Source organism: Cimex lectularius, unplaced genomic scaffold (genome assembly GCF_000648675.2).
Source record: "Cimex lectularius strain Harlan isolate CLEC.00 unplaced genomic scaffold, Clec_2.1 scaffold23, whole genome shotgun sequence".
In the NCBI taxonomy this organism is placed as follows: domain Eukaryota; kingdom Metazoa; phylum Arthropoda; class Insecta; order Hemiptera; family Cimicidae; genus Cimex; species Cimex lectularius.
Window position 1 is genome coordinate 235,480 of NW_019392690.1, and position 60,948 is coordinate 296,427.

General features: G+C 36.1%; 3 protein-coding genes across 3 annotated transcripts in view; 2 read left to right on the forward strand and 1 right to left on the reverse strand.

The window, feature by feature from the left end:
• The window catches only part of LOC106664913 (acyl-CoA synthetase family member 3, mitochondrial), a 4,705-nt gene extending 4,550 nt beyond the window's left edge, over positions 1–155 (reverse strand). The window contains exon 1 of the mRNA XM_014390999.2: positions 1–155. This exon is cut by the window's left edge and continues 345 nt beyond it. The gene's annotated coding sequence lies outside the window, so the exon portion shown is untranslated.
• A 4,456-nt stretch (positions 156–4,611) lies between these two features.
• LOC106664256 (armadillo repeat-containing protein 1-like) lies at positions 4,612–13,279 on the forward strand. Its single transcript, XM_014389820.2, has 5 exons — positions 4,612–5,013; positions 9,535–9,701; positions 12,310–12,484; positions 12,551–12,742; positions 12,805–13,279. The coding sequence occupies exons 1-5, from the start codon at positions 4,894–4,896 to the stop codon at positions 13,060–13,062; spliced, it is 912 nt and encodes a 303-aa protein (XP_014245306.1). The 5' UTR covers positions 4,612–4,893; the 3' UTR covers positions 13,063–13,279.
• Positions 13,280–25,194: 11,915 nt separating this feature from the next.
• Positions 25,195–60,534, forward strand: LOC106664796 (forkhead box protein C1-B-like). The gene is made up of 2 exons (XM_014390793.2): positions 25,195–26,046; positions 58,311–60,534. Exons 1-2 carry the CDS (start codon positions 25,314–25,316, stop codon positions 58,433–58,435), a joined length of 858 nt encoding a protein of 285 aa, XP_014246279.1. The 5' UTR covers positions 25,195–25,313; the 3' UTR covers positions 58,436–60,534.
• The last annotated feature ends 414 nt before the right edge of the window (positions 60,535–60,948 follow it).

The window sequence follows — 60,948 nt, forward strand, 5'->3', positions numbered from 1 at the left end:
AAAATGCTCTGCCACCTTGTTATTTTCAATAATATATCATTATAAATTTCTGTTTTCACAGAGATAAGAAGGTTAATTTTAACCTAGGTTTTTTAACAAATCTTATATTTTCTTTCACGATTACATCAAAATAAACCTTTCATTTTGATTTTATACTGTAGCATTATTCTCACATGCTAAATATATTTGTCAAACAGCTGAATAAACTGACAAATTAGGTGTAAAGAAGCTTAATTATTTTATAACTGTTTGGTGAAGAGTATAAGAAGTTAATAGAATACAGTGGCATAAATTACTAGAACATAATACTTGTTGCAATGTGCAAAAAACTAATGTTTATAACAATCACGAGCACTCTAGCTTAATTGAGCAATTTGCTGTTTGCATCCAGCTTGTCTGTGTGTATGTGTTCTGGGCCAACCGATCCACAACAAATCAGCGGATCAGATTTTCATAATATGACAATTGGTGGAAAAGTGCTATGAAAATATCATACGCTTACATCAACTCTTTGTGGACTTCTGGTAGATGTATGATTCTATTAAGACAGCTTTATGTATCAATGGACAAACTGGGCATCTTAAAAAAAGTGTGAATCATTTTCAAAAGATGAGGAGGTTGAGTAAAAGTGTAAAATAGACTCTTTAGAGACTTAGAAGTACGTCAGCGACTCAGACAAGGGATGCACTGGCCGCCTCACACTTCAATTTGGCTTTCGAGACAGTGATAAAAAAGGTTGATCAGAAGAACCCCAGGAGGGGATTTTGTAGAAACCGAACCACTCAAAATCTAGCATATGCAGATAACATTGATGGTTACCAGGAGTTGAGAGAGCTTGAGGATGGTTTGTCAAGGTTGAAACAGGAAAGGAGGAAATTAGGTTTGATCATTAACCGCAACAAGATGATGTTCATGCATTCCACGTGAGGTAAATGGCAAGTCAATTCCATTAAATCATGATGGACTTAGTCCACTAAGTGAATGGAAAGTCTTTCATTGCACTGAATGGTAAGGCTTATGAATGCTGTAAGACCTTCAAATATGGCCGAGGTGTCACCACCTCTTTTATCCATATCCATAGATTTTCTATATGCATCTTTGTCGGAGGGATAGGCAATCTGTAATAATGGATTTATTGGAAATTAAAAGCCTGGGATTTGTTAGGGTTTAAAAGAATACCGTTATTATTTGAACATTGGTTGAGAGAATGAAGATCACAGTTGAGATAGCTTCAGAGATGTTGCTTGAATGACATTGAATGAATCTTCAGGGAAAATAAAAGAAACTGGGAGAAATTAAGATCATTTAGAAACATGGAAAAGAGTAAAAGTCCAAGAATAGAGCCTTGGGGTACACCAACGGAAATTGAGACAGAAGAGGATATAGTTTAAAGCTTTAACGCTCTGAGTTCAGCCAGACAGATGAAATGAGATTAGTAGCAAAAGAAGAAAAAACAAAATGATGCGTCAGTTTACAAATAAGCAAATTATGATTTACAGAGCCAAATGCATTGGAAAAATCAAGTAGAACAATAATAGTACACTTATCATCATCAATTTCAAGGCGAATATCATCTGAGACTTTTGAGAAGGGCTGTCTCACAAGTATGAAATTATTGGAAGCCAGATTGAAAAGCGAATAATAAATATAAGGGAATAGGAGTCGATTAATTAATTTTAATAAGTCAATTTATAAGGATTTTATTGTATTTTTCATTAATGTATAGGATAGTGTTTTATTCTTTATTAATGTTGAATTAATTATAAGCATTGTACTGTATGTACTTTTTCTCCTTACTTCTGTAAACACTGGGTAAAAAAGTCTGGAAACACCTAAGTTTTACAATTATGCCCCTCTTAAAATAGGTTATTTTCAATAATGAAACTACTTTTATTTTATACAACAAACATTAAACTTTTATTTTAACAAAATATAACATTAATGCATGGGTCCTCGGTGGCCACAACAGTTTAGGCGTTGGCAAGGCGCTCATCACTGTAAGGTAAAGGTCCCGGGTTCGAACCCAGCGGCCCTGCATTCAAACCTGACATACTTACAAATGGGCTTTTTTTCAAAAACACCGGCACCCTGAGGGTTGATATAACCTCTGCTGTTGCGAACCCTCGTTTAAAAAAATAAAAATAAAATAAATAAATAAATAACATTAATGCATGACAATATCTAACAGAAAATGTAGGTAAGAAAAAGACATATAAAAAAGTCTGGAAACGGTGGTAACATTATAAACATTAAGTAATATAGCGTAGATGTTCTATTAGAAGCTTGTTGGACCTCCTTTATTTCTTATTACTTCTAATAATCGTTTTTTCATTGATCCGACCAGGTTGTATGTTACTTCTTTTGGAATCCTCTCCCATTCATCCAGTAAAGCTGTTTGCAGCCCTTCTTTTTTGTAACTTCTCTTGTCCATACTCATCGATTAATTTCATCCCATAAATGTTTGATGGGATTAAGGTCTGGGGATTGATGAGGTGTCTTTAGTTGCCGTTGTATAACAGCTATTCCTTCATTCTCAGATATAAATGAACAACCCAGACTCAATTTATTGGTACTATGTTGCAAATTATTTCTAAGAATATGTAGACATGTCTATAATACCGTTTATAATGTGTAAGGCATCAACAACCTTTGCTCTTCATCCCCAGAGTATAATACCACCAACTCCATGTTTAAACGAGGGTCTCATATTTTTTGTTTCTTATGCTTTATTTGCTTTGATACTTTTTGTTGTCCATCTGACCCAAAGATGTTAAATCGACATTCATCCGAGAAAATAAAGGATTCCCAAAACGATGTACATAGTCTTTAGCAAAATCCAAACGGCAATTACGATTTAATAAGCTAATGTACGGTTTTTTCGGAACTGGGCTGAAAAAAATCACTCTCGTAACTTATTCCTCACTGTTTGAGGAGTAACCGTTACACAATTGACCATAGCCACGTGACAAGTTCTCAGCAATGATTGGAGTGCTAGTCCACGGTTTGTCAAGGACAGTTTTTAAAATTTGACGTTTATGCAGTTGATTCATTTTTGGTGGCCGCATGATACGTGGAATGCTGGATGGACCACCTAATACATTATATATTTTTATAATTTTTGAACCTGATTTTTATTAACAGTACTTCTAATTTCCCTCAAGGTGTTACTTTGATTTCTTAAAGAAACAATTATTCGCGAATGGGCCTTGGTACTTCCAACATAAAAACTAATTACAGTCTGAATAGATTTCTATTCTTATGACTTGGTTTCTGACGTTTGGCAGTTTGTCCTCTGTGCCCATTGCGAGTATAATCATTTGTTATTGTTGAAATGCATTGTAGGCTTTGTTTTACACAAGTATTTCCAGACTTTTTTTGCATTAAGGAGATGTCTTTTTGTTTCCTGTTTTTTTTATTAACTATTGGTGATATGCATAACTGTAAAATTTTGTTAAAATGAAAGTTTAATGTTTGTTGTGTAAAATAAGAGTACTTTCATTATGGGGAAATAACTTATTTTTGACAGGGGGAGCATAAGTGTAAAACTTAGTTAAGTGTTTCAAACTTTTTTTGCCCTGTGACCTTTTTTTAAGAAATGGGTTTTTGACCCATATGGTATGGTAATAAGGATACTAGGAAGCGAGGTTTGTGCTTCCCACGGACTGCAGCCTTCTGGCTTATTGTAGCCTCCTAGTTCCTTAGTTCAGTGCAATAGACTCAATCCTTCTCCTTGGAAGTATCAGGTCATTGACTGTCGCTGCTACAATTTGATTCCATAAGTTTTTTTCCATAAGTTAGGTTAAATCTCCATTGAACTGTTGCTTCGCATCAAAGATGATATGGGTAGCTGTTTCCTCCTACTCATTACATCATCTGCAGATGGGATCATCGTTGTATATGCCCATGTTGTATAGATGTTTTCTAAAATGCCAGTGACCGGTTAGTAGACCTACCACTCCTCTGAGTTTAGCCCTCTCCAATTGCAGCAGTGAGTTTGCCAGTCATGATGAGGATTGTTTTAGCATAAATTTACTATGTCTAGTGTCGCTAGAGTTCTTCTCCATTTGTTTTATTTGGATCCATTCTGCGATGGAGGTTTCTATATTTGTTTTTGTTCAGATCCTCCTATGGCCAGTCTGTTTGCTTTCTCATTACCCAAAATTACTCTGTGCTCTGGCATCTAAGATATCAAAAGTTGTTGTGTTCCTCAGGTTTTGGAGATTTTGGATGCATTCACTGGCCAATTTTGATGTGGTTTCTTTTACATGCTAATGCTTTAATGGCTACTTGGCTATCAGATCTTTCATCTTATAAGGACTTTTTGCCAGTTTAACCTTTTTAAGATTTTCCAGGATACAAGCATTGATGGCATGTATTTTTTTTAACAAAAAAAAAAAAAAGAAAGAACAGAGTAACAGAACGCCATATAGAACAGTGTCAAATCTGACTAAAAACGGCTGTACGAGCACGATATTCTCCAGTGAATTAAAAAAAAAGGAATTGTACAATTTCTAAAGGAAATAATAATTCAAATGTCTTTATTTTAGTTGGGGCGACGTTGGCGTGAAAGCCCGTGGGAACGGTTCGGGGAAAGTGCTTCCAATTGGCAAGCTTGACGATCCGGGTCAACGTTGATCACCGTCCACGTCCAATCACCAGTGTAATACTGTGATCCGAGGTTTGCGAACGTCTTCCGAGGAATTCGACTGGGCGCCGAGTGGCGAGTAGCGAGCCGTTGCGGACCCTCAGCCCATTTCTAACATGTGATTTCCGACCAATACGTTAATTGCGCAGTGACGAGGAAATTCTCGTTTTAAACGATTCGCCCCGAGGACCGGGCTAGTTTAGACTAGGCGTTTTTCTTTTGTTCTGGAGTTTCGAGCCGATCTGGAAATGACGGAGGAAAGCGAAAAGACGAGCGAGAGCGAAAGCGAGTCGGACACCATCGCCCAGACACTCGCTTCCTACAATAAACTCGCTTTGGACGAGACGAAACACACGACTTTAGTCAAGGTATAAACGAAAAGTTTTCCTTTTTCCACACACCAGAAACGATTTTAACTCCCTTTTCTTTCTAATACGGCATCAAACACCATATTTTCGTTTAACGGGGAGAAATTTGCATCATGCGGCCCAACAAATGGAAATAATAAAGAAAAGGTACCCCTACACCCCCTTAGGTAAAACAATGCTACAAGACTAAAAACTACATCAAAACAAATTTAATCTCTGGAAAAATTTTTGGTTATCCATAAAATAATAAATTATCGGTGATCTAAAAAGATGTCAAATGTCCATACGAGCATGCCGAAAGGAAGAATCAACCTTCACCAGACTGCATTGACCACACAAGACTGACCCATGGACAATAAAAATGATAAATGGCGGAATGAGTTTGTTATTAAATCTTTTTAAAAAGATAGTTCCTACTCACAGTAAGTTGTTTTTAATGATTCGGATTTCGAGGTTATAGCTCATCATCGAAGGAGTTCTACAACTCCTTCAAGACGGTAGATCTTCAACCTGATGATGAGCTTTACTGTGAGTAGGAACTATCTTTTTAAAAAGACCCATGGCCAATGTGTAGTAGGCCTCCTCCAATTGCCAACGATGCGAAGTAAAACTAGATATCAAACACTTATCTGTGAATGTAGCGCCTTTTTCGCACAAAGACTTGAACTAGACATACCCACAGACTTTAAAAGTCACACAATTTATTTAAAAAAATGTATCTTACAGTCCTTTTTACTTTAATACATTAACCTCATTCCTAAAATCACCAATTAACTTCATGAACTGGGGGAATGAGGATGTGCTGATGGGGAGCAGTTGTTACAGGCGATCCCGAGGCAGAATGCCCTGGACTCCCAAGGATGTGGACTTCTGTAGGTAATATTGTAAATGGTTTTTATCCACATCCCTGACAAGGGGCTTTGAAATGCCTTAAAATGTATTTAATGCAATAGAAAAGGCTTGGGGAGCCCTAGTTTTCCCTTGTCCGCTGGTGGCGATCGGTCTGCCGGCCTCATGCTTGTGTCTGGTGTTCTTCTCTTGCAGTTCACACAACTATATTTAAGTTAGGCTTAAATAACCACCAAGGTTGATAGCTGACAAATTAAAAAAAAAAAATCTAAGTAGTTTGTCTGGATTTATTTTTTTTAAAAAATTGCTACCGAAGTTGCATGAGTTTAAAAGGTCATACCCGCTTTCTGACAATCAACATGACTAAGCTTTGGTCATCTTTGATCATCCTGTCTATACAGTTTGGCCTGGTGTACGACTCACAATTCTAGATTGGGAAAGGGGTCTGACAGACAAAACCGTCGATGACCAGAACCAAGGTAGAAATGTAAACAAATCTCAAGAAACTAAATCAACTAAATTTAATTTTTACTTTCTGACCTATTTAAGAGATTGAGATGGTTATTTTCTAATCAGCTAATGACCTGGACGTTACACAGCTAAAAACATGAATTGACGGCTTGTGCTTAACTTCCTTAGTTCAGTGCAATTGACTAGATCCTTCTCATTTAGAAATACTAGGTCATTGACTGTCATTGCTGAAATTCCATTCCCTGGGTTTTCTTTGTATCCTGGGTTGTCTGTATTGAATGGTTGCTTTGCATTCTAAAATGGATGGTTGTTTCTTTCTCTTTATTGCATAACCTAAAAATTGAATATACCCAGATTTTGGCTGTCTCTCTCTGTGGAATAGAGGTCAAGATAAAAAAAATAAATCCTCATCAACACTGACAAATTCACTGCTGCAGTTAGAAAGGACTAAACATACAAGTAAGGAAGTGGACTGCAGTAGACTCATTACTCATCCGCATTTGCCCCACTAGTTAAGTTCTAGAAGAAAATGGGAAAGTAGTCACAGAAAAAATACTGAGTGTAATTGAAGTTTTATGGGAAAAAAAACTTGAGATATTCATACATAACATAGACGGCAGGCATGCGATGCATAAAGTGTGATAGGTATGCAGAGTGCATTTCGAGGTTTTTCCTATTATCCGGAGTGATGCTATGTATCCCATGTGGATAATGAGTCTCTACTGTTTACACCAATCACTGATATCTGAGAAAACATCACCATAATGAGGGTATATTCATAAAAACTATCTTATCTTAATTTTTTTGGTTGTCTTCGTCTGTGGAATAGAGTGGGCGTAAAGACAAAAAATAAATTTTAATAACAACCTATAGAATGGAATAAGAATAACATATCAAGATAAGTTAATACGGTTTTGATGAGAGTAGTTTCAACGTTATTAGCACCTGTGGAGTTTATCCACTTCTCTTGTCTTTTTTGTAGTCCAATCTGTGAGGGAGGATTTTGTGTATGTTTTTGTAATCTGAAATAGGTTCGGGCCTTTGGAATTGCAAATCCTCTGGCCAGTGTGTCTTCTTTCTCGTTAAATAAAATTCCCTTGTGTACTGGTATCAAAGATATTTTTTCCCAGGTTTTGGATGCATTTATTGACTAATTTTGATGTGATTTTTTTAAACGCTAATGCTTTAATAGCCTGGATTTTTTTTGCCAGTGTAACCACTTTTACAATTTTCTAAGTTACAAATATTCGGTGTTTAGTGACTGTTAGTTAATGATTATTTAGAGGACATGAGATGCAGTCTGGTGTGATGTGAGTTTAGAAAAATATTTTTATTATCGTGCCAACATTCCAGTCTTTATTGAGATCATCTTCAGGGCCTGGGATTTATAAACATTGTTTGAATTTTTCAATTAATTAAGGTTTTTAGTTGAGATAAAAAAAGTCAATGTTACGAGCGGGATTCGAACCCACAACCTTCAGCTAGATTCGCCGCTGCTCTACCACTTGAGCTATCGTGACGTCAATCCACTCGGACACCAACTTCCTTCGTGTAATCTGTTTGATTCTCGGCGACAAATAAAATGGCCACGGAGAGCTTTAGTGAAGATATACTTCATTTAACTCATTAAATTCACTAGTTTTCGTGGTCTGCTTGACCAATTAATATTTTTCAATTAATGAAAAATGGCAAAATGGAGGGCAAATTCAAAAGGTGAGGTTGAGATGGGAAGTTAGTGTCCGAGTGGATCAAAGTCACGATAGCTCAAGTGGTAGAGTAGCAGCATATCTAGCTGACGGTTGTGGGTTCAAATCCCGCTTGTGACACTGACTTTTTATCTCAACTAAAAACCTTAATTAATTGAAAAATATTAATTGGTCAAGCAGACCACAAAAACTAGTGAATTGTTTAAATTATACAAATATGTATCAGATATTGATATGAATTTATACAATGAAGTGTACAATGTACAAATAGAATGTTTAGGTTTAATCATAGTTTGAGTGCAAATTATTAAACCTAAAATTATGTTATCATTATGTTTTAGCAGTCTAATTGACCAAATTACTTCTTTCAATTAATTATTCTTTTTATGTAAGGTCTTGGTTGAGATAAAAAAGTTAGTGCCACGAGCGAGATTCAAACCACCAGACGAAAGTCGTGGGTTCGAATCACGCTCGTGACACTTTTTCATCTCAACCAAGACCTTACATGAAAAGAATAATTTAACAATGTTTATAAATTTCAGGTTCTAAAGATGATCTCAATAAAGATTGACAACTATTCATTAGGTGCAGATAAAATTTTCTCTATTTCAGTACACCAGATATTTTTCACTATGTATAAAAACACATGGCATTTAAAAGGAAACAGTTTCTTTCTCAACTAATTTAATTATACACAGTTTGTCAAACTGGAATATATACTTGTCTCATTTTGCTAAAATTAAACATCCATTTTCTTGAAGGATTTTATTCTTGAAGAAATTGTTTAATTCATAAAATTCTAGTTAGCTGTTCAGTTTGTTTTTCTTAAGGTTTGATCACTTAGAACCAGCTGTGATGTCTGTTGACATAGTAGATGAGATACCTGGATTGTCTGATGGATGAGAAGTAGCCTTTTGCTTTCCAATTAGAAACTTAAATTTGTTGTAGACCTGACATTTTACTGAGTGAGTCACTCTTTACCCAATCAACTCCCTGGTGTGTCTATTGTGGTTCTGGTTTGATGTGAATGCTGCACGTTCTTTTGCAAGTTTGTCGACCATATTTCCTTAGATACTTTTATATCCTGGGGCTTGCATTAATTTGTGTACTTTCCCTGGTATTGGAGATGGTTAGTCAATCCAAAACCGACTTGGGCCAACAGTAAACGTATGTAATACCTCTTAATATTTCCTACGCATGAAATTGAAAAATTATGGGTGTTGTCAAATTTTGTAGTGTGCTTTTTAAAGATATCTTGTCAAAATGGGCGATTTCTTAAAAAGGGAAAACATGATTTATTTGACATTCGCTTTCATTTTACATTTCATCCATTCATTATTGCAGTTGTATCCATTAGATATTCACTAGTAACAATTTGGAATTGTATCTGCTATTATAAATGAGCAGATTTCCAGATCAAAATATGATCTAATCAAGGGTAGAATTACATTTCAATTAGCTTAATAAATATCACATTTCTTCATATTCATTTTAGGATAAAACAATGGTACAGTTCCTAGCTTACTGTTTGGATTCTAACGATAACAATGCTCTAGAGTTATCTCTTCGAACCCTAGATCTCCTTGCCCAGAATCCAAAAAACAGGCAAGAAATGAGTTCTACATTTGGAGTTCTTGAAGCTCTTAAAGCCACCTACGAAAGGTAAAAAAAGGCATTTTGTAACGAATGTTTAGTTTTAGAATGTGTTAATTTTGTTTTTAAAAAAATGTTTGAAAATAATAAAAAAAAAGTATCTTTTGTCTTGCTGCACAATTTTGTTCAGAGTATTAAGGAATTTGTGCAATATGACACTTCATTATTTATAAAATGGCACCCTACAACACAGCAAAAGCACATTGATCACTCATAGCATTATCAGTTATAATAAAAAAAAAAACTAAACTGTACAAAAAATTGAATAATTAACATAATAGGTCAACACAGGTGAATGAAATCTTGAAATATGGGTGTTTTGAAATTAGTGAAGTTTTTATATTTAGTGCAGCAGGGTTTTTGAAAGGTTGTACCGACATATCAAGACATATCGAATAGCCAACAATAATTTTATGATTAATCTAATAACTTTAGAAGTAATACAACATAAATTTGTGATTTTTGAAATAATACAAGAAGAATTGCAGTTTTCTTGCTAGTTAAACCTCCGGAAGACAATGGTTTTATCTTTAGATTAGACTTTTTTCCCCTTACTTCACTTCAATAATCTCATATTTGTGTTAAATGATAAGTTTAACATTTAATTGTAAATTATTTACAATAATTTTACAGTCTATTTTATTTTCATAACAAAATAGTATATCTTTTCAATAAGCTTATTGTGGTTCTTCTATAAAGAAGCTAATTTATTACTAATCAGCAGACAAATATAAGAATATTGTCGAGTATAAAATTATCTATAGAATAATATGTTGTGTGTAACCATACTTTTAAATATTCTCATTTAAAAGTAAACAATTAATTAATATCGATACGGTTTATGTACACTCAAAGGCAAAAACTGGCCACTTATATTTGTTTATTAATGTAAACAGCATTAATAACTTATTTTTAGCCTTTAGTGTTATTATTTTGTACACTCTTTAAATTAAAAATTAAAAATAATGTCAATTTCATCCTTTCCAGAGCCAACGAGTGAGTTATTTACTTTGTTAAATTGTTTCCTTTGATGCAACAGTAAATATGAGTAAAACATTAATTATTCCTTTTTTTTCTTAAAACTATGGTTATTTTGCCGGGACAAATGCTTTGACCAACAATGACATAGTGTCCGTTATATAGCCAAGTCCTGGGTGTGCTATGCTCTACCAAGATGGCCTACAGCAGTTTAGGGCTACCAGAAGTCTTGATGGGAGAGAAGGTAGTGGTCATCCATGATGTATAATGGCTAGAGACGATCATTCTATTGCTCTTATCGCACTATGGCACTATCATTTAACGCCTACCTTGATAGGTAGTCAATTAAATGTTCATAATGAAAGGATGAGCTATAAAGCAGTCATGAGCAGGATTCGTGAGAATAGCCTAGTCTTTAATCTGACTCAGGTTTTCCACTACTGGAGGGTCATTGAGCAGAAAGGTGACTATTCGCAAAACACCATCTCGCTTTTACACTTGAACAATGCGGGTTCTCATCATTTTTTACAAACTTTAAACAAGTTTGTACAAAGTTCTCCCTGAGTCCTGCAGCTAGCTTATTGTACTTTCTTTTTGGGGGCTCGCAACACGCATGTGAATTTGAGCCCCCGGCATGCTGGTGTTCTTCCATCGAAGAAACCCATTTTTGAAAGGGGTTGGGACCAAATTCAGGGACGCTGAGGTCCGATGCCGCCCAAGACCTTCCATTGATGAGTGCCGTGCCAATTTCTTTCAATTGTGGCCACTGGTCTCCTTAGGTGTAAGAAAAAATGTCCAGAGGCGACGGTGGGCATTAATCCCACAACCACAGGATCTACTAGCCGAGAGTCTGATGCCTTAACCACTCAGCTACCGCTGCCTCCGGCATTCATCTATGAGGTTGGGTTTGTGGCAATGAAATTACCTGGACCATGCAGGCACTAAACTGATTATCATACAGATCTTTGACTGCACCGAGATAAATTGAGGATCTTTTGCTCCAGTTATTGGAGACAACTTCGTGATGCGTGATAATGCTCAAGCACATATAGCTCGAGTTGCCACCCATTACTTAGAGGATACTTGGCCAACATATTCTTCTTGTATAAATCCTATAGAATACTTGTTAAAGAGATGGATTAGACATCATTTCCTACCTTACACAAGCGTTGAACATCTTCAAACTGTTTTTTGAAGAATGAGAGTTTCACAAGACAAAATCTGATAGTTTACTTATTTGATGTCTAGGAGAATTAAATCCCTCCAAGAGGCCAGAGGATGGAAACGATTATGATTACAAGCAAAGCCAAGTAGTAAATTGTTCGTTACATTTTAATCTATAAATTCACTAATTTCGTGGTCCGCTTGACCAATTAATATATTATAATTAATTAAGGTTTTTAGTTGAGATAAAAAAGTCAATGGCACGAGCGGGATTCGANTTTGGTTTACATTAAAATAAGAATTTAATTAATATAAAGATAAAAATACAAATAGTTTGAAATAAATAACAAAATACAAGTGACTTTTTTTTTGTCTTTGAGTGTATGTGCATGCCATTGCATGTTTATTATTTTTATTTTTTTTTTAAACAAAATATTAAATTTGATATTGGTTGCAAATTGTGCAATTGTTTTAGGGACATACCAGAGGATCTAAGAAAACTTGCAAAGAATGTGAAAACGATTTTGGAAACACCAGTGACCCAAGATTCATTTAACCAGCCTGCTAGGCCTTCGCTGTTGGGAGACCATAATTATAGTAAAAAGTTTTCATCCATTGTCTTCTCATTCCATGTCTTCGGTCTTAATAATGTTATTATTTTATTTTTATTTTAATTATAATTAATTTTGTCATTTTATACATAAGTTCTTCCGTAGGACTCTAGGGATAACCTTGAAAGCGCATTAGTGAGAGTCAGAGGTGTGATCTCGGTTGTTGTGTATCCGGATCATCAGCGTTGTATAGTCAGAGTTATTGAAAGAATAACTGCTGAAATGTTAGCAGAAGCTATTTTGGACAAAGCAGGATTGATAGCTCACCTCGTCGTGAAAAATAAAAATAATCAAGAGGTAATTTCATATAATTATAATTAATTCTATTGACATTATAAATGCTTTGACTTTTCCTTCAGGTCTTAAAAGATATTCTTGGCAAGAAAAAGATTCAAACGTTAAATTTGGGCGGAAGGGGTGATTTGAGCCCGATAGCCGAATATATCGAAGATGCCGAAGAAAAAAACCTATCGGACGATGAGTTACCTCCTTACCTGCCTGAGGAAGAATCTCCGGTCAAAGAGAAGGCGCTGCACCCGTTCGACCGGTTTAGAACAAGCGCTGCCAGTTGGGTCAAAACGGCCACATCGTTATTCCAGAATTCGTTTTACTGGTGAATTTACAAAATAAAGAAAAACCAATTTGTATAAATTCAACTGGCTGTGATCTTTGCTAGTGAACATCATTAGTGAATAACATCTGACTGCGCATTGTCATAGAATCGTCCAAATTTCTCGTCGATTTTTTAAGTAAAGTAAAGAAATTTTTTTTCACAAATTTGCGCCATGTAGAATAAAGCTTTACATGTTTTGAATTCAGCTTATAGAAAATAATTTTTCTATTTTTCCTTAATTTCCTTTTAAAAAAGAAAAAACTGCATTTTTTTTTTTTGTAGCAATACAATTCTTGTTTTGTATCATCGTTATTTTGTACACATATATTTTTTTATAGTGCATCAACCAAATTGATAAATTTAGTACATTTACATGGATTTCTTTTATTTTTGTCTTGAAAATATTAAATATTGGCCATTTGTAATGATTTATAAATAAAAAAGTCTAAAACACTACACACTTACAATTAATTAATTTAAGTTTTACACTATTAAAAGCAACAATTAGTTAAGTAAATATTTGATTTCTTTTATATTATATAATAGTTTGAAAAGAAAGAAAACAAATTCTCTGTTATAAATCAAGAAAGCAGGTCTTCCATGCATTCTGCAACTGATGAACTGGATCATCTTGGTGAAATATAGGTCCGGAAGGTAAAAGGCGAATGGGGTGGCTAAAGTTGGGACCTCGCAACCTCCAGAACAAAACACCACGATCTTTGATGAGAAGCTCTTGTGTATCAAGAGCGATAAATGGCCCTGGGTACTTGAGTTGAGGGATCATACCCAATAGTATGCCACAGTCAAAGATTATGTGATCCCGGGTTTCTTTCGATCCTGCTTGGCATTCGCAAGTTGGGTCGTCGATCACGTGTATTGGAAGAGATATGAAACTCTGCCATGCCCACTCAAAAATGGAGTTGTTTTGAGTGGGGAAAGTTAGCCTTTATTCTTCCCGACACTGTTGGAAAGAACTTGGTATGCGACGCTTGCTCTGTTGTGATCCATGCAGTATTTGCATTCGAGTTTGGTATTTCACATAATTTGGAGATGCACAACAGAATTTCACGTCCATCTCTGTGTCCATTGCAGCATCTTTTGTCTCTCAATCTCCAGCCTCATTTCCTCTGTTTTGACCCATGTAAATATTATTGTCAAGTATTTCAGATTTCTTTTGCTCAGATGAGATTGACGATTCTTGTTTTGCACGTTTTGCAGGATGTCTAGGGCTACCAGACGGTCTGTTTTAATGATCGCTGTTTTTGCAGCTTTCCATTTTTCATCCTGAGCTGCAATCCTTTATCCAATTTTCTTCCAAAGTACACTGACAGGCAAAACATTCCGCTCACTTGTAATGTAAATTGATTTGCATATATTTTTATATATAAATCAAAGTTTCAGGTTTTTTAATGTTTAATAATGTCTAAAAAAACGTTTTAAAAAAAAATGTAAATTGCTAAGGAAAATAAAAAAAAGCTGGACAGATAAAATTGTTTTAATTGGGTTTAGATTTTTAATTAACATTTCAATATCGCGTATTTTCTCCTCTTCTCTTAATTACAAATCGTAATTACAATTCTGCCAGTCTGGAAATGTCTCTTTGCTGGAGGTTAGCCCATTCTTCACAAAGAGTCCTTTCAAGATCATAGAGTGTATCAGGAAGTGATGGACGTTATTCCTCTTTTGAGGTTATCCCATAGACTTGTTTAAATCTGGAAAACGGGCTGGCCAGGCTAAGGCCATGATTTTATGCTGTTGAAGATACGTTTGTACTAACTAGCGACATATAGACGGGCATTATCGTGCATTAGAATAGGATTGTCGCTGATTTCATTGAAGATAGACAACGCTGATGTTCCAAAATTTCATCCACTAGCGACAATCAAAGACCCTCCACGAACAACAACCAACTCTATACGACTTTCCATTAAAATTCCCGCCCACACCATCATTGAGCTACATTGAAAAGGTTGGCTCTGGGAAAAATGGCCTTTCTTTCGCCATCTCCACACTCTTTCATGCCCAATTGGAGATCGTAGAGCAACTCCACACTCATCTGTAAATCTGTAAAAAGTACAGCAGACCAATAGTCCAAAATCCAATGGCTGTGTTCTCGAGCAAATGCGAGCTGTGCAACTCCGTGTGTTCTGGTCAATTCTGATCCTCTTACAGGGCGAAAAGCCATCAATCCATACTGATTTAATCTTCTTCGAGCAGTGCGTTCAGAAATTTGGACACCTCCAACTTCCTGGAGCTGATGAATCGTCTGTACAACAGTAAAGTGCTGGTTTTGCAAAATGCTCAAAGTCAACAAACCGTCATCTTGTGGTTCTGTTACCCTAGGGTGTCCAGAACCGGGCCTCCTGTGAAAGGACTCAGTTTCTTGAAAATGTCTAACTGCGTGTCGCAGTGTTTTGAAAGTATCTGGCAATAGCTGCATATCTGATGGAACGTCATCAATATATACCACACTACACACATCCTCAGCACTAAGTGGTATTTTTAAATTTAAAAATTGAAATTAAGAAAACAATGATGAAAACTAAACAGTTTATTGCTCCAGAATTCAAATGGGACTGAATAAACATTTAAAAATCCTTTATTCTTGTTTTCTTCTAGGGATTAAGTGTGTTTACCTCTAATTGATATTCCTCATTTAAAACAAATCATAAACAAATATTTACTGATAAAAACAAAGAGACAAATTAAGGGCAGAATTTTCTTTTGTCGAGAAAATAAAATAAAAATGAGTTGGATGGAATTTTTTGCCTGTCAGTGTATATTGCCATTGATCAACCAATTGTAAGCTAATGAAACAGTAATAGTGGCCCAAGTGGTTAGGGCATCTGAATCTTTTTTGCCACACTAGAGGTGCGGGGTTAGAAGCATAAAACATGGCTTTTTAATTGACTATAATATGAAGACTAGGGAAAAAATGAAGGCGCATTGTTCTTCAAGGCTTAAATGTGTTGCGGGGTTTGCCTACCTTCGTGTTCTCAACTTCGCCACGAAAGATAGATAGGCTATCATTAAAACTGGATTTGTATGGCCTTATAAAACTTATAGTCGATTTTATTATTTTTATTTTTTACTTCTAAACTATACTTAATTTTAATTTCAATTAATTAAGGTTTTTAGTTGAGATAAAAAAGTCAGTGCCACGAGCGGGATTCGAACCCACGATCTTCGGCTAGATACACCGCTGCTCTACCACTTGAGCTATCGTGACTTCAATCCTCTCGGACACTGACTTCCAATCTCAACCCCACCTTTTGAATTTTCCCTCCTTTTTGACAATTTTCAAACGAGGTGTAATCTATTTGATTCTCGGCAAAAAATGAAATGGCCAGTCGCCGAGAATCAAATAGATTACACGCCGAAGATCGAGGTTTCGAATCCCGCTCGTGGCACTGACTTTTTTATCTCAACTAAAAACCTTAATTAATTGAAATATATTTATTGGTCAAGCGTACCACTAAAACTAGTGAACTTAATCTTAATATGTAACAACGCAGGCGATTCGTACTAAACATCAAAACTACAAAAGTCATAGATGGCTAAGTACAATATTAGCTGGAAACAAATGTGGAAGTCGATTTCATTAATATGTTACCTGGAGAAAAAGCTACTTACAAATAAATAAATACTGCTATAGAAATGTGTGGTGATTAGTGACCGTTAATCGATATTTATTTGGAAATCATGAGATGCGGTCTGTGTGATGTGGGTTTCAGAAAAACATTTTCTTTATCGTGCCAACGTTTCGATCTTTATTGAGATCATCTTCAGAGCTCAAAGTGTTTGTTTTCTGCGTAATTGTGCCATTCTTGCGTGTAGTGTTGAGAGTGGCACACTTTGAGCCCTGAAGATGATCTCAATAAAGATCGAAACGTTGGCACGATAAAGAAAATGTTTTTCTGAAACCTACATCATACCAGACCGCATCTCACGATTTCTAAATAAATACTGTTATAGAAATGAAGTTTTTAGGCAATATGTTTTGATACATCGTCCGTAGTCTTGGGGTACTTCCTGGCGTAGGAATTTTAAATGTATACAGTGTCTTTTTTTTCCATTTTAACCCATCTACCACCCCGACGTACCTTAGGGAGACCTTATACAGGCGGACTACGCCAAACTAAAAACTAGGAATATGAAACAGAGAAGGGGGAAATGTTTGAGCTTATCGTCTTCCTCGGGAAGAAGTTTAGGCTCGAGGAGGGGGATTTATTTTCTTTGAGTTTAGATTATTTATTTATTTATTATAACTCCATCAGAAAGAATCTACAAGAGGAGTAGTCAAAAAAAGGCACATAATAACAAAAAGAACAAATGAACAATTAAGCAATAAAAATAGAAACACAAGGCTTAATGATTCAAGGCAAGTAAACATTTTAATTTAACTTTAACTGTATTAAAGGAATCGCGAAATACATCTATTTCATTAGAATAATAATTCAGCAATCTCATTATCCTCGGTAGGGGTGAATTTATCCATATTCTGTTTTTTAATTTGGAACAAAGAACAAATTATGGTTCCTAAGTGGTCGCTGAGGCACACATAGCGATAAATGTAAGTTCAGGATATCAATGGCCCCATTCCACAATTTCCAACCCCAAATGAGATCGGCAAAAATACGGCGGGAGCTAAGCGACTCAAGACCAAGCAAGTTAAGTCTTTCCAAGTAATTCAGGTGTGCAAGACCAAATCTGAAGGCCATTATCCTGGTTGCTTTCTTTTGTACTTTTTCCAAGTCGCTAATCTCACCAACGTAGTAAGGGGACCACACGACACTTGCATATTCCAGATGGCTACGAACGAAGGATTGATATAATATTTTAACTGCCAAGATGTTTTTCAAATCTCTAGAAAACCTAGTAGTAAAGCCTTACTTCGAATCTGTTTGATATGGTCACTGAAATCACCCTTTCTGCTGAAAACGACACCTGTCAACCTCTTCCAATCTTTGCCCATCAACGAAATAGTCAAAACAATCAAAGTCACGAGGTCGGATATTTTTAGAAAATTTAATTACCTTGCATTTGTTAATATTCAAAGGAAGACGATTCTGCTCACACCAATAATTCAAGCAGACCAGTTCCCTCTGTAAACCAACACAGTCGTGAGTAGAAGACACTGAATTAGAAATTTTTAAATCATCCGCCAATAAAGAAAACTTACAATCCTTGATTATACTACAGACATCATTGAAATAAACAAGAAATAATATTGGCCTGGAGTGAGAACCCTGAGGTACGCCAGAAAATGTAAATGTATTATACTAAGTTAATGGGTCTCCCTTTGCCTGTTTCCTCTTTACATCTATGATTGATTAAATAAATCAATATGAGCTCTATATTTGACGGCCAAGAGTTTTCAGGCTTAATGTCTTGAGTGCCTGGAAGCGGTTTTGGACTTGAACAAGTTTGCTTAAAGTTGGGGGCCAACTGTTACGGAAGAGGGCTTTTGAGTTTTCTCTTTTCCTTTCAAAAAGTTCACAAAAGAGAATTTTCGGGGCGTAAAGGGCTGTTGGACCTTTGAATTTAAAGAGGTTTGCCAAGAAGTTGCCATGACCGGCTTGCTTGGCCCAGAAATCCGGAGACGCGCACTACTCGATGTTTGGAACGTATTCGTAGGTCAGTCTTCATTTAGTGCTGTTTTCCTACGAAGTGTCGATCCAATTTTTATGAACTCAGAGCGATGTATTTTGGGATGCTCCTCAGCCTTTCTAGCTCATGCTCTTCTACACCTAGAAGGTTTGGCCGTTGTCCCACTAATTTGCCTCATGGCTACTTTGCTTTGAATGACTATGTCAATCGGCTGGGCAGAGGCGATACTTGGAGGGCGTGCGTCGATGTCATCCTGTAGAGGTTGATGCTTAGCAAGACTATCCTCTGGCTTTGTTCTAGGATATTTTTGCTCCGACTATTTAACTTTTGTGCCCAAGCTGCACCTCGTATGTCGCTATCGGTAGATGTACGCTCCCAAGGGCTTTAAATTAATACAATGTCTGTGTTGTGTTTGTGTCAATTTATTAAAACGGATATAATTTATCAGCGTGAAAAGAAGGGGTTGTTTAACTCCTCCCCGAAATATCGACTACTCTGAGGGAGGAATGTGACCAGACTTCTGTTTGTTTAGAGTGGTGATTTATATGTATGTTTTGTGTCTTCTCTTTACTTGACAACCTGAGGTACAAACGAGACTACTAGAATTTTAGAAAATCGATTTAGACTTCATTCAAAAGCAGAGGGTCCGTAACCAGATCGAGACGAAATGACTGCAGGCTGAAAAATACGCGCGAAAGAGCAGAAAAGGAAGCCCGGCGATGACCTCAGTCATTTGTCGGCCACTAAACTTCCCACTTTATTATTATTATAAGAAAATTTCACGAGATGGAGGTGATGCATTGTTTTTCCTATGGTGCGACGAAAAATGCACCTGTATATATTTCAATTCACAAGACATTCGTAATGAATTCGGCCGAACTCAAGGTGGTACCACTCGGTTCCTGTAAGCAAACGTTTTCTTTGATCTTCCAAAAACTGTCTGTGGGCCGTCTAATTTCTTACTTTTTTTTTAAATCTCCGGATCAACTTTGTTTATTTCCTTTATACTTAATACCCGGACTTTCGAGTTATCGGTTTTATTTAAGCGTACGTTTTACTGTAATAACATACAAAAACTGGTTTGTTTAGGATTTAATTTGTAACATTTAGCCTTTTTAGGCTGTTCGGAAAATCTATAGACTAGTTTACTTTTCTTTTTAATTTACAATATTAAACAGAACTAAAGGAACAATTTTTTATTTAAAATAAGTTAACTTTATTATACGATAAATATTACAGTTGTGCTAAACAATATGTAATTTAGTAACAAGTTATTATCATGGTATTTGAGGTTATGTGTGATCCATTGGTAACTATAATGACAGAATAATTAATTATAAAGAAAGAACACAGACCTAAAGCAGAACGAAAATATCATCAGCACAGCATTTGATTGTATAAAGATTTTGCAAATTTTACAATTGACACACAAGGGTGCCGATTTTTTCTGGAGGTGGGGTCGCTTTATCTTCAGCCGACGACCCAATGGTGGTGGTAGCTCCGTGATTATCCTGATTGCTCGATTTGAATGGTGGCTCATGTTTGTAGCCCCCAGTAATCAGTTGTAATTTCGATTATTTTTGGAGATCCAGGTCGGTGTGCAGCAAAGAAATACGCATGTACCATTGAGCGACCCAGGCGAAGCAGGATTTTGGATTGTCGGAACCCTTTGGACGTGCGTCTGGCGGATGATAGACCTCTGCAGCCATATGTGGCGAACATTACATACAGCTAGCGAAGATGGTAGAGTTGGTCGGTCGTCCAGGAGAAATTTTACCTCACTGCTCGCCAGTTCTCATACATGATGGCCCAGTTTTTAGTCCTAGATCAATCCCAGGTATCGCACACTATTGTTTCTGGGAAATGTTAATCGTGCTAAGAAAGACTGATGTTTCTTCTTTACGTGAATGTCACTAGTAGGTAAAAGGTTTTCTTATGTAATAAAACGAAATGTTTTAATACAGTTTAAACATTTATTTGAACGAGTAAACAAACACACAGTACAACCTTTGGGCTTAAACTTAGACAGACTGCGCAAGCCGTCACTATCTACTGCACAAGATGGCGGGGGCAACATAATTAAAGCCAACTACATAATAAACAATACTATGATAATACAAATATTAAATTCATCTTATTTTTTATATTACCAACTCCACGGTTCATATCTTCTCTATTGATAGGTTGAAAAATTAAAAAACCAGCTGCTAATTGACGTCGCGATGGCGGAGGTATCAGCGGTTCACTTTGGCAATTCATGTCGAGAGACGTGGTTGTAGAAGTCCTTCAACCTGATGATGAGCTAAAGAGCTCGAAATCCGAATCGTTAAAAACAACTTACTGTGAGTAGGAACTACCTTTTTAAAAAGGATCTGAATGTGCTTTTCCTAGTTGTCCTCTTATAAACGTTTCAAGGAGATAGGTTTAACATTTGTTCTAAAGCAGGGTGGTTTTTTCATACCTTGATGCATCAAGAGCTCTTGACAATTAAAAATAAAGTCAGAGGATTGTTCTTGGATTTCTCAAAGGCGTTTGATTCTTTAGATCATGAAGTATAGCTTGAAAAACGTTTCTATATTGGTACAGAAAGGATCAGTTTATAATTTCATTAAATTTTATTTGTTAAATAGGTCTCAAAAAACGAAAATAATCAATTTTATATATTACCAACTCCACGGATCATATTTTCTCTATTGATAGGTTGAAAAATTCCAAGATCTCCGTGGTTGAAAACCTTTATTAAATTTAGTAAATTACATGGACGTTTCGGACTATAACTAAAATAACACTCACGATATTGGAATAACGACCGGGCATGAAAGGCACGACCTTTCTAATTAGGCATTAATTTGTTTTCTGGACTTTAGACCTAGGGGGAAAATGGACCCTCAATTAAAAAAAAGCCCTCTAATGATGAACATTATAAAGAATATCTTCCTATAAATGTTTGTTTTGCTTTGAAGAAAAAAAATGCCTTTGATTAATGATTATTTCAAAAGTTGAACGGTTTATATTCACAAAAACAAACCAAATGCTTTCCTCATCAACTGTATGAGGTGAGATTAGTAGTCCTAGCATTCGACGAGGCATTAACCGACAATGAAATCTGTTTGGGTCCTTTATTATATCTCGCATCTAATGAACTCGATTGAGTTTTAACGGTGGTAGTCAATGAAGAAGACTGGAGTTGGATGATTTGTTTATGAACGAAGTCGGAGAAGTCAGCCCAAGTGGGAGGTTCGGAATGAGATCCGAATTCTGATTCGAATCGTTCACGGGTCCGAGTGTCCAACAATCTCATAGCGAATGCGGTTAAAATGAAACCAGCAGGATCAGTCAAATGGAGCTTAAAAAATGAGGTTGCGCTTTCCATCACCTGAGAGGCAAATAACTCCAAAGATGAGAGCGAACTTCTGGAGATTGGTGTAAAATTAAAGATATTCATCAAGTGAAATGTCGCTTGTAATTTCTTATTCTCGTATTTCTTATTGAGTGCCTCCCAAGCTTGTTTATAACCCTGGGCTGACAATCCAATGGTCGAGACAATTTGAGCGGCTGGGCCCTCCAACGACGACTTAAGGTAGTGGAATCGCTCTATATCGCTTAAACTCTCATTCTCATGAATAAGCGACAAAAAAGTGTCACGGTACGAGGGCCAATCGCAAATACGCCCTGAGAAGGAGGGGATATTGACAATCGGGAGTCGTAAATTATTGTGATTTTCCTTGATATTTCCATTGGAAATCTTTCTCTCCTGGTCAGAACGGGGTGGGCGAGGGAGTGTGGTATTACCCAATGACAAGGCTTCATAAAAGGCAGATCTCACCCTAGCCTTGAGCCGCTCCGAATCCAACAAAGGCACATTCAAGGATTTGGAATACCGCCGAATTCGATTAAAAACCGCTAAAAATTTCTCATGTGTGGAATCCAGGCGAGATAAGCGGGCATTAAACAAGGGGGATTGCCCGATATCCGATCGGGTTTGCTGTCCTAAGAGGTTAGTCTCAAGAATATCGTCGGCCAGATCAGCCAGCTCATCCTTAAGGGCGTCCAACTCGCCCTCCATCTTCTCCCGGGCTCCAAATTCATCATCCATAGTCGAACAAATATGGGTAAGAAGGAAAAAAAATGAATTCGACAAAAAGAAAAAAAAATTTCTCTTCTCTCTTCCTCCCCAACAAACGACAGTAAATCCGGCCCGGAGGACCACTTTATGTTGGAGAGGGGGGTGCTCGTCTTTCTTACACAGCCACCCCTCCGTTTCAACAATGCCGGTCACCGTCGCTGGAGAAAAGAGGAAAAGGGAAAGTGATAAAGAATATAGAAACGAACGACGTAAATTGACAGACTAGGAAAACCCACGAATTTATTGTAGGAATGAAAATGACAAAAAAAAAAAAACAAGCAACAAAGAGAAAAAAAAGGGAAATTGAAATGGAGAAACTCTCCCTGTACAATACAAAAGAAAATATTTTAAAAAATCGTGTTCTTTAGCATGCAAACAAATATACAGGGTGAATTGCTACTCGTGCTACAAACTTCTCCAGTAGATTCTTCACCCTAAAATGAACAAAAAAGTTCATATTGTCCATGGTCCGATTCTCAACCNACTTTCCGATTTACACAATTTTCCACTCTTTTTGTAGTTCTGGCTGAAATAAAACACAAAAAATTAGCCCAAACATTTTGCCACAGTCATCTTCTTATTGAAAAATTAACGGGAATTTCAACGGTGCTATTAGATTTTCAGAGAAATGTTTAGATTAAAAGATAATACCTGCAGGTTAAAATTAATTTAAATGGTGATTACTTTTATGAAATAAATCTATATTACAATATATGTCCTAGAAAATCAAATGAAATCGTTAAATATGGGTCCAACTGGGTACGACGAAATTTCCACGAGATAAGCGATGAATCCACCTGGCGAAAATGTCCTTTTTTGGCCGGATTTTAACGACTTAGACTGCAACGACTCACGGCGATACCCTGACGAGAGGGTCGGGCTGGTCCTCAACCACAGTCTAATACGAGAACTGAAGCGGCGCACGATGAACGAAGGCTGATGACTGAACTAGGTCTCCAGAAGAGTCTGCCAGCCGTTTTCGGTAGAGAAAATCCGACACCACGATCTCGTTGAAGTTGATGATGATAACGACAATTGATGGATCGTTTGGTGTGAGGGATGAAAATCCCCAATCGACAAATAACAGAGAGATGACTGTCTTCAAACATGAACGATCGTGGACTGACTCGGCGGCAGCCCTTTGATCCTCAGGGCTGGTACCCCTCCACCGGTAAAATAACAATAGAGAGACTTTCTCCAGCGCTTCTTGCAAAACATTAAAACTAAATTATGAATCCTTCCCTCCGTTATTTCGAAGATTTTCCCAATTAAAAAAAAAATATTAAAAAAAAGGACTAAAATTAATAGGGAAGGAAAATAATAAGGACAGCTATGGCGTTAACAGTAAGAATTCTTGGACAAAAGTTGAAAAATCATTCGCTCTATTGATAGGTTGAAAAATTCCAAGATCTCCGTGGTTGAAAACCTTTATTCAATTTAGTAAATTACATGGATGTTTCGTGCTCCTGGCCCATCATCAGAAACTAAACATAGAGAAATCTCATGGTATAATTCCCAATCTGAAGGCACACCCATGAATAATTTCCAATTTTTTAAATAAAAGTATTTATACCTGGACTATTCCAATGATACATATATATTATTTTTCCACCCCCTTTATTTGTTGAGGGGAATGTCGACAAAATTGTTTTAAAACTGTAATACAAACATATATTATAATATAAAGGGGGTGGGGAATTATACCATGAGATTTCTCTATTTTTAGTTCTGATGATGGGCCAGAATCTCGAAACGCCATGTAATTTACTAAATTTAACAAAGGTTTTCAACCACGGAGATCTTGGGATTTTTCAACCTATCAATAGAGAAATAATAAATTGTTTCGATTCTTTATCTAATAGTTACCAGTGTTGACTTATTGGAGTTCATGACTATACGCCATGTTGTTCGCCAAACATCTTTCGAGGGTGGCCAATTTTTTTTCCTCTCATTTAAGATTACTACTGCACTTTTGTAAAAGTGAATCTAGTTTTAGTTTTTCATTATTTTTGTTGCTTTATTTATCAATATTTTAAAGATGGTTTTAATTTTTTTGCTATTATTTATACGAAATGGATATTTGCATTTAATAGACATTATTTGCCTGTAAAAATAAATAAATAAATAAACTTCCGTTTTTTATTATTTTTTTGGTCTGCAGGAAATTGTTTGTAGTTTGATGTCGGGTTTTGACATGGATTCATGTTAATTATCGCTTCTCCTCCTGGGTCTGAACTACCGCCAATGGGGGTCTCGCCGGCAAATAGAAAATGGTCACTGCTGATGAGGGCGTGCCCAGAAACTCCCACTCGATCTTTCTTCTTGGGAAGCGCATGCGTTTGCGTTTCTCCCTCCGGAGACGAAGCTCTTTTAGGGTTCATCACTTGTTTGTATATCAGTTGCGGTGTATACACTATAAAGTGCACTCGGTCTAGTTTTTGTAAATGTTTACCGTTTTGGATCCGTAGCCCTTTGTGTCCTTTGAGAAAACGGAAATATCGACAGAGGTGGGAGATAAGATGATGAAAGCAGCGGATCCCGTCGTACATCAGAGTATAAGCATCCAGCACCACCTTCACCACTTGCACGTCCACCAGCACAATGTCGTCCTGCCGGAGGAGCCGAAACCGGAACCGCAGCCGGTCAAGAAGTCTTCGGGAGCGAGGAGGCAGGAGAAACCGCCTTACTCGTACATCGCCCTCATCGTCATGGCCATTCAGAACTCCCCGTCGAAGAGGCTCACCCTCTCCGAGATATACAGCTTCCTCCAGCAGAGATTCCCTTTTTTCCGCGGGCCCTACCAGGGCTGGAAGAACTCGGTCCGTCACAATCTTTCCCTGAACGAATGTTTCATCAAACTGCCCAAGGGTCTGGGCCGGTCGGGCAAAGGGCACTACTGGACGATCGATCCCGCTTCCGAGCTGATGTTCGAAGAGGGCTCCTTCAGGAGGAGGCCGCGTGGGTTCAGGAGGAAATGCCAGCAGGTGCGCGCCGTAGGGGGCACCCCGGGTTATCAGGGATACGAACAGCAACAGCAAATCCTACAACAGCAGCAGGTCGTCCAGCCTCAAGTGCAACCTCAGGACCTCTACCCCGTCCAGCAGTACACTTACTCCGATTATCCGGCCTATCCGACCGGCGACAGGGACCAGTCCTGGGGGAGGTACGTCCAACAGCCGGAGCTGCACGACGTCCACATGCAAGAATATTATCAACAGTACATCCACCCGCAAGCCCAAACACCCGAAAACAGTAAGTTGGATTTAAAATTATTTTAAAAAAATTAAACCTTTATAATTTTGTATTGAGACTTGATCCGGGATGAGGCCAATCGTAAAGAAAATACTTCCTTCGTCTAGCTTTCGAGGAATACGTCCATTTCATCAGGACTTAAAAAACTTTAATTTTAATGCGTCAGCCGATAAATAAATTTCGTCTTAAGCTTTTTTTAATTAATTAAAGTTTCATAATCTCGAAAGTTCGCTGACCGTCTCTACAAAAATTGTATTTAACCTACAACTGATTGGTTTACGACTGATAGTTTCAGTCCGAACCATTGAATATGATGATGCAAACCAACATAAATTTACATTACTTGGCTTTTTTCCTCACTGCTTTATCCAAACTCCTTTGTTATTTTTGTTTAATATTCTCGTAATTTTTTCTTCTGTCCTGCCTTATTTGTATACATTGTGCCAAGATTTCTATCTTTTTTTTTTTACTTTTAACTTCATAGAAAGAACTTCCTTTATTTATTTCATGTAAATTATTGTTAGGGGACACCAGTCCCAGAATAAAGTTATTTTTCTTCTTCCCCTTCCAGCCCAAAAGTCAAATTATGGTATGGAAACTTGTGTCTTTCTTATATGGTACGGTACTTCAATAAATATAGTTAGAACGTGTATTTCTTCCTTTTAAAAAGAAGATTTTTAAGCGAGAATAATTTTTGCCGCCCTGCTTTGTTTTTATGTTATATATATCATGTTGTTCACTTTACTCTTATGTTTATTGTAATTTGCGTCCTTTTTATATTATGTGTCTTCTTCAGGATGGTAAAAATTTGAGCTTTGTTAATCTAGTTTAATACATCAGTAGTTAGATACGTTTAAGTTATATAGCTTTTTTCAGTCAAATTAACCTTTTTTTCTTTTTTTCCTGTCTTTTACGCGTTTTATTTAATCTAATTTCAGGTTTCAAGTTACGATGTTATGTGATAGAACGGTAACTGATTCTCTTTTATTTTTCCTATTGTTAGCTCTGTACCTCAGAGCCTAGTCAATTGTACATAAAATAAAACACATAACAAACAAAAAAACACAAAAACACAATAAAAACAAGATAGTGTGTTTAGCATTCACAGAACCCCAGAGTACTCGATAGATTCCTCGGTGTAATTTGAAATAAATCGCTACATTCGCGCTAATAAATTACATTCACACACCAGAATTCGTTCACACTACCCCAGAATACTCGATATTCCTCGGATATCCTTTTTTTATATGTAAGCATATAAAGTACAATCTTTCCATTTAAAAAAGGCTCTTGGAAGACTATGTAAAAATTATCTACAATTTAAATTTAATATTATAATAATAATAAAAATATAAAATCAAATGATACTAATTTTATTTTGAGATTTTTTAAATATAAAATAATCGGGCTCTTGAAAACCACACTTTCCCACATTTCTCAAATAAAAAGTCATTAATTTTTATACAGGTTTTAAAAGGCTAATTAATTACTTTATATATTTAGAAAATCTCAAATTAAAATAAGAATACTTTGTTTTTATATTTTTTATTTTAATTGTAATTAATTTTCATATTATTTTTAAAACCATGTTGACGACATTCCCCTCAACAAATAAAGGGGGTGGAAAAATTATATATTCATATTATATATAATTATATATTATATTCATATAATTAATTTTTAAAAATTCACAAATATACAAGAATTTCACTTTACATGCTTATATTTCATACCGTCTCCTAATTTTTTTTAAATTTAGAAAAAGATTTTATTTGAAGTAAAAAATGGTTATTCTGAAATTAAAAATATTAATTTTAAATTACCTTTAATTTATTGTTATTTTTAGTCCAAAAGGGTAGAGTGAATTTTTGTCCTGGGTCTTGTGTTTATATTAATTTATCGAAACGATCGTAATTTATTAGCGTGAAACGAATCGGTTGTTTAACCCCGCTTCAGAATATCAGTAGTCTAGGTTCAGTGTATGATTGTGGGGAATCAAAGTAATTTGTCAGCGAAAATGTCGTGGGTTCCAGGTCCGAGGAATATGGAGCGCGTCAGATTTCTGTTTGCAGACAGTGGTCATGTATATTGTATGTTTTGTTTCTATCCTGTAGTTGATAACCCGAGGTACAAAACAAAGGCTTGCATTTTATGATATTGACTTAGTTTTAGAAGAAGCGAGACAGTAATCAGATCGAGACGCTCAAATGTCTGCAGGTTGAAAAATACTTGTGTAAGACAAAAAAAAGACGTTCTGCATATATGCAAATATATATGCATTATATGTGTGTATAATAGACGTATAGATGTCCTCAGCTGTTTGTCGGCTCCTAAACTTCCCACATTATATATCGGGTTGTCCGGAAAATAATGCAGGATTTTAAGTTTTCATTAAAAAAAATCTATATAAAATATTCTGTTTACGTTTACAGGATTACTCATTTGTATGNATTTTGATTAAAGAACATTGCTTTAAAGTAACTAGTTTCTTTTTTTTTGTTTAATACCAAAATCCTGCATTATTTTCCGGACAACCCAATACATATAATTATTCCAAAGGTTGCTTCTTTTTATAAATCTAGGTTACTTTTTTGTTAAGAACAGTTACAACCAGTTGTCTTTTTTATAAATTGTATATATTTTGACGCACCCCTGCTTCCTCTTCAGCATTCGATTTTCATAATCGGGGGCGCACCTGAATAATTGTAAAGAATTTTGCTTGCCGACGTGGAAACAGGGCTCCTTCAAAATACTGGGCATAGGGTCAGACCGTCTTCACTCGCGGGTGTGTTGAATTATTCAACACGTTTCGGCATTGCGCCATCTTCAGTGGGTTTTAGTATTTCGCTGTCTGTTTTTTCGTCTGTCATTTTATCTATTCCAGGAACCTTTTTGAAGTTCCTCGCTGTATTTTTGTATTAATAATACTCGTCACGAGGATTTTGTATTTTATCGTTTGGTGAAGTTTAACTGTTTGGTAATGCCATGAGGTATATATCATGCCCCGAATTGACTATAGAGGAGTATATTTCTCATGGGTTTGATGATGGCAGCCCAAGCGATACTGATTACTGTCACCACTGACTGATCCAGTGCCAGACTAACCTGATAAAGAAAGGATTTTGTCCGTCATGGAAGAAAAGTCTGCCTGTCTGCATGTTTTAATTTTAAAAATTATACATTGTACCGGTTGAAAAGAATAAGAAAGCACTGATCTACAGGTTTGGTCCATGAATCTATGGCAGCTATGAATTTTTTTTTTTATAAAATCTATTTCTATCTATATTGGTAACTTGTGTTGTTGAGTGTTTGTGGTTGTAAATGTCTCAATGAATGAAGCCATTTTTTACATTCTAGATTTTATTTTTTATTTGAAAAATTGAAATTGTGGTTTCGATGGAACCTTTCGCCCAAAGGAACTTTTTTAAATTCAAATTCTACGACCTCAGCAGATTTGGGAGTTTTTAAATTATTTTTCCATTCGAGAAAAACTGGAAAATTGTTCGAGGAGGGGCTCGAGTTGTTTGAAAAGGCCTTCCGACCAAACATGAAACAATGTAAAAAGCGCTATTGAGCACCACCCTCTGAGCTTTTGGGTTAAAGCAAATCCAAAAAGAAATATATCAAAGTCAATTTTTTTAGTATCTAAGGAGTTTTTTTTATGGTGAATTTGGTTTTGATCCGCGTTTTTTAATTTACTCAGGCCCTGAAGATGACCCGAATAAAGGTCGAAACTTCGGCAAAAATTAAAAATTTGTTTTTCTAAACTACCTTATTCTTGACCGCTCTCACTTCAACAAATTTATATGTATTCCATTTATGTTTTAGTGGTCAATTGACCAAGTTACTGAGCACCACCCTTTGAGTTTTTGGGTTAAAGCAAATCCAAAAAGAAAATAACAAATTCAATTTTTTTAATATCTAAGGAGTTTTTTATGCTGAATTTGGTTTTGATCCGCGTTTTTTAATTTACTCAGGCCCTGAAGATGACCCGAATAAAGGTCGAAACTTCGGCAAAAAATGAAAAATGTGTTTTTCTAAACTACCTTGTTCTTGGCCGCTCTCACTTCAACAAATTTATATGTAGTCCATTTATGTTTTAGTGGTCAATTGACCAAGTTACTGAGCACCACCCTTTGAGTTTTTGGGTTAAAGCAAATTCAAAAAGAAATAAAACAAAGTCAATTTTTTTAGTATCTAAGGGGGGTTAGTATCTAACAAATCTAGGGTTTTTTATGCTGAATTTGGTCTTGATCCGCGTTTTTCAATTGACACGATTTGTTTATTTGATCTTAGAAAATCCAAAGAAGTTTTCATGTTTCGCTTGGTCCGCACATGGGAAAAAGCGGAATATTATTTCTCATGAACTTCTAAGCGTTTTTCCCTTCCTCTGAATCACTGAATCATTCCGTTCAGTAATCAAAGTTTATTTGTTTTCTTCCAGTCGCTTACTTTAGACGCAGAAAATGCTTACACGATGTCTACGACATTGGGAAGTTCGGACTTACCTGAAAAAAAGGAGTCGACTCCTAATCTTTAATAACGCTAAATATTATCGAATTATCTCCTAGTTTTTCGTTAATTTCCCGGAAACATAGTGTTTTTTTTAGAAAAATCGAACAGTGCGTATCTAGTTTTCGACCGAGTTTTACGCCTTATCGTAAAGTTATCTTTCCTGATTTATTCCCGATAGCCGTAACGTGGTGTGATTAATAAAATAAAGAGACACCCTTTCGGATTCATTCTTTCCCCTGAATGAAAGAGCCCATTCACTTCCATCGTCGGATCGGTGAAAGCGCAATTTTCAATTCACAAAGTTCAACCCAGAAAGAATGTCTGAATATTGACATCAGAACTATATATAAATTATTATTTTCATGTCTTGGTTGAGATAAAAAAGTCTGTGTATCTCAACCAAGACCTTACATGAAAATAATAATTAATTGAAAGAAGTAACTTGGTCAATTGATCACTAAAACATAAATGGAATACATATAAATTTGTTGAAGTGAGAGCGGTCAAGAATGAGGTCGTTTAGAAAAACACATTTTTCATTTTTTTCCGACGTTTCGACCTTTATTCGGGCCATCTTCAGGGCCTGAGTTAATTACAAATATATGTTGTTTAGAAAAAATACAATTTAAGATGTAAATATAAATTTTGAACCAAGTATGTCATACTTACATAAGGTGTGGTGCTATTCTTGTGGCCCAAGCACTGAAGATGACCCGAATAAAGGTCGAAACATCCCAAAATAAATGAAAAATGATGTTTTTCTAAATTACCTCATTCTTAACCACTCCTCACGACTTGAACAAATTATGAAACAACAGGCCACTAAAGATCACGCTATTTATAAACATTTAATTACTTGTTTATTTTTTCTAAGCGATATTATATACCAACGGACGTAAAAAAAAAATCGGCTTATCACCATAAATGTGAAATGTGAGATTTATCTGAAAGGTTTTGACATTATCTAATATTATAACTTTAAGACTTATTAAACTTTTAAAACAATTTAAGTAAAATTTCCATTAAAATATTTATTTACAATATTTTTTGTTTGTTTGTTGCAATGTCGTTTATCAAGTATTTACTTAATTAATTATTTTTAGAAAAATTGCAAATTCATTGTGCAAATATAATCTACCACTATATACAGGGTGTTCGGCTACTCATGTTGCAAACTTTACCAGTAGATTCTTCATTCAAAATGGAACCAAAAAGTCCTAATTAATTATGGTCCGAATCTCAATAGTTTCGGAGTTATCCAACTTTTTCTGATTTTTTCTGATTTCATGGTCTTGCTTCAAATAAAGAATCATAACTCCAAAACTAAAACTGTTTGGGCAAATCTGTTGATACCAGTGAAAATTACGTTAAATTTCCAATAAGATGTGATCAATACTAAACTTGTAAACATTCGTGAAATAAGCGTTTTAGTAGTGAGAACTTTGAATTTTTTTTAAGTTTAAAACCATACTTAAACTACCATACTACCATATTTTAAACTACTATTTCCAAATCTAGAGACCAGCAAATTTAAACAAGCCTACTCCATTTAATGACCTTTTCAGTGGCGTAATTTCTTTTTTAATTATTTTTTCAAAGATGAAGAAATTAATGAAGGAAAAGAAAAAACAGTGGTTTAAGGATTGATAAGGGGGAAAATAAAAAAAACGTAAGGAAATTTTGAATGAATTTATTAAACCTTTTTTTAATTTGCGTTTGAAACCGAAATAGTGCAAATTACCAGCCCGTCAGCCACGGTTTTTTCCTTTCCTCAATCAATTTCTTCATCTTTAAAAAAGCAAATAAAAAAGAAATTACACCACTAAAAAGGACATTAAATGGAGTTTTATAAAATTTGCTGGTCTCTAGATTTCGAAATAGTAGTTTAGAATCACCATGGTAAGTTTTTCAACTAAAAAAAATATATATTTTTCAACGTTCTCGCTACTAAAACACTTTTTTCACGAACGTTTACAATTTTAGTATTGATCACAACTTATTGGAAATTTAACGTAGTTTTCAATGGTATTAACGGATTTGTCCAAAGCCTTTTAGTTTTGGATTTATCATTGTTTATTTGAACCAAGGTCGTGAAATATTAAAAAATCAGAAAAAGTGGGATAACTCCGAAACTGCTGAGTTTCGGACTATAGTTAATTAAAACTTTTTGGTTTCATTTTGAATGTAGAATCTATGGGCAAAGTTTATAACACGAGTAGCCGAACACCCTGTATACTTATACAATCCGACAAGTTAACTATTTAGGACTTACATTTGATAGAAGGTTAACATGGAATCCCACGGTTAAAAAAACAGACACTCAACAAACGAAAATGCTTTATTACCTACTCAACGTACAATCAAAATTACCATTAAAATCATAAACGTACCTACTCAAACCTATTTGGACTTAAGGGTGCCAAGCTTATGGATCGGCCAAATATTCCAATGAGAAAACTCTCTTGCTATCTTCCGTAGGTTCGAAAGTAAAAATTAACCGAAAATTCCATGATTGTAGCATAAAATTATTTCTGGTTTGCTTGTTTCTCGTAGTTTTTCTTGTCCTTGCTGTTTTTTCTGTCAGATGCGCTTTTTGCGCAGGTTAGCAACCCCCGCACGCCTCAGGAAGACAATTCAGAGATAAATTTGCCTTTGAAGTTGCATAGTCTTCTAACCGAGTTATGGCCAACATTAAAATATCTTCGTTCATATGTTCTAGATTTCTGATGAAGTATTGCACTTTTATAAGTAATTCTGTCAATTCCACATCGCCTGTTTGTGACGGCAATTGAGGCTTGAATAAAGGAACCAAATTTGATGGAATGGATTGGGCGTATATCGTTTTGTAAGACAAGAGCAATGTTTTTCATTCGTACAAATTCATTTTTCCTGACAATATTAATTTGAATCACTTTTTGAAAAAGGTAGTGTCACGAGCGGGATTCGAACCCACGACCTTCGGCTTTTTCATTTCTACCAATACCTTTCATAAAAAGATTAATTAATTATTAATTGAAAGAAGTTATTTGATTAATCAGACCACGAAATATATTGGATTTAATAAGTAAAATGAAGTATATCTTTACTAAGCTCTCCGCGGCCACTTCATATTCGCCGAGAATCGAATCCTGACTACACATTTGACCTCAATAAAGGTTGAAAGCTTGGCATAAGTTAAAAAACTTACTTGTTTTGATTACCGTATCCCTGATCATTGTTCTCTAACTACTGGCTTATCGGTTATCTTATTCAGGGTGTTCTGCTAATCGTGTTACAAACTTTGCCAGTAGATTCTTGATTCAAAATGGAACCAAAAAGTCCTAATTAACTATGGTACGAATCTCAACAGTTCCGGAGTTATCCCACTTTTTCTGTTTTTTTATGATTTCACGGCCTTGCTTCAAATAAACAATGATAACTCCAAAACTAAAAGGTTTTGGACAAATCCTTTGGTACCATTGAAAACTACGTTAAATTTCCAGTAAGATGTGATCAATACTAAACTTGTAAACGTTCGTGAAATAAGCGTTTTAGTAGCGAGCACTTTGAAAAATATTTTTTTTAATTATTCAGAAATCTTGAGATGCGGTCTGGTATGATGTAGGTTTCAGAAAAACATTTTCTTTATCGTGCCAACGTTTCGAGCTTTATTGAGATCATCTTCAGGGCTCAAAGTGTTTGTCTTCTGTGTAATTGTGGCATTATTGCGTGTGTTGAGAGATTTTTTTTAAAGTATAAAACCTTACTATGGTGATTGTAAACTACTATTTCTAAACCTAGAGACCAGCAAATTTCAGCAAACTTACTCCATTTAACATCCTTTTTAGTGATATAATTGCTTTTTTACTTACTTTTTCCAAAGATGAATTAATCGGTGAAGGAAAGGAAAAACCTTGGTTGAAGGATTGATAAGGGGGAAAATAAAAAAAACTTCATATGAAATTGAAAGAAGTTATTAGATCAATCAGACCAAGAAATATAATGAATTTATTTGAATAATAAGCTTCCAAGGGGCGTCGGTGGCCGCAACGGTTTAGGCGTTGACACGGCGTTCATCACTGTAAGTTAAAGGTCCCGGGTTCGAATCCAGCGGCTCTGCATTCGAGCCCGACGTATTTACAAATGGTCTTTTTTTTTTTCAAAAACACCGGCACTGCGAGGGTTGATAAAATCTCTACTGTTGCGAACCCTCGTAAAAAAATAAGCTTACAAAGAAATTTGCTTCCTGCTCTGTTTCGGCCCGTGTATTGGCAACACTGATTTATTTAGGACCAATCTGAACTCTATCAAGGTATTTCCCACTAACTTTTAACAAAATTGTTAACGTTCGTCTTGCTGCATGACTACATTAGGCCATAAAGGGTTAAATTTGTTTTGGCTTTGGGTCAGGATTTTCTGTGTACTTGGATTAATCCAGCAGTTTGTCCTTAAACTGTGAGATTTCTACGTGATGGTTAAATTGGTCATTAAACCGAACATTTTGCCATCTTCAGTGGTGGTTTTGTGCGTTGTATATTTTGTTGAGTCGCTTTAATACGTTCATGAAAGTTGGATTCTAACGACTTTAACGTCAAGTATCAAGCTTCGTTGCATTTTAAACATATAAGAAGTCAGCCATGTTTAATTTTAAAGCCCGCATATCCTTGATTTTATAGGATTTCGTAAATAACTCACATACACAATTATTTTTTCTATATACAAGATTTCTTTAGATCCAATTTGTTATAGTAAAAATTATCGGTAGTAAATCTATTTTCGCTGTTGTATTCCTTCCGACCACTGAAACAATGTGTTTTGTCAGATTTGGGTCTTTACGAGGCGCCTCCTCGGTTCGTGTTTTCCTTCATGGGGCCGACATTTGGTCTGGCCCGACGGTCTGTCGTCGGCAGACTGAAGAAGCCCCGAACCGAGTTTCACGTGGCTTTAGAAAAACAAACACAAAGAGAGAAATCCGAAGACCCGTTCCGACGGGATCCGACACCTCCCTTATAAATAAACATTAATTTTTTTCATGGAGGAAACGGGGGGTAAAATTTACCAACAGGATCTGAGAATATGTATCGGGTCTTCGAATATATAACGTACAATGATGAGATGATTAGACGATAGATTGAGAGTAGTGATTGGATATTATCACGTAGGTAATATTTTTTTACAATTATTTCGATTTCGCCGTAATTATTTCATAATCCAGGCGGCGTTCCTCAAGGTTCTTTATTTGCTCTTTCATTTTTCATAACGCTCTCCTCGAATCGAACTTCCAATTCCAAGTTCTATACTTGGAAAACATGGCGTTTTATGTTTGGAAGTGGCACAGCTGAACATTGATCGCTCACTATTCGATTATTACGTTCAGAAGGAACTAAGCTGTAATTGAAAAAATTAACATAACACATGTTATGAAAGACGTAATGGGTGGACAGAAAATTCAAGAAGGTTAAATTTGTTTGGATAAGAACTAAATTATCGCTAATCTTTACTTCTTTCTTGATCTGCGCCACATCTATCGTCTCAGACTCTCATCTGACGGCGGGAGTATCTCAGGGCTATCTTATAATCAATCGAGACCAGAGCATTTGCAAATAGGATGCACATGGAATGCCTAACATATCTCTAATTCTTGAAAAATCGAAATGAGGTAACTCTGATGCGGGTGCCAAGAAGGGACTGAAAGCATCGAGCAAAAACAGGAGAAAAACTCACGTCCAACCTGAACAGCAAATTGGAAAAGAAATGACCGTACACTGGATTAATACTTGATCGGCGTCCGCCGAAGATCGGCCGACTGACCGTTGTCCTCTGGGAACGGGGAATACCTCAGGGCAGCGTATTTGGACCAATCCTTTTCCTCTACACCGAAGATATCACAACTTCACCCTCCACCAAGCTACATATCTATGCTATCCTCTGATCCTAATCCCACAATTGCTTCGGAGAAGCTCTAGGCACAAGTTCTGCATCGTGCAATATTCTTCAATACCCCCACCCCAAAAACAGACTGCGTCCACTACCTGGGTCCAATCTAGACTCAAGACTCACCTGGAACCAACACACACGACTAAATTGACAGTAATTAACGTTGCGGATTTCTCTACAGATTACCTAAAGCAGACCAGCGGTGAGTCCTAGTTCATCATGAAACTTTCAATGGTTGAATTTCTTCTACAGGTAGGTCAACCCAAAACACTTCGTCCTGGGGGCAAATATGGCGCCACATTTTGTTAGTAGGTATGTTGATGTCTCCCCAATCAGCTAGACTAGAGTTGTAAATAAACCCGGATATTTTTTCTTTCTTCGGGGTGATAAGTGACTAAATTCACCTTTTCTTCGCTGTGACCTAAAAGATTATTGTGGATATGACCCTGCTTTATATTTCCCAACCAATTTACTAGGTACCTTGAATCCTAGGTATCCTAAGGTAATAGAGCACTTTCCGGAGTTTCTTTTCACATTCTTAGGTATCGATTTTTCAAAGAGGATCTACCAGTTATTGCTTTGCAATCAGATAAGTTTTTGTTTTTCCTGGTTGAGACGTTGGGTACTTCTTTGATTGATTTGCACCTTGTGAATTCATCCAGTGTAGCCATTTCTTTTCCAATTGGCGGTTCTGGTCCAAAGGGTGTGAGAGGGATCAATGGGCCTCCTGTCAGCCTGTTCGTTGCCTTCAGTTAATCCCCACGTGTGCACGTACATCAGAATTACCTGAATTCATTTTCCCCAAGAAATGGAAATTCACCGAACAGGCCACTTCGGCCTCAATTTCAGGACTGTTCGATCCGTACACGGGTTCTTTCCAGTGATGAGTCGCCGTATCAACCGTTACAGCTACCAGCGCCCTGTCAGTTATTAAAAATCATTAAAATTGTTTTAGAAATTTTTTCATTACACGTCGACAAACATTTATTATAAACATTTAAACAGAACACTCTGACATATCTGATAGACCATGAGACGGTAGAGAATGAAGACAGCCAGTGCTAGAACTACATATATTATTTTGTTGTGGCTAGGATAGTCTATGTCACGAGCCATCATCGTTTACACCGCGTGGATGATTATAATTTTAAACGTTGGGACTTATAGGCTGGGAGGAAAGAGCTTGGGCAGTTGAGTTAGGGTAAAAGGATACCTAGAAGTGGAAATTGTCCGTCTTAGTTGTCCATATCTTTAGTTGTGTTGGTGAATTTTCAGTATGTGTATGTATTCCATGTAAGTCTGCTAAAAAGCCCAACGTAGGAGGATTAGTTGGATGGAGGACCTTCCTTGTTGTTGTGCAATGGTGGTCAAAGATTTTGTCTTCTGTAGTCATTTCACTTGATCCTCCACCGTGTTCTCTAATCGGTTGGTCTAAGTGTTTTCGGATTGCTTTTATGGCTGCTCGTCCATTGGAACCGAACTACGACGGCCGTTCAACGGCCGAACTATTTGACTAAACGGACGACCGGCAATATAGCCGAACGCCGTCTTCCACTGTAGCCGATTTTCGTCAGTTCACGACACAACCCAAATGGATGTAGATGATTTGCTGCTGCTCGAAAATTCTTAGTTTACAAACAATAAAAAATATTGGAAGTTCCATTTCTAAAGCTATCCTTGACCACAGCTTACGCTGGACATCTCTCCGATGATAGAGTGGATCACGCATGTCCCAACAGCCTGCTCCTCAACCGCACTTACCAATTTTTCGCAATCCATCGAAATGAAAACGAAACGAAAAGGTAAGCCAAAAGCAAAGGACGGCGTTAAACAATGGTGAGAGTTTGATGTCACGTGGTTGACAGTTGAAGTCGAAGTAACCATTCGGCCGAATAGGACTGGAAAATCCAACTTTATTTGGATCGGAAAGTGCTTCGGCCGTACACGACCGAACGAATTGGTTCTAATGGACGCGTGCTCATTCGTTTCTTCGCTTTTGGATTATCCGGCCCTATTCGGCCGTTGCACCGGCTGGATCATCCGAGCCAGTTCGGTCGAAAACGGCTCCAGTGGACGGTCTACCTATTACTAGTATAAGGTGCTTAAGAAGGCACATGCACCGGATACGGCAGAAGAAACCCTGTGCAGACACTGCCAGGAAGAAGATGTTGCAGAACATGTTTTATGTTTTTGTGAGAGTCTGTTTAAATTTAGATTCTTGCAACTATGGAGGAAAAGCCGCAAGATCCTACATTAAGGAACCGCTGGCAAGGGTATCGAGGTTGTTTAACTACCTGAAGCTGACAGTGAGTTATAAAAAAGTTGTGGACAATAGATCTACCCAGATCGAGGTGCGGAAAACCTTGTGAACACCTCTTTTATTCCTAGGATGGAGTGTATGGATAAGAGAGGATTTCGTCTTACAATGTGTGGGTTTTGAGTAGTGCAGATTGTGTAAAAGGTCGTAAAGTTCTTCCTTGCCGAAGCTTTGGCTAGAAAACCAGCGATTCGAAGACTGAGTGAGGGTGATACTTTTTTATTCGAAAATGAGACTGGGATGCCACAGAAATACGGTCATTACGAAACCAATCGATTACGCAAAGCCCTTCTGAACAGTATAACAGAACGATTTTTTAAATTCAATCATAGGGGTTATGAAGTTTTGCATATACTCGAACTTTTCCTATTTTTGATAGATAATTAAGTACACTGACAGACAAAAATTGCACCCATTTGTAATATAATTTGATTTGTATATATTAACCAGTTTCACGTTTTTTGAACGTTTAATAATTGAGTCTTTGTCTAAAAAAGTATTTAAAAAAATGTAAATTGCTAAGGAAAATGAAAATTGAAAAAAAGACAGACAAATAAAATTTGTTTCAATTAAATTTGTAATTAACATTTCAACATCGCCTGTTTCCTCCTCTTGCCTTAATTAATCTCGATGACGCCTCAGCATACTTTCTACCAGTCTGGAAATCTCTCTTTGCTGGAGGTTAGCCCATTCTTCACGAAGAGTCCTTTCAAGATCATGGAGTGTATCAGGAAGTGATAGACATGCTCTTATTCGTCTTTTGAGGTTATCCCAAGTTCGATGGGGTTCAAATCTGGAGAACGGCCAGGCTAAGACCCTGTTGTTATGCTGCTGAAGGTACATTTCTACTATGCGAGCGACATGTGGACGGGCATTGTCGTCATTACAATAGGATTGTCGCCGATTTCATCGAGGATAGGAAACGCGTGATGTTCCAAAATTTCATCCACTTAGCGAGTGACCGTCAAAGACCCTCCACGAACAACAAACTCTGTACGACTCTCCATTGAAATTCCCGCCATACCGTCACTGAGCTACGTTGAAAAGGTTAAATTAAGAAAAAATTACTAGCTTCGTACTTTTTATTTCGCCTTCTCCACACTCTTTCACGCCCATTTGGAGATCGTAGAGCAAATCTACACTCATCTGTAAAAAGTGCAGCAGACCAATCGTACAAAGACCAATGGCTGTGTTCGCGAGCAAATGCGAGCCGTGCAACTCTGTGTGCTCTGGCCAATTTTGATCAATCCTCTTACGAGGCCATCAGTCCATACTGATTTAATCTTTTTCGAGCAGTGCGTTCAGAAATTTGGACACTTCGAACTTCCTGGAGCTGACGAACCGCATGAACAACAAGGTGCCAGTTTCGCAAAATTCCCAAAGTCAACAAACGGTCATCCTGTGGTTCTCTTACTCTAGGGCGTCCAGAATCGGGCCTTCTTTGGTAGGACCCAGTTTCTTGAAAAGGTCTCGTAGTGTTTCGTAGGAAACTCCGATGGCAATAGTTGATACCTGTGGAACGTCCATCATCAATAAGTGCCACACCATGCGCAACATCCTCAGCACTAAGTGGCACTTTTAAGTTTAAAAATTGAAATTAAGAAAAGATGAAAACTAAGCAATTTATTGCTTCAGAATTCAAATGAAACTGAATAAACATTGTAAATTCCATAAAAAGTAAACATTGAAAAATCCTTTATCCTTGTTCTGGATTAAGGATTAAGTCTGTTTACCTCTAATTAATATTCCCCATTTTTTACGAGCGTTCGCAACAGCAGAGGTCATATCAACCCTCGGGGTGCCGGTGTTTTTGAAAAAACCCATTTGTAGGTATGTCGGCTTCGAATGCAGGGCCGCTGGATTCGAACCCGGGATCTTTACCTTACAGTGATGAATGCCGTAAACGCCTAAACGCCCCCATATATTTCCTTATTTAAAACATAGCATAAACAAATATTTATTTATAAAAAGAACGAGACAAATTAAGGGTGGAATTTTCTTATATCGAGAAAATGAAAAAAATCAATTGGGTGGAATTTTTTCCCTGTCAGTGTATTTCAGGCATCTGAGAGCGGGCATTTGAGACATTTTGTAAAAGTGAATTTCTGTCTCAAAATTTGATTATAATTGTAACTGCATTCATAGAGTGGACTTGTAATTAATTAATTATAGTGCGTTATGCAATAATTTTGATGCGAGGTTAGTCTGAGATCTTTATGGTGATATTTTTGTTTCTCCAATAGGCATTCTGCTAACTTTCCGTTCGTGGTCGGTTGTATAATTAATCCTCTTTCTAGGACTGTTGGCGAGCCCGGGGGCCATTCTTTAAGTCGGAAATCATTTGTTTATTGGTTCTATTCTGGACACAACTCGCATTTTTCCCTTCCACAAGGGCAGCGGGAATCCGTCTTATCTTTAAATTTAATCTAACGCTAATTCCACACTTGAAGTTTGACTTTCAAGTCCTACGGCAGGGTGAAACGGAAAAGCGCCATAAAAGTCCGTTTTAAAGCGCAATGAGGGCAACACGTGTTTCGCTTTCGTCGGCCTTTTTCTCACATCTTCCGGCGATTAACCGTCAGCGATCGCGCGTAAATCCATCCGTTGTTATGAGAAAAAACACTTGTCAACACACTTGAAGCCCCGTCCACAAACAACTTCGTTCTCGTTGTCTCGAACCGATTAAAAAAAAGAGCTATTATTCATTGCCGATTGAATTCTTCAAAGCCATGAGCGATTTCGGCTACACTTTTATTAATTATCGATGACTTATGTTTATCTTTATAAATCATATTGACATTTTGTTTCCTTTTTCTCGCCCTATACAGTACATCTACACTTTAGTTTGAAACTATTCCATGTCAGTTAAGTACTGCAAAACTAAACCCCCAACGACTCTTACGAAATTGAGATAATCACCGAAAATACAGTCGATTTAAAAGAATTAAAAAACAAGCTTTTTTTAAAAAAAACCTCCCTTGGCGACCGACCTCGTCTTCCCCAGCAGATGAGGATTAACAAGCTTTCTCTATAAGGGCTAAAGGTTTGGCTCCAGGAGGGCAGTTTATTTCAAAGCAGACGACTAGACTATGACACTCTCTAAAACGTTCTGTCAAAACCCAATTTGTCAACCTTCGAAGAACACGTGGGGGTTCCTCTCAAGTGCTACTCTCCTCCATTGACTACGCGCTTGCTTCATAAACTTGTAAAAAAAACGGCAATTTGTCTGAGAAAACAACTGTTTAGGTGTGTGTGTGTGTGTGTGTGTGTGTGTGTGTGTGTACGAGAGAGAGAGAGAGAGAGAGAGAGAGAGAGAGAGAGAGAGAGAGAGAGAGAGAGAGAGTAATAGTGACAGAGATAGACTGAAAGATAGAGACAGAAAGAGAGAGAGAGAGATTGAGAGATAAATAGTGATAGAGATAGACAGAAAGATAGATAGATAGATAGAGAGAGAGAGCGAGAGAGAGAAATAGTGATAGAGATAGACTGAACGATATAGACAGAAAGAGAGAGAGAGAGATTGAGATTTAAATAGTGATAGAGATAGACAGATAGATAGATAGATAGATAGATAGATAGATAGATAGAGAGAGANGTGTGTAAACGAGGAATCGATCTCGTGTGTGTGTGTGTGTGTGTCCATGTTAGTAAACCCTACTTGGTTTACAAATTTTAGTTGACAGCTTTAAATTACAGTTATTATAATTAAAATGCATTTTTTTTCCTTACAGTATTTTATTATAATTATATTAATAATATTACAATTAATTAAGGTTTTTAGTTGAGATAAAAAAGTCAATGGCACGAGCGGGATTCGAACTCACGATCTTCGGCTTGATACGCCGCTGCTCTATCACTCGAGCTATCGTGACGTCGATTCACTCGGACACCAACTTCCCATCTCAACCGCACTTTTTGAATTAAATTCAATAAAAAAAAAAGCTTTTCAAAAAAGTAGTAAAGTTCCGGTATTACAAAAATAACATCCGTTTTATATCGTGTATTTCTTCTTAAGAGTTGTAAAAATTTCATCTTTGTAAACCTAGTTCTATAACAGATTCTGTTTAGTTTCTATATTCAGCCATTTTTAACTTTAAATTAACTCTTTCTTTAAAAAAAAGTGCAGTTGGTATGAAATGTAAGCACATAAATTTCAATCAAAATTTCTACAATCGAAAAACAATTTAGAAGACCACATTAAAATTAATTACACTTAAAATTTTAAAAAATATATATAAAATTAAATATAAAAACAACTCATTCTTCTTTTAATTTGATTTATTTTAAAATATAAAATAGTTGTACTCTTCGAAGACCATATCAAAATTTATTTATATTGAAATTAAAAATTATGTAAAATTAAATACAAAAATTCTTTTAGTTTATTTTTCAAACATAAAAAATTGGAATCTTAGAAACGATATGAAAATTAGTTTCAATTACAATTAAAAATATATAAAATAATATATAAAAATAAATGATTTTTCTTTTAATTTGAAAAATGTGAAAATCAAATTGTGGTTTTTTAAGTGTCCATTTAAAAAAAAAAATTTTTTTAAGGGATTACTTTGTTCATTTTTCATAATTTCGTGCCACCCCCTAGGTTTTTGTATGTTATAAAAGAGTAAATTTGACAGTTTAGAAAACTACCTGTTTTTATATAATTTTGAATTTTAGTTGTAATTAATGTTCAAAACTCAATTTGAATTTTTTTTCAAAATAAATTGAAAGACAAGTAAATTGTTTCAAACTGTATGTATTTTTGTCGATGTATTTAAATTACAACCTACTTATTTTAATACAAACCAAATTAAACGAGAGAGAAATTTATGAGTTTTAATACAAAATATTTAATTATGTTGGTTTGAAAGAAAATTCGCCAAATACACAGGAAAATCCTTAGTAATAGATTAAATTGTCAGTTAAATTTTAATAAATTAGTGATTGAGTATTGTACCGTACATATACAGGAATTTTACTTTAAATGCCTGCTTTAAATTTAATTTAAATGATTTTTAGATTTATTTTTAACGAAAAGGTTAGTTTAAAGTTAAAAATGATTAATCTTAAATTAAAAAGGTTAATTTGAAATGTAAAAGGGTTAATTTAATGGAAAAAAGCTGTTTTGAAAACTGTTTTTGTATTTAATTTTATATCATTTTTTCATTTTATTGCAATTAATACTTAAAATTTAATTCAAGTTTTAAAAATGCGTAGATACAAGAATTTTGTCCTAAGTTTTATTAAAGAAAGGGTTAATTTAAAGTTAAAAATTGTTAATCTTAAATTAAAAAGTTCATGTTAAGTTAAAAATGTGGTAATTTGAAATTAAAAAGGGTTAATATAACGGAAAAAGTTATTTTAAAAACCAATTGTTTTTATATTTAATTTTATATATTTTTCATTCCAATTAATATGGTCAATTATAGCCACTAAATAAATATGGATTAATTTTATATATTTTATTTGTAATTATTATTTAAAATTTGAAACAAATGAAAAAAAAATTCTAGAATTCTTATATACAGGAATTTTCTCCTAGAATTTTTTAATGCTTTTACGAAAAGGTTAATTGAAAGTTAAAAAGGTTAATTTTAAATTAAAAAGGTTCATTTTACGTTACAAAAGTGCTAATTTGAAATTAAAAACAGCTGATTTAACCGGAAATGCTATTTTGGAAACTTTTTTAAATTTGATTTTTTTTCATTTTAATTGGAATTAATACCCAAAATTTAATTCAAATTTTAAAAAATCAAATATCAAAATGCATATATACAAGAATTTTGTCCTAAGTTTTTTTAAAGAAAGGGTTAATTTAAAGTTAAAAATTGTTAACCTTAAATTAAAAAGTTAATGTTAAGTTAAAAATGTGGTAATTTGAAATTAAAAAGGATTAACATAACGGAAAAAGTTATTTTAAAAACCAACTGTTTTATATTTAATTTTATATATTTTTCATTCCAATTAATATGGTCAATTATGGCCACCAAATAAATATGGATTAATTTGATATATTTTTTTATATTTTATTTGTAATTATTATTTAAAATTTGAAACAAATGAAAAAAAATTCTAGAATTCTTATATACAGGAATTTTCTCCTAGAATTTTTTAATGCTTTTACGAAAAGGTTAATTGAAAGTTAAAAAGGTTAATTTTAAATTAAAAAGGTTCATTTTACGTTACAAAATTGCTAATTTGAAATTAAAAAGAGCTGATTTAACCGGAAAAGCTATTTTGAAAGCTTTTTTTTAAATTTTATATATTTTTTTTATTTTAGTTGTACTTAATACCCAAAATTCAATTCAAATTTTAAAAAGGCTGCCAAAATACATACATACATGAATTTTGCCTTTTTAATACTAAAACTACTACCACTACTAAAAGTACTACTACTTTAATACTAAAAGAAAGGATTAATTTTAAATTAAAAAGTGTTAATTCAAAGAATATATTTAAATAATTAGAACGTAAACGCGTAAGTGTAGGTCTGAAACGTTTTTACCATTTCGCTATGTCTGCGTGCTTTCTCGTATGTTTGCCATTTTACCTATTCTTGGTCTGAAGTTGCTGGTGTTTTTTTGTATGTAATACTTGTCTGGCGGATTTTGTATTTGGTCGTTTGGTTAGGTTTTACCGTTAAATTGTAATTTATATTGGCAGCTTTATGCTGTTGAGTGTTTGTGTTTGTAATTTACTCACTTTTTGAAGCCACTCCATTTGTTCACTTCCTGATTTTTATTTTTAAAAATTGAAATTGTGTCTTCGGTGAAACCTTTGCCGTAGTCAAATTCCATGACCGGTCAATTCGGCAGTTTTTAAATACTTTTTCTTATCGAGAAAAACTGCATAATTGGCACAGGAGTTCAGAGGAGGTCGAAAAGGCCTTCCGACCAAACGTGCGCGTGTGCTATACTGATTTTTCGATTTGCCTTGCATTCTTCATATCTCAAAAACTCGCTACAATAGAATGTTCACTATTACGAAAAAAAATTTGTCTTTCCATTTTGGGATATAGCCTTTTAGTGTCTAATAGAAAAATTCCATGAACTCAACATCTTTCACGTACATTCGGCCGAATGCCATCAATGATTTCTTATCGAGTCCCAGGTATGCAACTGAATTTTTGCCAAGTTGATTGCAGCACATTTTTTGAGAAAAATCAACGGTTCAACAGTATTGGGCTAACAATACAACGTCCAAACCAAGTTTGACCTTCTTGAAGAAGGAAGACAGCCAAAAACGTTGTAAATCGGTACAAGGTTGCCAACATTTAATGTTGTTCTTTCAGTAACTGTCTGGCAGTTGCCATGTTTTTCAAACGCCAATACACTCCGACTTTAGTTTACTTCTCGACGATTTTTCTTTACACAGGAAGCCATTGTTACGATTCTTAAGGGTTTTCTATTTGAGATGAGATTATTTATTAACTAATATTGGATAAACTTTGTCTTAAATTAATTTTATGTAAGGTCTTGATTGAGATAAAAAATCAGTGTCACGAGCGGGATTTGAACCCACGACCTTCGGTTAAATACGCCGCTGCTCGACCACTTGAGCTATCGTGACTTCGATCCACTCGGACACCAACTCTCCATCGCAACCTACAGCCGAAAGGATCGAAGTCACGATAGCTCAGGTGGTCGAGCAGCGCCGTATTTAGCCGAAGGTCGTGGGTTCTAATCCCGCTCGTGACACTGACTTTTTTATCTCAACCAAGACCTTATATAAAATGAATAATTAATTGAAAGAAGTAACTTGGCCAATTGACCATTAAAACGTAAATGGATTTGTCTTCAATTTTAATACAATTTTTGACCCAACAGTTTTTTTTCTATTTATCTAACAATAGAGGTTTGTCGATTTCGGGTTGTACAGGTTGCAGATCATAACATTCTGACACGCTATCTTCAAAACGCTGTTACTAATCAAGTTAAGAGATTCATGGCAAATTGCACTAACCCTTTTTCTCCCCAGCAGTGCAAGATTGTCACTCCCCAGGAGATTAGAGGTATAATACATACACGAAGAAATAAAAAAGCACCAGGTCTGGACCGAATCACAAATACTACGCTAAAAAACCTTCCAAAAAGAGCTCTGGTTCTACTGACTCACCTCTTCAACGCCATCCTTTTCCTGGGGTATTTCCCGATGCTGGAAAGTTTCCAAAGTGACATATATTAAAAAACCCCGGCAAGCCGCAAGAACTTCCACCGAGTTACAGACCTATCAGCCTACTCAGCTCTTTGAGCAAGATCTTTGAAAAGGTGTTAGCAAAAAGGATCGAAACTCATCTAGTCACCCATAATATAATTAAGAACGAACAATTTGGCTTCCGACCAGGCCTTAGCACCGTAGGTCAACTTGCTAGAATAGTTGATCACGTAACTGAAGGTTTCAACATTAAAAAACACACGGGACTGGTCCTTCTAGATTTAGAGAAAGCCTTTGATACTGTATGGCATGATGGTATAATTTACAGAATGATTAAATACAACTTCCCAAAATACATTATCAAGGTCGTACACAGTTACCTTCACTTGAGGTCTTTTCGAGTATCCCTTCATAATACTCTCTCCTCTCGTTTTGCCACCAAAGCAGGCGTGCCTCAGGGTTCAATTCTGGGACCTACACTTTTTTGCATATTTTTAAATGCCTTGCCTACGCCCAAATCATGCCAACTCGCTTTGTACGCCGACGACATCGCGCTTTACAGTTCATCCTGGAGGATTAGTGCGATCGTAAAAAACATTAATAAGGAGTTGGAAAGAGTAAGACGGTTCTGCACTAGATGGAAGCTGAAAATTAACTCTTCCAAAACCAGTTGTATGCTATTCACTAAGCGTAGGCCCCTGCTCACCCACAACATATTACTCGAGGGGAAGTCGTTTGAGTGGTTAAGAAAAATGAGATATCTAGGAATCACTCTTGATACCAAATTGAATTTTGGTGCACACACAACAAATCTTGTAGGCAACGGGAAGGCGGCTATACGATCACTTTTCCCATTGCTCAGCAAGGAGTCTGGCATGAGCCAACTCAATAAACTACTAATTTATAAAGTATTTATTAAACCAATGTTGCTATATGCCTGCCCAGCATGGAATTTTACCTGCAAAACAAACCTCAATAAATTACAGGTAATTCAAAATAAATTTCTGCGGCTAGCCACTGCCTCTCCTAGATATTATAGATTGACAGACCTACATGAGCGAACTAACATGAAATGGGTAGAGGAGGAAATTTACGATGAGGTCTGCAAATTCTTTAAGCGTATGAGTGTCTCCTCAAATCCTATTTGTAGATCCATAGGTGCATATCCAACAAATGCAAACTGGAAACATAAGAGGATCAAACACAATGTACCTGACTTATAAACTTTACATAGTTATCAAATTTATAGTAATAAGAATATTTATAAACCTATGTATGTATTTAATAATTTATTTAATTTATTTATTTATTCACTTCTCATCTACACGTTGTATATGCATTTATTTAATTTATATATAGATTTCATCTTTTTTGCTTGTGGTTTTTTGTTAACATAAATTTTTTTCCCCACAAACTGATATGGAATTACTCGTACCGATCTGTATTTTGTACTATTACCTGTAAATAGTAGGAAGTCATAGTGAAATATCACTTTCCCTACAATCAAAAATTAATGTATATATTATTGTGCACATGTACAAATAAAAATTTATTCTATTCTATTATAACATTCTGATTGTTGAAATTTACATTCAAGAGGCTGTCAACGATCTCGTTAGGTTGAAGAACGTCCCAAGACTTTATGACATCGAATAAAGTAAACAGGTTAAGAAAATAAACAATAAATAATTTTTTGTGTCGTTTGGTGACAAGGAAGAAGCCATGGATTTTGTCACCAGAGGATAGAAAACAGGTAGTCGCCGTTGATTTATGTATTAAAGAGGAAAGGAGTTTTTCGGAAAGTAGAGCTTCTGTTGATCATCAACGGCTTCATCTCCACGAATAGAAGAAGGCGCCTCACTAAACAGACTTGACGAGCTAAGGTATCTGGAACGGGACTCCTGTGTATATATACAAAACCCGCGGTGTTTACAACATTCGGCGCCTTTTTAGATCTAACAGAAGTCGGAGTAATGGCATTCCCGACTTTTTTTTTCTTAAATCCAATACACCTTCAATCAGTATCCTGGTGATGGGCAGTACCATTTTTCTCTGGCCTTTTCCTTTAATGCAGACCGGAGTGGAGATAACCGCCCGACGTAAACCCGTTTAAATTCCCATTTCCGTCCGACCAGTTTAAACTCTTGAAATAATTTCATCGAGTTTTTTTAAACCCCCTATCTGTTTTTTTAGCCTGCAGGTCAAACAAAATTATTGATTTAATTTTTTTTAAAAATTTGTAGTACATTACAACTACCTTAAAGTAAGTACAAGTAACAGTGAGCAAGGTAAATACACAATTAAAACCAAGAGTGGAGAAAAACTGGTATTACTCCAATGTTATAATAATATTGTTTGTTTAATTGATACGTGTGTCATTATCACTTTCACTGTCATCACCATCACTTTCTGGGAGATCTCGCGGCCATTGTCTCTTCAGTCGGCGTGGAGGGTTTGAGGGGATTCGTCGGGATGCGAGGTTTCTGATGTGCTGATTTCCGGTAGTTGGGAGGTTTTTATGAAATTTACAGTAACGGAAACCTATTTCATCTTGTACGAATGGGATATGTAAAGTTTGGTTCATACATAAAATCGAGCATCTAGTATTTTTCGTAGTATTAAAGACTGGGCAGTTTAAATGCGAGATGTTGGAATGTTTGGCTGAACCCAACACTTCCAGTCCGTAAGTCCAAATCGGCTTAAATATGGTGTAAAGCAGCCTTTTATTTTTGAGAGGTAAATTAGAACGTTAGTCAAGAAGTGCAAGAACACTATATCGTGTCATAACCTGACGTTTCAATCGTGAGGATTCCACGTCAGGCGTTTGTCGATGTACAGTCCGATGTACCGTACCTTGTCCGCAGTTGGGAGGGGAATATTATTTAAAAAAACAGGGGGGGGGGAGATCTTTTTACGAAGAGTGAAGGTAATGTAGGTGGATTTGTCTGTGTTAAATTTTATCCTTTTTTTTTACACCAAGACTCGAGTGGTATGAGGTGTTGTTGGAGGTTTCGAGTGGAAATGACAAGGTCGGAGTTGCTAGAGAGAATTGCCGTATCGTCTGCAAATGTGAATGTGATGGTTTCAGGATGAGATGGCATGTCAGCTGTGAAAACCTGGTATAGTGTAGGGGCCAGAACGCTACCCTGAGGAACACGAGCATGGATAGGAAAATATGCAGAGAGGGAATGGCCTTCGATGACTTGGAAGAATCGGTCAGTGAGGTAACTGTGTAGTGGAGACAGACCCAGTAAGTGACTTTGTGCCCGTTCGACGTGAGTGACAGACCACTGCGAAGTCTTAGACTGAATTCAAAACTCAATTAACAAGAGATTCCTGCGAACACTCTGGACTTATTAGGTGGAATTGTGGGGTTCCGCGAAGCCGTCCGACATCCAGTGCATCCAATCCTTGTCCAAACTCATAACTGCACTAGTAACCTGACTATCCATAACGACCTCGGCATACTTCTCATCAAAAAACTGATCCGAGCCAACATCCAAAATTTTCATACCAAGCTTTCGATCCTCCTAACCCTTTAACAATGTTATCTTCTCTTATAAATAGAGTTTTTACTCTTCATCTCTTTTTCTATCTCCTTCTCTCTCTCTTTCTATTTCTATATTTCTCTCTCTCTCTCTCCCTTTCTCCCCCTCCCTCCCCATCCCTAACTCTTTCTCTCCCTGACTATCTCTCCTTTTCTAGCTCTCTCTCTCTCTCTCTCACTCACTCACTCACTCACTCACTCACTCACNTTTCTTTCTATCTATCTATCTATCTCTTGGGTCTCTCTCCCTCGCCCTCTCAACCTGTCTCTCTTTTTCCACTCTCCCTATATCTTTCTCTCTCACTCCCCCCCCCCTGTTTTCTCTTTCTCTCTTATTCTCTCTTTCTTTCTTTGTCCCTCTCTCTTTCCATCTCTATATTTTTCTTTCTCTCTATTTCTCTCTCTCTATCTCTCTCTCTCCCTCTCCTTTCATCTCTTCTCCTTTTCTCTCCTCTCTCCTCCCTCCCTCTCTCTCTCTCTCTCTTTCTATCTATCTATCTCTTGGGTCTCTCTCTTTTTCCACTCTCCCTCTATCTTTCTCTCTCACTCCCTGCCTCCCCCCTCTGTTTTCTCTTTCTCTATCTTTTCTCTTTCTCTCTTATTCTCTCTTTCTTTCTTTGTCCCTCTCTCTTTCCATCTCTATATTTTTCTTTCTCTCTATTTCTCTCTCTCTCTATCTCTCTCTCCCTCTCCATTTCTCTCCTTTCATCTCTTCTCCTTTTCTCTCCTCTCTCCTCCCTCTCTCTCTCTCTCATACACACCCACACACACAAAAGAACGAATAAAAGACTGTGATAAGTGGTTGGGTTCGCGCTCTCTGCCCTTAGAAAGATGTATGGTCATTTAAACGGACATTTCTGTCAGCCTAGTTCGAAATGTTTAAATAACTGCCTCGAGGGTCACACCTTCTGTTATTTCAGACCGCATGTCAGATCGTTTTTATATTAAAAGGCTTGAAAACTTGACAAGTTCGAAGGGTGCGCGGTGGACTTGTCGACAGTTCTACGAAGGAAGTTGTCTCTTGGGGGTGTCCGACCTCCCGCTGAAAAAAGGTCGAACTGACACTATTTTCAACTGATCGCTGCAATTAGTTCAGACTTCTAGACGTGTTCAAATATCCTCGTTTATTTACGGCCTTGTAAGAATACAACATTTGTAAATAGTAATTAAATTTTATGGGAGAAGTTAAGCAAGTCGATGATATTCAAGTGTTATGAACTCTTGATGTTTGTTTATGTTGTACATCAATAATTTACAGTTTTGAATGTATTGAGATATTTCAAAAGATTAGCAACGGTTGACATATCTAAGACAGCGGAATATTCTAATAAGGAAATTTTTGATTTTTTGGATCAATTTTTTTTTAAATGTCTTAAAGCTTAAATGAGAAAATCTAGTTGGTGAAATTAAGTTAAGTGAATAAACTATTTTCATTACCGCTATAAAATGAGTATTTTCGGTGAAATGACTAATTGAACCCAAAGGACTGTCTATAAAATTAAACGCCGACCTCGGATGGTCAGTTTTGTGGCACCCCCGGACGTGAGACACCACATGTTCCGGGTGCATTACCTCCGGAGACGATTTTACAGGGTAATAATATTCCACCATCCCTCCGAAAGAGACATGGAAAAAAATCCTCCGGGTGCCTCCGGGAACATGTTTGTAAGTAAACAGCGTGTGAGGGTTATTGGGCAGTAAATAATGAGACATTTGTTTGGGTTGCTCGCATATGTCGGATACCCTAAATACGACCAGTATAACCATCTTATCTTATTTATTTCCTCCGAGAAGTTCCACCGCTGGCTTTTGTACATCGGATAAAAGGTGATTGTTTCAATGTAGGATGTGAGGATTTGCGAGAGATTAGGAGCGTGATTCATCTGTTTATACAGATTTCTTATACTTAACTCTTCGCCTATAAAAGTCGGTCGGTCAATTGTCGAGAAAAAATAGCTTTAGCGTGGGAAATGATAAAAAAAGGCTCATCTTTTAAAAATTCTTCGTGCGATTTATGCTAGGAGGCGATAACAATATTATTTGAAAAATCTAACTTTTCAATTTCAATACTACAAAGAGCTTGTATAAAACGCTAATTTTTTTTTTAATTTCACCGATTTTGAAATCGTAAAATTGTTTAATTTTCTTGCATCAAATATTTTTTATTTCAATATGTATTGTTGTAACCGGCACTGGGTGAAATAACAGTTCTGACGTCAATTTTCTTGTAAAAATGTTATTGTCTTGACAACTTACACAAGTGCTATATTTTAGGAATAGTGAAAACTTCATTTTAAATTCATTTATTGACTGAAAAGTTGCGAAATTGACATTTCATGACATGACACTTACATGCATTCAAGACAAACATATAGCATAAAAATAATTATATTTATAGAAATGATAAATGAAGTGAGTGTGGTGTTCAATCCTTTTTAAAAGGATAGTTCCTACTCACAGTAAGTTGTTTTGCAACGATCCGGATTTCGAGCCTTTTAGCTCATCATCAGGTTGAAGGACTTGTACAACCACGTCTCTCGACATGAATTGTCAAAGTGAACCGCTGATACCTCCGCCAACGCGACGTTCCAATTAACAGCTGGTTTTTTAATGGCGCTCAATTTGAACGTGCGAAAAGCGGAAATTATAACACAAATCNAGAAGTCCTTCAACCTGATGATGAGCTAAAAGGCTCGAAATCCGGATCGTTGAAAAACAACTTACTGTGAGTAGGAACTATCCTTTTAAAAAGTATTAATTATAATTATGCTTTTCCTCAGCCCGGTAATCGGCTCCCCGATTTCTTTCATTTTGTATCTATCGAACAGTTTTCGACTTATATATGTCTCCTGAAATTGATGACTGTTTGGCCGTGAAATCAACCACTTCACAAAAACAAATATTGGCAAAAGATGTAGAAATGCCCCTGAACAGATAAATAAAAGCTTGAAACTTGTCAACCCAGACTCAGATACCGGTGTGATATACCCACCAACTTTCTGAAACAAGAAATTGTCACCACATCCAAATCTGAGCTGATGAAAACTATGTCAGTCGTTGGACGACAAATTGAAATCTGTCGCTTCAAAGAATGAAATCAACAGTTTCACAAAGATTTCGTGGAATTTCGTTTGGAAAATCGGAAAAGCGAAGAAGTAGCATATCAAAACATGACAGATGGAGTATAGATAGAGTATATAGGAGATGGTCTCTTTACGTCCTGCGCAACCGCGACCAGTATTGGTTTATTGTGAATCTCCATTTTTTTGTCCAGAGCTCCTCGTTAAGCTTTTTACCAGACCCCAAAGCTTTTTCAAGGGCTCCCGTGTGTATCCTTCAGGCCCTGGCTTTTCCTCTCCCAGGATTAGGAATATCAGCCTTCATATGCCTTCTCACCAACAGAGGAAATGTTTCACTGTTCCTTCTTCTTGGCAATATCTCCACAGGCTTGTTCCTGCCACTCCGAGTCTATACATATGCCTCCGTGCAGTGTCCAGTCAGCAGTTAAACTATTATTCTAGCCCTAGCATGTCCTAGATTTAGTAATTCTGCCTTCTCGAAAGAACACAAGGAAGATTTTACGTGCATGGACTTGTCACATCCCTTGGCTAGCGAGGTGGTGCAATACTAACCAAGTTCAGAAGTGCCCTAAAAAGGGCACATCCATACATGTGCCTTGAAAAAGGCAGTTTTGTGGTTTCCAGCTTCATGCCTTTCACCACCCCCGGAGAGATAGAGAAGGCACTCTATCTCCGGCTCCGGTTGGCCGGTACTAAGCTAAGGTACAATTTGTTTACAAATCACGACCACCACGAGTCCAACCTCAATTAGTAGAGCCGCTTGGATACTCCACTCCCGTGGTTCAGTATTATTTTTAAGGTGGGACTGATCGCCCACCCGGGAGGTCATACGAACTCCCTAATGATGCACCCGTTGCCTGAGGGGTGCGGGTTCAGTAACCCAGGAATCCTCTGCCAAAGCAGAACGGGAGAGGGAGGGAAAAGGAAAGAGGTAGGAAGGATAAGGAAGGCAATTGGGATTTTGCCTCCATCATTGGTTACTCCCAGGCACCAGGGTTGATGGTCGGACTTTGCCTGGGCCCATAGGTGTAAAAAGGGACAGAAACATTGAGTCCTGATAGTTTCATTCGTCTGGCCTCAAGCAAAATTGGATGTGTTTCGACAAGCGAGGAAACTCAAGAGCATCGACTATTATATGCAACATGACATTCCAGATAGCTTTAGAAATAAAAAATCTAAACTTCTTGACTTAAGAAGGGAGATAAACCGACTAAATGGACGCTGGAAAATCTTGGTTTCTTCAGACTCCCTGTTCATAGAGAACATTGTTTCCAGTGGTGCATGCAGCATGGCTTGAAGTATGGTAACATAGGTGGAACCATTAAATTAACTGAACTGTTGGGTTTGATTTCTCTACTATTGTCTCTCGGATGCTTAAGGGTGCACAAACTTCACCTCCTACCGCTTCAAAAAAAAACAAAAAAAAAAACAGTCAACAATGAGAAATGTTTGTATGAAGATTACCAAAGATAAATCAGAAGACATTAAATTAAGTAATTTTCCTTTATTGGACTACAATCAAAAATTAATAATACCTTGTTTTTGAATTTAATAAAGAAATTGGATATTATTTTCCCAATATGGTACAAGTTCTGTACTGTTTAGTTTATTTCTTCATTTGTATTCAGTGTTTTTATATAATTTAGAACCCAATTTTGCACTTTTTTATAGTAAAATTATTATATTTACAGCCAAATATTACCCATGTCGTAAAGTATTTTATAAATGTTCCATATGTTGTTTCTTTTTCTGTCTGAAATAGCAAGTGTTATCTGTCTATATAATAATATTATATGTACGCCCTAATAATAAATGAAATTATAATTATAAGCAAATCCATTATTTTTGGTGGTCTGATTGACCAAATTACTTCTTTAAATTAATTACTCTTTTTTTGTAAGGTCTCGGTTGAGATGAAAAAATTAGTGTCACGATCGGGTTTCGAACCCACGACTTTCGGCATATAAACAAAATTGACGAATATACTGTATCATATATATTCGATATAACCATTACCCCCTAATAAATACATTCTCATACGATACTTCACACTGCTCCAGAGTACTCGATATTCCCTGGGGGTAATTGGGGTAAAGCCATTCACGCTAATAAATACCTTGCGCATATCAAACTTCCTTCACTCTGAACTAGAGTACGCGATATTGTTCGCGGTAATTGGGAGTTAATCCCCTCCATTATCGCTAGTAAATTACACCCTGATGATGACCTTAAATAAGGCGAAAGCTTGGCAGTTAACAATTGAATTTTTTCGAATTCACACCGATATCAAGATTATTCGTGAGTAAAAAAGTGGTCGATAAATCTAACATTTAACATCAACAATTTAAATAAATTACATTCACTCAACAAATTTCATTCACGCTGCACCAGAGTGCTCGAATTCCTCGGGTTCTCTACTTAAACACAAATATATTACATCCACTCAGTGATATAGAACAAAATGGTTTCTTATTCAATCTTTCCATTTAGCCAATAATTACAGATACATTTCGTTCATTTCTGCCTGATTATTCGATATTCATCTGGGATGAAAGGGTTTGGCCCTTACATTCACGCTAATAATTATATTCACTCAACGACGTTCATTCCCCCAGTGTACTTGATATTCCTCGGGGCCTCTACTTTCACACTAATAAATTACATTAGCTCTATATTCACATGGATAAAAAAGATTTCCGGTCATCTCGTTCAATAACACTTACTCCTCGACGAAATTGGAGTAAGAGCACCCTCCATTCATACACCAAACTTCACTCATCAAGGTACACGACATTCCTCGGGGTTTCTATTTTCAAACTAATAAATTCATTACCAGACGTTCACATTGATAGAAATAAAAACTTTTTTCCCATTCAAACCAATACAGACATTCAACACATATCTTGTTCGTTCGGCCCGTGCGGTCTTGCCTCTCATTTCTCGCTAATAAATGCCTTCATCAATACCACAGAACACGATATTCTTTGGGGGTCGAAGGGTCTTGTTAATAAATACATTCATTCCAACTAATAGCTTATAAACAAATATAAACATAAAAAATTTCCTTGAGGTATTGGAACAGTGATGTGTCCCAAAGCTGCTCATAGGTCATGTGGAATGTCGAATTTCTTGCTTTGCACACTTAATTCTCTGTAATTAGTTATTAAGTGCTGTACAATGAATTTCACTTTTTCAATGTGGTGCACATGTGTGATCCTGATGTGACCTAAGTACAACCTGGTATGACCGTTTTCCTTCTAGACCCATATTCCCAAGTCCAGTGATCGATGTTAAATACTTACGTTAAATAATTTTTATTACGGCCAAGGTATACTGAGGTATATTAAAATCTTACTTTTGGATCAAATTTTTAAAAGGAATGAAGTTGCACTTGAACCATTTTTTCTGGCCTACGACAATTTCTAGTGCCGCTTCCTTTTGTCTTGATATCTTATTTGAGTTATGGTATGGTATGGTGAAAAATGATACTAGGAAGCGGGGTTTGCACTCCCCAGGCAGTATAGCCTTCTGGTTTATTGTACCTTCCTAGGGCCTTAGTCCAGTGCAATAGACTCAATCCTTCTCCTTTGAAGTATCAGGTCATTGACTGTCGCTGCTACAATTTGATTCCCTAAGTTTTTTTCCATAAGTTAGGTTAAATCTCCATTGAGCTGTTGCTTCGCATTCGAAGATATGGGTGGCAGTGTCCTCCTACCCATTACATAATCTGCAGATGGGATCATCGTTGTATTTCCCATGTTGTGTAGATGTTTTCTCAGATGCCAGTGACCGGCTAGTAGTCCTGTCTGAGCTCGGCCCTCTCCAATTGCAGCAGTGCTTTTGCCAGTCTTGGTGAGGGTTGTTTCATCATAAGTTTACTATGTCTAGCACCGCTAAAGTTTATCCACTTCTCTTTTTGTTTTGCTTGGATCCAATCTGCGATGGAAGATTCTATATTTGTTTTGTTATCCCAAGAATAGGTTCGGGGCCTATGTACGGTCTTGCAGATCCTTCTCTGGCCAGTCTGTTTGCTCTCTCATTACCCACAATTCCCCTGTGCCCTGGCACCCAAGATATCATCAGGTTGTTGTGTTTCCCCAGGTTTTGGAGATTTTGGATGCATTCACTGACTAATTTTGATGTGATTCTTTCACATGCTAATGCTTTAATGGCTGCTTGGCCATCAGATCTTATGAGGAGTTTTTTGCCAGTGTAACCTCTTTTAAGATTTTCCAGGGCACAAGCATTGATGGCATGTATTTCTGCTTGAAAGTCCGAAATGTACTTCCCTAATGAGTTTGATTGCTCATGTTTTGTGCTTGTACAGAAAACGCCTGATCCGGTTCCTTCGTTTGTTTTGGAGCCATCTTTGTTATATGTACACATCATTTGTGTATGTGTGTGTGTGTGTGTGTGTGTGTGTGTGTGTTTTATGTGTTTAATATAATATATATAAATGTATCGTTATTTACTTCAAAATAAATAAACACATATAAAACATTTAATAACTTCATGTAACTTACCAATTGAATTTTTATCATCAAATCTGACAAGGAAGAAAACTTGTTCACAGCGAAAAAAAGCGGACCGGGATCGAGCGCGATCATTCACAATTGACGGAATATTCCCACCGATCCGCCGACCTATATCCTATCCACAGAATTTTCCATAATAAGCATAAATATAAAACCGTTTCTATATAATTTTCATATTAACTTTATCCACTTTTTGTCAGGTTTGAGGGGCCTTCTTCAGAGCATGGATAGGAAGCCGTTCATCGGGACGCCGACACCGCCGTCTCTTCTCCAGACGACGACGCCTTCTCCGGGTACCGTCCCATTCTACGACACATTCACGTAATCGAGGAATTCCAGGACGGGGCCAAGAAGAAGAAAATCAATTCGTACGTCAATTTGAACTGCGTGCGTATCTCAAAGATCACGGGCAATCTTAGAATTTGAAAACGGGTTTACGAGGGCTCTTTTATGAAATCAATCGGCACATTTTTATCAACTGAATATAAATACATACACGATATATTAAAAAATAAAAGGCGCATTAAGCTAGGCTAATTTTTATTTTTTTAAATAGATTTTTTAGCCCTCCGGATCAACGGATTTCTTCCTTCCTAGAGGTCCTTCAGCTAGAGTCATATGCTAAACCGTAAAATTTTACGTTAAAAAAACAACTGAAATATTTATTATTATTACACTTTAGAAATTAAACTCATGTAATAAAGGTTTTGTGGGTGTGTTTTACAATGTGTTCTCTTAGAAAAAAAATTTCAAAAAATTAAATTGTAAACTTTTTCTGAAGTAAAGTTCATCATTCAAAATTCATCAAGCATAATATCCCCCTATGTGGAAATATTCCATAATCACTCTTATACCTAAATCCATCAAATTTTCCAGCCATATATACTCTAACGACTTACCATGTACTTATTCCAGTAATGTTCAAAGTCCTTGAAAGACTCCTTTTAAAATACCCAATGTCCATCTTAGATTTTACATACTTCGCAGCAATTTGGTTTCCCTCATCGTCCACGAGAACAGATTACTGCTCGGGTGCATTGTAAGACGACACCCCAACAGGGGCACTCAGGAGTTCATTTCGAACTAAAGCTCCCCCTGAACCCACTCATGACCAAGTCGGTAAGGTTATCGGAAGTCAGACCGGTCCAGACCGACGAACTCAATCCTACATGCAATTTATACTCCAGGCCATCCCAACACCATGCTTAACATTGCCTTTGTCAAGTTTAACCCAATATTTCGACCCATCGTTGACGCCACCTCTACTTCTTCGCATCCCAAGAAACCTCCAAGTCGCCTCAAACGATGGACTCTAGACCTCTTCGCTTGGACCTGTTAACAAATTGACTGCATCGGCTGGCATCGCATAACACTTGTCCTTTGGGTGCAAAACCTAGATAGATTTATAAAGTAGGGTGTAAAAATCTTTTTAAGCATAACAGCTCATAAATTTCTTGTATTTCTCTTTGCGTCAATTTTTAAAATTAATAAAAGAATCATTTTTATTTTTGAAAAAAAAATTAATTCAAGTCAAGGTATTGCGTCTTTTATTTTTGTCAAATATCAAACATGAAGCAGATTTTCATTGGGAACTTCATAAAATTAAGCATTCTAGTCTTTTTTTAATTTTTATTGTATTATTACATAACAGTATGTAAGATTTTTTCCTACCGGCCATTTTAAGACTTTATGTTAAACAATGTAAAAAATGGAGTACAATAGAGTAAAAAAATCATTATACATCATACATACAATCATTATACATCATAGATTGTAATTACACTTATCAAGTAATTATTTTTATGGAAATTGTATGTCGAAATTGTACCTTTTCATGTAAAGCTCTTTATTCTTCGATGAAAATACTGTGAATTAACTTTTTTTTTTAAAGTAAATTGTATTTTTTAAGTGTGCTTCTACTTTCTACATAAAACTTGTACTCATTTTAATAAACAGGAAAACAATCTAAACTCAGTTAATAATGTATATTTTTGAGTTCAGCCCAATTTATCTATTTTGTAAAATACATGATCCATTACAAAACTGAGCTTCGCCGATGAAAGCCCGTTAATTTATTGTTATCTTAAGATTTTTGTAAGACGGCTTCTACCAAAAGATACAATCTCATGGTAGCTTTAGTTTTTTTTTATATATTCGAAATATATTATATGGTTTTTAATTTGTTATGTGTAGAATAGAGATTTTTTTTAAATGTTGTTCCTTCTCTCATCTATAATTTTACTATCATCAAGACGAAGATAAATAAAGTGCAATTTTGTAACAATTATTCAATGGATTTTGTCGTTAAATTGCCTACGATAACTGTGATATAAAAGTTGGCAGTTCGTGCACAGATTTGCAATAAAAAATTTAGTAATCGAATATTTTTCAGCTTTCATTAAAATTTTAAAAATCGCAAAACAACAAAAATTCATTAAAAAATGTAATGCCTTTTATTTTGGACAATTTTAGTTTTTAGGAAATAAAATTTGTCAAGCCTTAGTACACTTTAGTTAAATTTATTCATATCCTCCTTAAGAAGCTTATCGTAGTGCAATATTTATTTTACTCATTTTTTGTACAGATTATGTTCCATATTGTAAATATACATAATAGAAAATGAGAATAAATTTGAAAGAAAATTAACTTCTTCCACGGGGGTGTATTTATTTGGCTTTCTTCTCCTATAAAATTGTGCTTACAAAAATTTTGGATTTGGTGTTTCTCATACCGAGATCTTATCTGACCGATTTGAACTGAATTCTCACCTTATATACGGATTAGGGCGGGTGTTCCTCAGGGAAGCATACTTGGCCCATTTCTGTTTTCAATATACAC

Excerpts from the sequence above, each read along its gene's own strand:
- LOC106664796 (XM_014390793.2), top strand. The coding sequence starts at position 25,314 with ATGATGAAAGCAGCGGATCCCGTCGTACATCAGAGTATAAGCATCCAG. Across the intron at positions 26,047-58,310 it reads AGCCCAAACACCCGAAAACA|GTTTGAGGGGCCTTCTTCAG; the intron begins GTAAGTTGGATT and ends ACTTTTTGTCAG.
- LOC106664256 (XM_014389820.2), top strand. The coding sequence starts at position 4,894 with ATGACGGAGGAAAGCGAAAAGACGAGCGAGAGCGAAAGCGAGTCGGAC. Across the intron at positions 5,014-9,534 it reads AACACACGACTTTAGTCAAG|GATAAAACAATGGTACAGTT; the intron begins GTATAAACGAAA and ends TATTCATTTTAG. Across the intron at positions 9,702-12,309 it reads CTTAAAGCCACCTACGAAAG|GGACATACCAGAGGATCTAA; the intron begins GTAAAAAAAGGC and ends CAATTGTTTTAG.